The 72,089-nt window shown below is 38.3% G+C and overlaps 4 protein-coding genes across 5 annotated transcripts; 2 read left to right on the top strand and 2 right to left on the bottom strand.

The window, feature by feature from the left end:
• Positions 21,611-25,060, top strand: LOC109223396. Of its 2 annotated transcripts, XM_019387693.1 has the most exons (5): positions 21,611-21,688; positions 21,778-21,874; positions 24,306-24,367; positions 24,446-24,504; positions 24,747-25,060. In XM_019387693.1, exons 2-5 carry the CDS (start codon positions 21,795-21,797, stop codon positions 24,762-24,764), a joined length of 219 nt encoding a protein of 72 aa, XP_019243238.1. In that variant the 5' UTR covers positions 21,611-21,688; positions 21,778-21,794; the 3' UTR covers positions 24,765-25,060. The 2 variants fall into 2 exon arrangements, with proteins under 2 accessions (XP_019243238.1, XP_019243237.1); XM_019387692.1 differs by having other exon boundaries at positions 21,635-21,874.
• LOC109224220 lies at positions 29,569-30,456 on the bottom strand. The gene is made up of 2 exons (XM_019388806.1): positions 29,964-30,456; positions 29,569-29,628 (listed from the first exon to the last, which is right to left on the bottom strand). The coding sequence occupies exons 1-2, from the start codon at positions 30,454-30,456 to the stop codon at positions 29,594-29,596; spliced, it is 528 nt and encodes a 175-aa protein (XP_019244351.1). The 3' UTR covers positions 29,569-29,593.
• Positions 30,464-31,103, bottom strand: LOC109224219. Its single transcript, XM_019388805.1, has 2 exons — positions 30,901-31,103; positions 30,464-30,857 (listed from the first exon to the last, which is right to left on the bottom strand). The coding sequence occupies exons 1-2, from the start codon at positions 31,101-31,103 to the stop codon at positions 30,464-30,466; spliced, it is 597 nt and encodes a 198-aa protein (XP_019244350.1).
• Positions 46,459-51,453, top strand: LOC109223395 (mitochondrial succinate-fumarate transporter 1). The gene is made up of 2 exons (XM_019387690.1): positions 46,459-47,017; positions 50,655-51,453. Exons 1-2 carry the CDS (start codon positions 46,625-46,627, stop codon positions 51,189-51,191), a joined length of 930 nt encoding a protein of 309 aa, XP_019243235.1. The 5' UTR covers positions 46,459-46,624; the 3' UTR covers positions 51,192-51,453.

The following is a 72,089-nucleotide window of genomic DNA, read 5'->3' as shown; positions in this document are numbered from 1 at the left end:
ATTTCTCATACCAAAAATCAGATTGAACCCCTGCACCTCCTCCCTAAAAGTCTCACACAAACCCTAGGGTATTTCGGGTGTTACGACGTGATTCTAGTGCTGAAAAGTCCGGACAGCTTGCTAGTTTCTCTTTCTCCTTCTTGTAGCCGTGTTGAGGAATAGATTTTTGATGAAGAAGGACCAGGTTTCGTGGTTTATACTCAGTACAAGGTAAGGTTATGCTTCTCCTTCCATTATCTATGCGTTTGCGAGTTGTAACTCGATCGTAAAGAATAGACCTAGCGAGTTTCGAAAGAGTGGTATGTTGTTTGTTCTTGTGTCATGGTTGGCTTGTTGTGAACCTATTTTTAAGTTTAATTCATGGATGTTTTATTGGATAAGATTTATAATTATGTACTTTTGGTTGTGTTTCTCAATTTTAAAGAAAAGACAAGTCGAAACGTGTTTAAGTAAACTGAAAAATTAATGTTGAGTTGTTGAACTTGTGGGACTGTTTTGTGGGTTGTTTCGTGTTGCTATTGGGTTGTCTCTTTTGCTACTGTTTCTATGGAGTTGATAGGAGGAAGGGTGTGGAGAAACACCACATAATGGTAGGGTTGTTTACTGGTCGTTCGTCGTAACATTTTCGGATTGTTTGACACTATTATTGTTGTCGTGTTGTGTATGAAGTGATAGGGGTATGTTGGGTTGCTTGGTGATTGTTTTGACTTGTGTGAAGTCATATATATAGGGGAAGTGTTGTCCGTTTCATCGTAAAATAGGTTGTGGTCGATACATAATAGTTACGACGCTTAAACCATAACGACAGTGTCATTTCTCTTATTGTAGACTAAAGAGTCATGACATTTGCATAGCTTGAGGTTGGGCAGTACATATACAAGGTATGTGAGGCTATCCCTTTCCTTCTTATGCATGAGTTCGATTGTACATAATGCTATGAACGAGCTTCCAAAGGTACTCTACTCTTAGAAGCTAGCAGTACTTACATTGTTTCCCTTCTTATGGAACAATTGATGTTGAGGTTGCTTCTCTTATTCTTATGTTATCAATGTTGTTGGTACTTCCTGATTCTTATAAGATTCTTGATGAAGAGTTATTCCTAATAACGTGTACGGAGAATATCGACCTTACGTCACTCCGAAAGGTTCAGAATATGATTCCAATGAGTCCTACATGCATTATATATATATGTATCTATTATACTCTACCGAGCCGTGCTATAGTCGGCCGGGTACGACACCTATTGTGCAACCACTGATCAGTTGGGTTTACCGAGCTCCACGTGGCCGGGTACGATTCTACCGAGCCTTATGATGGCCGGGTACATTTTTACCGAGTCCTCTTTGAGGCCGGGTACGATATGATGATGATGATGCCCACAGAGGCAAATGTTTTTAAAAGTTTATGTATATATATGTATTATGCATTTCATATCAGTAGCCCCCAGAGGCACTCAGATGTTACAGGTTGTATCTCCTTTATCTCTCTTTACATTACTGTTCTTGTTTATGCTTTCCTGCCTTACATACTCAGTACTTTATTCGTACTGACGTCCCTTTTGCCTGGGGACGCTGCGTTTCATGCGCGCAGGTCCCGATTGATAGGTTGACAGTCCTCCAAGTAGGCTATCAGCTCAGCGGAAGTGTTGGTGCACTCCACTTGCTCCGGAGTTGCCTATTTGGTCAGTATGCTTTGGATAGGTATTGATTGGTATGGCGGGGCCCTGTCCCGACCTTTATGATTTTATGTACTCTTAGAGGCTTGTAGACAGATGTCAGGTGTATGGATACTTGTATGGCCTTTTCGGCTTATGTTTTGAGTTTACAAATGGCCATGTCGGCCTTATAGGCCCGTATGTCACATGTATAAGTTTGCATATCATGGTGGGTCGTCAGATGTTGAGTATTCCCCTATGTTTCATTCTTGTTATCTCATGACGAGTTTTCTAGCTCATTTACCATGATAGTATGATAAGAAAGATATGTTATGTTGGTACTCGGTTGAGTAAGGCACCGGGTGCTCGTCGCGGCCCATCCGGTTTGGGTCGTGACAAAAGTGGTATCAGAGCAGTTCTGTCCTAGGGAGTCTACAAGCCGTGTCTAGTAGAGTCTTGTTTATGGGTGTGTCGTGCACCACACTTATAAGCAGGAGGCTACAGGGCATTTAGGACTGTCACTCTTTCTTCTTACTCTAGATCGTGTGGTAGAGCTCAGTTGTAAGAATTCAAGTTCCCAACTCCTATTTTATTCATAATAAGATGATACCTACATCCAGAAAGACGGTTGGTAAAAGATATTGCTATGGACGAGTTGAGTCAAAGGAACTCGACTTTGCATCATGCTTATGATAAGTAAATGTGAGGTCTTCAGTGGATCATGTGCGCACCGAAAGGTGTAAGCCTATTGATAATGAGTCTTGAGGAAAGAGTAATACATGCATTCTGAGTTACTTTCAACAGTAACAGAGTTATATATAATTGACCACACCCATCTCAATTATGCCCTATGGGAGCTGACAAATATAGTTTAAGAGAATGATGTAATAACATGATCAAGTTGGGGTTAGAGTAACCAAAAATTGTGGATGAATTGTTATCATTAGCTAACATTTCTGAAGGGTAGTGCAAATGTGGTAATAGATCTCCTTGTGAGACACCCAGATGGTGAACTCTAGAATAGTGCAATCAGAATATGAATACTAAAATATTCAGAAATTTCGGAAGATAGGCAGTGGAACCCTAAAAGGAATAAATGTTTACCTTAGTATGACTCCCGTCCCTAGAGAGAGAGAGAGAGAGAGAGAGAGAGAGAGAGAGAGAGAGAGAGAGAGAGAATTTTAGGCATCCCGAATAGCTAGTGAGATGAAGCAAGGGGAGCTAAAAGTGAAAGAATGTTTTGTTGAAGTTTTCAGAATAAAGTGATAGATAGAAATATTAGTCGGAGAATAAGAAGAGAGTAAATGAAATATTATGAGTAAGATGTGATAAATGGGTGATAATAGTAAATCAAAACATGACAGGATGATGACAGAGTCTACAGTCAAGTGAAGGGAAAGACAAGAGGTGAGGCCTTGACGCAATACAAGAGTATAAGCCATAAAGTCATATCCCCATTTCGAGAAATGAGTTGGTGACTCCGACGTAATTACCAGAAGGAAAAGGTAGACCTTAGAGTAATAGAAATAAGTATGGGCTGGTGAACAAGATAAACTGAACATGAATTGGGGATCGAATGATTTGATGATAGTCGGCATCATGAGAATTTTAGAGATTGCATTCTGGCGTTAATAGAATGGACAACAGAAGAATAACCTTTAAAGGTCATTCAATAAGATGCTTCCCTAGAGCAAGAACTGTGAGCAGAGTTAAGATTAAGGGAATAAGTATGCCAGTTATTCTAGGTGTCACCCTTGTGCATAAGGAATTCAGTTATCCCCAGTACAGAAGGGTTACCATAAGGCGAGTAAGGGTTATTGATGATGTGAAAACACGCCAAAGACGAAAAGGTAACTATGGAATGGTAAAGGAAGAATGTGGTAAAAAAGGAGAAAGGGATAAGGTTGCCTTTATTCAGATCCTACAGATATGTCGCGACACCAGAAAATTATGCAAGCACGACACCGGAGAAAAGCAGTAAGAGCTCTCGGCCAGGATGTTATTGATAAATAAGTGCGAATGAACACTTGATACATAAGGAGACTGTGTGATAGGTAACTTAAGACAAAGTAAATAACCAAAGAGAGATTACACTGAATATAGATATGATAATGGACCAACGAGCAGTTTGTAGTTGATTCAGGAAGAGCCTAGTTATGGCTAAACAAGAGGTTATAAGCAAATCAACATATCATGCAAGATAAACGTAGTGAATCCTAATATAGTGAATTCAGTCTCGCGGATATGACGTCATACCCCTTGAGAAATGCTCAGATAGGAGTTGGGGTATTTAAAGGTTTTGTATAAGTGTTACGGAAATAATGGAGAGTGCCACTAAGAAGACAATCAAAACATGAGTTTAGAAGTAACCCTACGAGCACAAGGGCACGGAGGTATGTAACTAAGGATGTTTGTAGGCGAGTAAGAATATCGAAAATTCCATCATGTATACAGTATAACAAGATCACAACTTTACAAGATCCAGAAGGTTTCCTAAGTAATACCACGAAAGACTAGCTGAGGAAATAAGGAAGAAGGCTTCAACCTAAATATAGTAACTCGAAGAAGAAATTGTCATGTAAAAGCAATCTCACAACAAATCAAAGGTAATATTTGAGACCATATGAGTTGCACAAGAATTCCGGCATGTGTGGGAACTAAGATAAGCTAAGTATGCACGCAACAAGGGGGCAAAAAGACCAGGAAAAGTAATAGCTTACGTTTAAAAAAAATGAGAAGGAACGAAAGGAACCATTCAATCAATGATCTAGAGTTAGCTACGTTATGAGCGCACTTAAGATTTCGGAATATCATCCATGCAGCATATATATTGACAATCATACAGCCGTAGAGGGCTCCGGTATAAGTTAAAGAAAAGAGTAAGCCCATGAAAACAAGAAGAGCAGATGGTTTCTCTAAGTTATACAAAGCTCACTATAGCATGAATCAACTCAAATGAGTCTAAGACCAATAGCATTTAGAAGAGATGGAATGCTGCCCTGGTAATAGAATGAGGGTGTAATTGTGATAGATAAAGGATGACATTTGGGCCTTCGATTGAGTAATGATCTGATGAAGAAAAGAAAGGGATATCATGAATTGGACAGGATTAAAATACCCACGCACGGTGAATCAACAATGGATGGATAAAAGTTATAAAGTATGAGATGAGATTAGGCCGTCATTATTAAGATGAACAGTAATGTGAAAGCATCAAAGGACAGATTTATACATATTGGATAAGCAATGAAACTAACCTGGAATTTGGTAGCATACCTCAATAACGAGAAATCGAGGTAAGAATTATGGTATAGTATGACCTACTTAGATGCGGTAAAGCCATATGAATGGATAGCCGGTTCTATGATAAGATATAAAAATATTCGTAAGTTCAACAAAGTACTGAGCGAAGAACTTCAGTATTCCCATAGATGCCCAAAGGGACAACATATCAAGCTCTGTATATGTTTGCAACGTGAGACCTAGAGATTGGCTAAAAGCTGGAGAAAAAAAGGAGAGAAGATTCGCATAGGCGCATATACAAGGAAAAATTCGTACAGGCTGCATGACAAAAGGTAGCAACAGTTATGAGATTGGAAGGGGTCCGACCACAAGTCGTGGTATGAGAAAGAGGACTAAAGGGAGGAATACCCTAGACTTTGGATTTATTCAAAGAATAGTTGCCTACATGGCTAGAAGAGTATTAAACTGTTCGCAAGAGCTATGGGTTATGAGAATGATAAGTGCATCAGTCAACATTCGAGGACGAATGTTCCAAAGGGAGGAATGATGTTACTCCCCATGTTTTCGTACGTTAGAGCATCCGTAAGTCAATTGATGTAAGCTCAGAAATGAGATCAACTTTGAAAGTACATAAAGTAAGTTAATAATTTTACAATGGAGGTTACAAGTATTTAAGATCATGAATACCAAGTACTAAGAGGGTTTGAAGGCTTCGAAGCTAAATGAATTGAAGAAAATAAGTTTCGTCAAAAGTCGACAAGTTGGGAATGTTATAACATGTACTTTTGGGTGAGACTAGGGTGCTTAACCTTATAAGGAGATTATGTTATGAGTTATTTTAGTCGTATGATAGTCGTGTGTCATGTTTTGAAGTCAAGCGAGTTGTGAAACAAAAGTTGGAAAAGGTCATCACAAGTTACATTCATAAATATGGTGAAATTTAGGTCAAATGTAGCTGAGCATTTCTCCCAATGTACTTGGAATTATGGGATGATCCATCTACCAAATTGAAGATCTACGAGTCTAGTTTCCAACGGATTAAACCATTCATTGATACAACATTTTAGTAGAGAGATATTCACATTTTTGTCAGAATGCGCAAAATGGTAGGTGACAAGTAGGTGCATCACCTACTTGCCAAAAGAAGAGGCCACAATTAAAAGCCCTAAAGTCGGCCAAGAGGGGTGTTTTAAGGACATATTAACCATTTCATTCACTTATTTCTCAGACCAAAAATCATATTGAACCCCTGCACCTCCTCCCCAAAAATCTCACACAAACCCTAAGGTATTTCGGGTGTTACGACATGATTCTAGTGCTGAAAAGTCCGGACAGCTGGCTAGTTTCTCTTTCTCCTTCTTGTAGCCGCATTGAGGAACTGATTTTTGATGAAGAAGGCCAGGTTTCGTGGTTTATACTCAGTACAAGGTAAGGTTATGCTTCTCCTTCCATTATCTATGCGTTTGCGAGTTGTAACTCGATCGTAAAGAATAGACCTAGCGAGTTTCGAAAGAGTAGTATGTTGTTTGTTCTTGTGTCATGGTTGGCCGGTTGTGAACCTATTTTTAAGTTGAATTCATGGCTGGTTTATTGGATAAGAGGTATAATTATGTACTTTTGGTTGTGTTTCTCAATTTGAAAGAAAAGACAAGTCGAAACGTGTTTAAGTAAACTGAAAAATTAATGTTGAGTTGCTGAACCTGTGGGACTGTTTTGTGGGCTGTTTCGTGTTGCTATTGGGTTGTATCTTTTGCTACTGTTTCTATGGAGTTGAGAGGAGGAAGGGTGTGGAGAAACACCACATAATGGTAGGGTTGTTTGCTGGTCGTTCGTCGTAACATTTTCGGATTGTTTGACACTATTATTGTTGTCGTGTTGTGTATGAAGTGATAGGGGTATGTTGGGCTGTTTGGTGATTGTTTTGACTTGTGTGAAGTCATATATATATAGGGGAGGTGATGTCCGTTTTATCGTAAAATAGGTTGTGGTCGATACATAATAGTTACGACGCTTAAACGATAACGACAGTGTCATTTCTCTTATTGTAGACTAAAGAGTCGTGACATTTGCATAGCTTGAGGTTGGGCAGTACATATACAAGGTATGTGAGGCTATCCCTTTCCTTCTTATGCATGAATTCGATTGTACATAATGTTATGAACGAGCTTCCAAAGGTACTCTACTCTTAGAAGCTAGCAGTACTTACATTGTTTCCCTTCTTATGGAACAATTGATGTTGAGGTTGCTTCTCTTATTCTTATGTTATCAATGTTGTTGGTACTTCCTAATTCTTATAAGATTCTTTATGAAGAGTTAATCCTAATAACGTGTACGGAGAATATCGACCTTACGTCACTCCGAAAAGTTCAGAATATGATTCCAATGAGTCCTACATGCATTATCTATATATATATATATATATATATATATATATTTTACTCTACCGAGCCGCGCTATAGTCGGTCGGGGACGGCACCTATTGTGCAACCACTGATCAGTTAGGTTTACCGAGCTCCACATGGCCGGGTACGATTCTACCGAGCCTTATGATGGCCGGGTACGTTTTTATCGAGTCCTCTTTGAGGCCGGGCACGATATGATGATGATGATGCCCACAGAGGCAAATGTTTTTAAAATTTTATGTATATATATATATGTATTATGCATTTCATATCAGTAGCCCCCAGAGGCACTCAGATGTTACAGGTTGTATCTCCTCTATCTCTCTTTACATTATTGTTCTTGTTTATGCTTTCCTGCCTTACATACTCAGTACTTAATTCGTATTGACGTCCCTTTTGCCTGGGGACGCTGCTTTCATGCGCGCAGGTCCCGATTGATAGGTTGACAGTCCTCCAAGTAGGCTATCAGCTCAGCGGAAATGTTGGTGCACTCCACTTGCTCCGGAGTTGCCTATTTGGTCAGTATGCTTTGGATAGGTATTGATTGGTATGGCGGAGCCCTGTCCCGACCTTTATGATTTTATGTACTCTTAGAGGCTTGTAGACAGATGTCAGGTGTATGGATACTTATATGGCCTTGTCGGCCTATGTTTTGAGTTTACAAATGGTCATGTCGGCCTTATAGGCCCGTATGTCACATGTATAAGTTTGTATATCATGTTGGGTCATCATATGTTGAGTATTGATGGGTTTTCTGGCTCATTTACCCATGATAGTATGATAAGAAAGATACGCTACGTTGGTACTCGATTGAGTAAGGCACCGGGTGCCTGTCGCGGCCCTTCGGTTTGTGTCGTGACACCCAATTTCCAGCCCAATTGTATAATTAAAACCCGACCCACGCCTTTTAACCCATGCCCAAACCCGAAACCCTAACTGCCCTCTCTAATCTCGACCGTTGATCTCCCAGATCAACAATCCACCTTGTTCCTTACCTTTATTAACCCAACGAACCCCCAAAACCCTACCCCACTTTTCAGTTGAGCCGCATTTGAATCCCTTCCCTTCTAATTCTCTCTGAGACCTAAACCTATCCCTAGCCGCCGCCACCTAAATCCTACATAATCCCTTCGATCCTCACTCGATTCATGGGTTCCTAGGGTTGTTTGAGACATATACTTGTCTCCTACGTCTCCTGGTTGCTCGTTTTTGTGATTTCATGGAAGGATCTCGAAAAGATCTAGTCTAGACCTTGTTCAAAACTCTCCAAGAGTCTATCCATGGTCTTTCATGCCATTTTTTGGCCATCTATGGTTGTTCGAGTAGGATCCATGACTTTTCCGGCCAAAACCAGTAACGTTTTAAAGTTTTCTCATCTTCTCAAGGTTTTCTAAAATCCTAGCTCTTGATTTTTCACTTTTCTTTAGATCTATCTTAGATCTAGGTGTATCCATGAGTTTTTTAACCGATTTTTCTTCATATTTACTATTTTTTGAAACCCTAAAGTCACTGTTGATGATTCAAGTATTATCAAGCTTTTTCCTATAAAATCTCCTATTTTTTTAACTGACTATTTCGATATTAGTCATTCTTTTCTAAAACTAGGGTTTCTCGGAGTTCTTTTACGCATGCTCTAACTGATTTCGTTAAACCCTTTCCCTTGTTTGTTTTGATCGATTTTGTGCTCTTACTTCTTTAACTTGACTCTGTTAAAAGCCCTTTCTTTTAAGATTCTCTTTAGTTTATTTTTGTAATCTTTCTTACTTTGCCTCTCTGAGTGTTAGCATGCTTTCTTTACTCCGTGTCTGTATGTTAGCTTGCTTACTTGAGTCCTGAGATTACCCTGCTTCGAATATGTTTACCTGAATCCTTAGCCTGCTTATGTCGCTTTTGCATGACTGTGTTCACTTTATTTATTCATCTTTTGCTTCTTTCTGTGACTATGTTTCAAATATGTTTTCTTGCTACATCTGTGGACTTCCTCTATTTATATAGTGAAAGTATAGAGTCATGACTCCCTTTTGATCAAGTCCGGTTTCCTTAATCTATGGTGTTTGGAAATTTTCTTTCAAAAAACCCTTAAAAAAAACTTTGCCCGTTTGTTAAGCTGATTGATTTCCTTACCCTATTTTGCTATGATACTTATTTTTCTACTAAGTTGTGTCCTTAATCAGGGCTTTATGAATTTGGTCCTACTCTATGCTACTGAATCTCGACCCCTACCTTTCCACTTGATTTGATTAGTTTCTTACCTTAATTAATTCTCCTTGCCTTGTCTGCATTGCTACTGATTGTCTCCTTAGTTTGAAAACCTTCTGAACCTAGCCTTAATTACCTGTTCTATACTGGTACTATTTTTTGAAATCTTTCCTTACTTGTTATACTCCAGCCATGTATGATTTCTTTCCTTACTTGTCACCTGCCCTTTTACCATTCACACTGACTCCCTTAATCAAAGGGAGATTCGAACCAATTTTTTATGCTGAGTTCCATAATTACTGAAGAATTGATTCTTTCCTTATTTGAACTAGTTTTTAAACCACTATATAAATGACTCTCTTCTACAGTCTTAGACACGAACAATAAGTTCAAAACACACACATACACACTCAAAACTCTCTCTTCTTTTTTTACTACTTGTGCTATCGCTTGTCTAGCCGGAAGAAAGCCAAGGCTAGATTGTGGAACTCTACTTGCTTTACTTTTTCTGTACTTTGCTTCCTTAACTGGTATGTTCCTAGTTCAATTCTGAAACTCAACTCTATGTGCTCCATTGTTTGACAATCCCTATCTCTTTCTGCACTGACTTAATGACTCATGTTGTTTAATTGCACTTCTTGTCTACTGCTTTACTCAACATGCTTAAGTTATGCCCTCTCTTGTTCAAATGTAATCAGCTGGTCTACTTGAGTGCCTGTTTATGTCCCTCAACTAGTATGTCTCCTAATGTACTTGGTTAACACTAAGTCATGACTAATTATGTGTAATCGATCCCTGCATGACTACTCCCATACCTTGTCCCTATGTCTTGTTACTATTCTAATTTCAAGCATGATTCTCTTGTTAACTCTTTGAAGCAATTGTTTGTGTTCTGGAGACCAATCAGTCCCTACTTGTTCTTTGTACTTGCTGGTCTATATGCACCTCCTCTCAGCCGTGTTTAGGTGTTTCTGATTTGGGCCCTGTATGTCCCCAACCCCTAATTCCCTGCTTGTAACTTCTGAAACTGTACTATTCTGTTAACTTGTTCTGTGTGTGTGCTGTCTTGTTCCAAGTTGTTGTTGCTCCTATCCCCTTCCCCTTTCAAAACTTTTTCCAACTCAACTCTTTTAAATCTATGTCAAGCACTCTCACATATACTCTTAGACCACTAGGTTCTGCCCCTTTTGTGTGAGTCTTGCCTTGGGACCCTGGAGCTCCCTCTGAACTTGAACACATAAAAGTTGGCCTTTCCACACTGCACTTACTCTATCTTGGCTATGAAATCTGGGTGTGAGCACTGCCCGGGATCCCTTGAGATCCTTAGGGAACTCTGACACACCCGGATATGAGAAAGACTATGGAACAAATCTTGGCACTTGAAGCAATTTATTACATAACTCAGGGAGGAAGTCCTGGTCAGGCCTCCTATAGTGTAACTTCTTATTTTTCATTGATACTTATGTAATTCATTTCAATGTTGGTTTATAATAACTTGTTGTAAACAAGTACTGGGTTCTGCTAGTGAAAAGGGATGGGGTAAATATGCATGCTATAGTTATTAAGGGTAGAAAACATGTTATTAGGTTTATGTTCCTAATTGCGCAATAGAAACCATGCTTAGGGTTCATACATGTATTAGAAATCATGCTCTTAAGATCCCATGTTTATTGTTTCCGCATGTGCACCCTCACAACATCATGTGTTGAAATCTACTAATGATTAGCACTTTACTATTATGTTATGCGCTGCCATGTACATCTAGAAATCCTGCTTTAGGATAAAGGGTTATTAAAACAAAGATTGCTACTCTTGCACACTTGACAACATGCTCTATAATGTTATAACCATTTCTGCATTTAGAAATCCTGCTTTAGGAAATTCTGCAATCCTTTTCTGCATATAGAAATCCTGCTTTAGGAAATGCTGCATACAAACCATCATGAGATTTATACATGCATCTTAGAAACCATGTTTTAGGATCTCATTCGTACTTGCATTCACACTTAGTGTAAACTGTTGATTATAAAAGAGGTAAAAAAAATAGCTTCACATTAGATTATCCGGTTTAAGATAAACCGCTAGCAATCGTTGCATTTTATAACACCTAGAATAGCATGCTCTTAGGCAAAAACGACTTCGGAACTTCTAAATGGTTCTGGTAGATACTTAGGCAAGCCTTAGGTATCCAATCTCTTATAAAACTGGAAACTGCCTCTTTGTGTGTATTGCTTAACGATTAACAGGCCCAAAATCAGTAGGCAAACCAGATTCGGACTTCTTTTCTGAGTCATGTGATAAATTGATTCACTGTTATCACTTTTAAAACCTTGTTAGGATCTGAATGTGGACCTAATTGTGTATGAGTCATGCTGTCTATGTGCATTACCTGTGGAGGAGTATTTGAGCCTTTCGTTTGTCTTCCATGCTCCCCTTAATTGAAGTCCTACTTGTTATTGTATGTCGCCTTAGTATTTTGCCTTTAAACCTGAGGGTCTTCCTAGAACCTCCTTCTTGTAGGATAGGAGTCCTAAATTCCGCTTGGACTGATAGGAAGGGACGGGTAACAGCATGCAATAAGGGTCGAGACCAACCCTCGCTTTACTTACCTTCATGGGGCGGGAAAGGGTAGATATGGATATGATGACCGATGCATCAATACCACGCGTAGACCCTCTTTGAGGAGTGTCATACCGGGTATTGCATTGATGTGATCCATATTATAAACAAACCTAGGACACCCCTCTTTCATTCATGAGTATGCTTATATTGTGATTCTTTTCAAAATCTCGCTTTTCACTAATTATTTTTCAAACACTTGTGTATCTAAATCCCCTACTATTTGAGCCATACTTGTTTATTTACTAATTGTACAAATTCACAAAAACTGTCTGGCCGGAAACCACACTAGTGGATCCTGAGGGGTGCCTAACACCTTCCCCTTAGGATAATTTCAAGCCCTTACCCCATGTATGGTTACCAAACGTAGTTATAGATGAACCTTATAGGTGCCCTAACGCACCTTAAATCGTTAGGTGGCGACTCTTCAAAAATGCAAACCCCTTTCCCAAAAGGAAAGAGTTGTCCCATACCAAAATGTCATAAACCCGATTCCCTCCGCGAGGAAAGGAAAAAGGGGGCGCGACACATACGGCACTGCCCGGGATGTTGCTTACCACATTGAGCACATCGTGCCAAGGGCGGCCTCATCTGATTTGACTCACCCTTATACTGAGGACCTAAGGACCTGAAATTCTGACCAGACCCTGAATATGTGGAACGATCAAATCTCTTACCGCCAAACTGAGGGGGTGCGCTAGCTGATGGCTGGGCTGGATACCTCTGGTATTGTTGCCTCTGACCACCTCGAAACTCACCAGAAGGACCCGAAGACCTTGCTCTCTTATTTTGGGCCCTATCATGCTCACGATCGGCCCTCTGTTTCTGTTTACGCTCCTCTACACCCTGAGCGTATGCCTGAATACGAGAAATATCCATGTCTGGCTGAAGTGAGACCAACATACAATCGTTAAGCAAGTGAGGCTCTAATCCCATCACGAACAGGTGAACCCCGATCCTCCATCTTAGATACAATAATGGGAGCATGCCTAGCCAACGAATCAAACTGAAGGTTGTACTCTCGAACACTCATGTTACCCTGCCGAAGGGTCAAGAACCTATCAACTCTGGCCCGTCTAAGCTCTGGTGGCAGATAATGACGAAGAAAAGCTTGTGTAAACTCCTACCATACCGCTAGAGGGGCATCCTCACCTCTGGACAATTCCCAAGACTCATACCAATTAACTGCAACATCTCGGAGTCTATAGGAAACTAGCTCAACTGACTCAGTCGCAGTGGCCTTCATTACCTGTAACGTCCTCTGCACCCTATCAATAAATACCTAAGGGTCCTCGTTTGGATCTGCTCTAGTGAATACCAGAGGGTCTAAATTAACAAAGTCACGAACCCTCGCACTCACGGACCTATCTGCATGACCAATACCTACTTCCTGACGCCGAGCCTGTGCGGCTACTAATCGGGTCAATAACTGAATAGCATCTCTCATCTCCTGACCCGGTGCATCTAGCTGAGGAGCTGGACGTACAGGGGCGGGCACTGGAGCTGGTGCCCCTCGGAGCTCTTCCGGAAAGGGCGGGGTATGTGAAGTCTGAGATGGAACCTCACCATGAGACTCTCTCCTAGCCCTGGTAACTCGTGGTGCTCGACTAGTAGTCTCACCAGCCACGAACTTTCCCTTCTGGGCGGCCTTACTCTTTGGAGGCATCGCTGAAAATATAACAAATCGTTAGGAACATGAATTCTTGTATCGCACGATCTGTGATAGAAAGAGAGGATAACATCCTATATGTCCTGTAGCCTCTTGTCTATAAGTGTGGTGCACAACACACCCATAAACAAGACTCTACTAGACACGGTCTGTAGACAACCCTAGGACAGAACTGCTCTGATACCACTTTTGTCATGACCCAAACCGATGGGCCGCGACGGGTGCCTGAGTCCTACCTGTCAAACACCCCTAAGCATGCATCTAAGATATGAACCTGAATAACATTTGTTGCATTACGAAAATAACATATATGAAGGAAACCTGCCATCAAGGCATATGTACGTATACATGCAAAATACAGTGGGCAAGCCGGCAAGGCTGCTATAAACAACTATACATCCAAAACTTAAAGCCGACAAGGCCACATACAACCCAACTAGACATACTGTCTACAGACCTCTAATAGAAATATAATTGTACAAAGATGGGACTGAGCCACGTCATACCCATATATATATATATATATAGACATATCGTACCAAAATAAAAAGCAGCTCCGGATCAAGTGGAGCACGCCAACTCTCGCTGATCAAGGATCCTAAGAAGGGGGACCGTCAGCTTGCCTACATGCATCTGCGGGCACGAAAAATGTACTGAGTATGTAAGGCATGAAAATTAGTACGTAAAAGACATAGATGAAACATGGAATAAAGAAACACATCTTTAAATCTGAATAACTTTGTAAATTCTGAAACATTTATAATATCATGCACATGCGTATAAATGTCGTTCCATGCATAGGTATGGGTGTACATAATATCATCAAGCCACTGAGGGCATCCCATCATGTCGTCTCGGCCACTGTGGGCATCATCATCAACTTATACCAGCTGATCAGGTGGCGGTGCGTATATAACGCCGTAACCTTTTCCCATATCCCATATACATATATTTACATATATACGCGTATATAACTCCATTTGGTCATGGGTAAATGCACATGTATAAATGGGTGAAATGCATGAAAAATACATAATAAATCTCAATATTCCTTCCAGATAAACTTTTTCAACTGCGTATTATTCTGAGACCCATGAACAGAAGATAGTAATAATTCACACGGGGAATCAAGAATGTAGACACCCCTAATATTTTTATGAACAGAGTAATTCATGGAAACTGTGCGTTTGCTCGTTTCTTCGGTATAATTTGGACCATGCCAAAAGAAAGAGGGGATGACCTTAACATACCTGTCCCTTGAAGTGAAGCTTCTGCTTCTGTGAAATATGTTGAAACGAACGAATGAAGCTTCTGCTTCTTTGAATTTGAACGAAATTTCTTGGAAAGAAAGCTTCTGACTTCTAACGTTTTCCTTTATGGAAGTTAGCTTCTAACCTTTCAAACTAAGAAAGGAAAAGTTTCTTTGCTGTTTGGAATCTCTAACGTTACTGCTCCTTTTCCCAAAATGAATTAGGACAACAACTCTTTTAGTTGTTTAATTCAGATACATTATAGATAGCCACCTAGGATAGTTAATTACTTAGTCACTTCATGTGGTAAGCTAGTGCTGTCACATGTCTTTGGAGTATAATTAATTATGTTTTATCCATTAATTAGTTAACTGGGTAATGTCATGTTACCCGATAATTAATCGATTACCCGCATAATTTAAAAATTACCACAAATTACTTAAAATTCTACTTATTTTTAATATACTTCATATATACTTTATATATTATACTACCGTGGTCATATGGTACCTTGCATGGTACTAGTTCATAATTATCGGGTATTATCTCTTGACCCGTATTTTATTCCAAATTGGCCACTTTTAACGAAACTTGTTTTCTTTAATTCGTGTACCCATTTATCCTTCATAACACTTATTTATCGCTTGTTATAAATAGCGTAAATACGTTAACGTCAAGATGTCTCATCCCCGAGTCTACCTCAATTAACTGAAGACGAAGCTTTTAACGTACGAAAACGCGAGATGTAACAAGGATAATATCGGAAAGTCGGCTTAGAAATTGCGATAATTCTTATCGAAGGAAAGGGAGCTCCATGACTTCCTGATCCGGTGAGTGGTTATGAGTTCTGCGTGTTTCTTTCATCATCGACTGTGTACGAAGGTTTTTAAACGAGGTTTTGTTTGATATGAGGTTTATTACCGGAATTGGGTTATTTTGAGCAACTACTGTGATCGAAAACTTTGCTCTTGGTAATGGAGTTGTGTGGTATATCTTGTGATTGTGTCTTGGGTTATGGTTGTGGCTTGATATAGCTTGTTCAGATTTATACAGTGTGTAGATGCGAGATTCAGATCTTATAAGAAATTTCAGATGTTGGAAATTGGGTTATGTGGTTTACGGGCTAAGGTTGAAGTAATGATCTTCAATTATGTTGTGTTGTTTGGCTTATATGGAATAGGGTGACTTGGGATCACCCCCGGGTATGTGCATGGTAATGTTACACGGCGGTTTGGCAGCTTTCGAATAACTCTGGGCACGTTCGAGGACGAACGCATGTTTAAGTGGGGGGAGGGATGTAATGACCCGACCGGTCTTTTCGAGTATTTACACTCCGCTCGTTGGTTTGAGTGCATGAGTAGCTCCGTATGATGTATTATGACTTATGTTAATCGTCGGTTTTGGTTTTTAGGTTATTCAAAATTAATTTGGAAGAATAATTTTCAACTAGGAAACTTTAAATTGGAAGAGTTGACCAAGTTTGACTTTTTAGTATATGACCTCGGATTCGAGTTTTGATGGTTCTGTTAGCTCCGTTGGGTGATTTTGGACTTAGGAGCGTGTCAAGATTATGATTTGGAGGTCCGTAGTTGAATTTGGTTTGAAATGGCGAAAGTTGGATTTTTGAAAAGTTTCACCGGGAGTGAATTTTATGATATCGGATTCGGATTGTGGTTTCGGGAATTGAAATAACTTTGTTATGTCATTTGGGACTTGTGTGCAAAATTTGGGTTCATTCCGGATTGGTTTGCTATGTTTCGGCACGAGTTATGGAAGTTGAAAAGTTCAAAGTTCATCAAGTTTGAATTGAGGTGTGATTCGTCGTTTCGATGTTCTTATGTGTGATTTGAAGCCTCGAGTAGGTCCGCGCTATGTTACGGGACTTGTTGGTATATTCGGACGGGGTCCCGAGTGGCTCGGATGTGTTTCAGGATGAGTTTTGAACAAGTTTGGGCATTTTGGCACTCTATGTTGTTCTGGAGCTTTTGAGAGTGCGGGGGCACGTTTTGGAGTGCGGATGTGCGCCTGCAAACTCCCAAAGTGCAGAGGAAGTTGAAAATGTGCGGACCGCAGTTGAAATTGTGCGGTCCGGAGAATTCTTCTCGCGGCCGCAGAAAGGGGATTCTGCAGCTTCGATGGTCTAAGTTCAGAAGCTTTTATCTTTTGATCTAAAAGGAATTTGGAGATAATCCAAAAGCAAAAGTTGTAGCCCTTTGAGTCTAGTTTCCTGAAAGGTAAACTAATCTTAATTTGGACATTTGTACCAAAAGTTATGGGCATTTTACTGAAATATAGTAGTGCAGTCACTATGGAAGTACGACCGCACAATTTAGACTTGCGGCCGCGGGACCTGGGATGTGCGGTCTGCACAATGGGAGTTCAGATTCTGTACTATATAAACGACCGTTAGAGTATTATTTCACATTTGGACTTTGGGAGCTCGGATTGTGGCGATTTTTCGTGGGGTTTTCAAGAAATTCATCGGGGTAAGTGATTCTAACTCGGATTTGGTTAATATACACGATATATCATTGTTTTCATCATTTAATTAGTATTTTGAGATGGAAATTTGGGGGTTTTTATCTAAAGTTTCATAATATGAATTTTTGAGTTTTGAACATCGATTCGGAGTCAGATTTGAGCGGAACTAGTATGGTTGGACTCGTAATTGAATGAGTAGTCAGATTTTGTGAGTTTTGTCGGGTTCCGAGGCATGGGCCCGGGTTGTACTTTTTGGTCAATTTTTGGGCTTTTGATTAAGAATTCAACCTTTATCATTTAGAATTATTTCTCTGGGCTTATTTGATATATTCGAGTTGCTCTTAGCTAGTTTCAAGCCGTTCGGAGGTTGGTACACGTGAGATGGCATTTTTGAAGCATCGCTGGTCCTGCTAGGTATTGGATTTGGTTTGTTCAAGGTAAGTAACACTTCTAAACTTGGTGCTGAGGGTATGAAACCCCGAATTATGTGTTATGTGTTTGGTGTTGAGGTGACGCACATGCTAGGTGACAGGCGTGTTGGCGTGCACCGTGTAAGTTGTGATTCCATTATTCCTTTGGTACTTTGTAGCTACCTTTTCTTATCTGTAACCATGAAATTTCTACGTACTTGAGCTATTGAGCTATGATCCATATTGGAAACTATGTCTAGGCTACATGCTTAACCTGTTGGGACCCACTAAGGTCATTTCTGCTGTTGAGTTATTTGCTTTCATTGCTTTACATACTCAGTCATATGCATTCATATGAATAGCATATCTCAGTCTCTGTTACCATTTATTGACACATCATATCATCATTTTGGGCTAGTTTCATGGCATTGTGAGCCCGAGAGGCTGTAGAGATTGATGACTGAGTAAGGACGAGGGCCTGAGTGAGAGTGATATTATGGTATCGGGCTGCACGCCGCAGCATGTTATACTGATTACATTTTATGGGATCGGGTTGCACGCCGCAACGGGTTTTACTGATTTATGATAGCGCTTAGGCTGAAGGAGCCTCTCCGGAGTCTGCACACACCCCAGTGAGCGTAGTTGATTATATATATATATATATGGATCGAGTTGCATGCCGCAACGAGCCTTATGACTATATATATATGGATCGGGTTGCACGCCGCAAGCCTTATGGATATATATATATATGTGTGTGTGTGTGTGTGTGTGTGTGTGTGTGTGTGTGTGTGTGTGGGTGGGTGGGTGGGTGGGTGGATCGGGTTGCCCACCGCAACGGGCCTTATAGCTGTATGTAGATCGGGTTGCACGTTGCAGCAGGTAGTGTACAGTGCTAAGTGATTGAGTGTACTGAGTATTGAGCATGGTGAGAGAGAATGCGATACGGTGAGATTGAGTACTCTGGGAGTGTGAGTACATGAGTTTATCACTGAGATACATTGCATTTGACATGCGTACTTGAGGTACATGCTTAGAGATGCATTTCCTTCACCTACCCGGTTTTTGTGACATTCATAATTTTACCTGTATCTTGACAAGTAGGCATAGAGATGTACTTTCTTCACGCTATCTGAAAACAAAAAATCTTAATTATTGTTGAAAGGATTTTTGGAAAAAATACAGTTTTCAAGCTACTCATATTTTTGGCAATTTTGGTAAAAGATTTGGGTTTTCACTGAGATACTTGAAAAGCATGCCTATTTTCTGGAACTGTGAACGAGCTAAGCATCCTATTTCTGAGATACTTCTTTTATTACTTGCATTATATTATTATTAACTCTTGTTGGCTATTGGAGTCGGACCCGACCTTTGTTCCAGCTCGTCACTACTTTCAACCTAAGGTTAGGTTTATTACTTATTGAGTACATGGAGTCGGTTGTACTCATACTGCACTTTTGCACCTTGCGTGCAAATTTTGGATGTTGATGTTGCTGTGTTCGACGAGAACTGGATTTGAAGACGTACCTGCGTTCCGGTTGTAGCTGCATCTTGTTCATGGTAGCCTTAGAATCATAAAGATCTATTTATGTATATTTCTAGCAGATGATGTATTTATTTCATACCAGTTTTGTAGTTCTAATCTTCGCAACTCATGATTTGTACTACCAGTCCTTGAAAAACGTATAAGATTAAGATATTTTATTTAACTTAATTGTCTTATTGAATTTCATTGGAATTGGATAGAGGTTAATTGGCTTACCTAGCGGGTTGGGTTTGGTGACATCACGACTAGTTGAATTTTTGGTCGTGACACATTGAGTACACCAATGGTTGTTCGATCACTTGAAGTGAATAAGGATCTGTTCCGACCTCCAGAAGAGGATGAGGAACTCCTTGGTCCCGAAATACCCTATTTTAGTGCAATTGGTGCACTTATGTATCTTGCTAATGTTACAAGTCCTGACATAACATTTTCTATTAACTTACTAGCAAGATATAGCTCTTCTCCTACACGAAGACATTGGAACGGGATTAAGCATATATTGTGATATTTAAAGGGAACTCATGATATGGGTTTATATTATGCTAACAAAGATAGTGCAGATCTTGTTGGTTATGCAGATGCAGGTTATTTATCTGATTCCCTTAAAGCTCGAACTCAAACCGGGTACGTGTTTATATGTGGAGGTGCTGCCATATCATGGCGCTTCACAAAGCAATCTATTATTGCTACTTCTTCAAATCATGTTGAGATGATAGCTATTCATGAAGTAAGTAGAGAATGTGTATGGTTGAGATCAATAATTTATTTTATTCGAGAAAAATACGGTTTTGAATGTGAGAAAAGACCCACAATTTATACGAAGACAATGTTGCATGCATAGCCCAATTGAAGGGAGGATTTATAAAAGAAGATAGAACGAAGCACATTTTACCAAATTTATTCTACACATATGATCTTTAGAAAAATGGTGACATTGATGTGCAACAAATCCGTTCAAGTGATAATTCGGCAGATTTATTCACTAAATTTTTGCCAACTTCAACTTTTGAGAAGATACAAGATTGGAATACGGAGACTCAAATATTTGAAAAAAAATTTTCATCGGAAGGAGTAAAAAACGCGCTATACTCTTTTTCCCTTACTAAGGTTTTTTCCACAGGATTTTCCTTGTAAGGTTTTTAATGAGATAACTAGCTATGCGTATTACTAAATATGTGTACTCTTTTTCCTTTACTAGGATTTTTTCCCTCGGAGTTTTTTCTAGTACGGTTTTAATGAGGCACATTATCTTTTCATGAACATCCAAGGGGGAGTGTTATAAATATATTATATTATGGATGTTCATTTAGTACTTCATTGTAAATAAGCTTCATGAAGAAGCTTATCCATATGGGGCTCCGCCGTAAATATGTTTATCTATTTAGTACTCTATTGGAAATAAGCCTCCTGAAGAAGCGTATCAATTCGGTACTCCGTTATGGATAAATATTACCCCTGATAGAAGATTATCTATATCTGGTACAATAACAGCTTACAAGCAGCTTGCAGTAGCGACTTACAAGCAACTTACACAGCAGCTTGCCACAAAACCTTCCTTTCTTCTATATATAGAGGAATTTCAGTTCATTATGTACATTAGTTTGAAGTTAAATAATATATCAGTTCATTATAACATGAATATCATTCTACATCTGTTCAATTCAATGGAGTCAATATTGTACTACACCATATGAAATGCTTAAAGGAAAAGTAGGAGAAAATCATTCGAGAAACCGTTTCTTCTTGGACAAGCTATATATTTGGCCGGTCAGCTAAAAAAAATTACTCACTAGCCAATATTTTAAAAAAATACTGATTATATATAAAATATAGTTAATATTTTTTGTATAAAATACAAAAAAATACAAAAATATACATTTGCTGGTTGTACTATGTAGTTTGCTTAGCGGGCTATATCCATTGTTTACTTATATATAGATTATATATTGATTATCTATAATTATATACATATAATATATAAAAATTACGCACATATTATGTCTCCACCAAGTATTTTTAGTTTAAGCAAGCGACTATTTGGGTAATTCTTCTCCTCTTCGGGTCTCCTCATCTTCTTACTGCTGGCCCATATCCGTAATCCCATAATTAATCGGACCACATAGCCCACTAGTCCAATTACCGTATATATAAATACTATTTTCCCCCTACAGTTTAGCCAATGCCTCGTTACCCAAGTTAGGGTTCCATCAATCTCGTCCGTTCCATTTGCTCACCTTTTCGATTTTACTTATTTAAAAAACTACAGTTGTTTATTTATTGCTTTATTTTCTTAATTGTTGATAGTTGGTGCAATCTCATCCATGGCTGGTGGAGCAAATTTCCTTCATAGAGTTATTTCTTATGTCGCCAATGAATTAATCGTCAATGGCCTCGCCAACAGGTAATTAGTTTTATAAACTGTTTGATTGAGCTTTGAGTTATTTCTTTCCGTTTAATTTCAAAATTTTAGTTTTCTTATTCTTTTCAAGTCAAAATTGTTGAGCTTTATTGAAGAAGTGAGATTTAGTTATTGTTATTGCCGGGACCGGGGGGTGACAACATTGAGCGCTTTTGTAACTTAATTAAAATCTATCTCCTGCATATATTCTCTAGTAAAAGAATCATCTTTACTTTTTGTTGCACCTCAAATTTTGCTTGATCATTTGATTGAGCTTTGATATATTTCTTTCTGTTAAAATTCAAAATTGTAGTTTGAATTTTGCTAATAGTTGATTGGGATGGGAGCAACGGATACTTTTCAAGTCAAAAATGTTTTTTTTTCTTTTGATTGATTAATGCGCATATACTACAATGATTGATAAAGTCAAAACTGTTGTGTTGTACTGCTGTTGTCCGATTTTGTTAATCTTTTTTCTTTTTTGAAGTCTTATATCTCTCCAAGTTTGAATTTTTCTAGTCGATAAAGACAAATTTGTCATCCAAGTTAAGGAGGTAGTTTAGTAGTGAAGAAACCTCGTCGCTATGAATAAGATGCAACTAATCCACCTTGGTGAGACGTGTGTCGAATGCCAATATTAGGAACCTTAAGATGGCTCTGTCATTTATTTGTTGGTGATGCATAGTGCTGTCAAATGGGCGGGTTGGGGTGGATTGGGTCTGGGCGTGTTGTAAACAAGGTTGGACAACAATGGATTAAAACCCAAGCCGCCCATATTTAATACTGGTTGAGTGATGGATTATATAGGTCAACCCATGTTCTGTAAATGTCAGGTATGAAATGGGTTATCTTTCTGCTGCCCGCTATAGGATTTCGCTGATAGTATCTCCCAAAAATAAAAGAAATCCAAGTTTGTGTTTGTTAATTTCATTTGTGAGCTATGCTATTATAACTAGACATTAGTTTACATTTTATAGTGAATTCAAAGGTTCAAAACTATTTTTGAATGTGATTTAAGCATAAAAATAGTACTCAGTTCTCATCTATTTTGATATGGGATTTCAATTTTATGATCCAATCTGGACACCCTCTTCACAACTTTAGAATCGGTAAAAAGTTTAGTTGAATATTGAGAAGGAAGCATCTCCCAAAATGAAATAAAGTAGTACTTTGGAAAAAGAGAAGAAAGAAATCACCACAATTGACTAATCTGATTGCAAATTTGAAACCTCACTTTAGGTTAAAGGAACAAAACTAATCCTCTGGCTCTTAATCCTTCAATAGCTGAAGTTCAGAAATGCAAAGCACTGTTCCTATGAAAAGCACTATTTTATTTATTGTATTTTGTTGTTCTCTTCATTTTTATTCTCTGGTTTTGTCTATTTTTTGGTTTCTCAATCTTTTTCTTTTTCCATTGCATAAATGCTACAAAGGGAATGTGCTTTCCTTCTTTGAATATATAAAATGTGGAAACTCCTAATTTCTGAAACTAATCACATTCACCCATGTTTGGCTGTTCCTGAATCTATACTTCTTCAAAAGATAACTCATTCAGCATTGAATGTGAAACAAAGTCGGACACTTTCTCATGCTTATTATTGGACAGTCACAAAATATGATAGCTGATTGAACAAAAAAAAAGCTAGTCAAGCTCAATTTTAAGAAAAAACCATAACCAATAAAAGAAACAACAACCTTTCTTATGGAAAAGTCACCAATCATTGGTCATCTTCTCAAAAATCTGATGAATTGAGGCTTCTTGATCATCTTCTTATTTTAATTTTGTACGTTTGTAAGACTGTGAGATGATGTAAATCTTCTTATCATTATTCTATCTTAGTGCATGTTGAGAAAGAAATTTTTTACAAGTATTAGTTTCCATGATGTCATTTGCTTTGACCGGAACAAAGATGTCCTTTCATCAATTCCAGGGTGCTTTGTTGTGTGTTGTCGTATATGTGAATCTTGTGTCGCAGTGCATCCCAGTCCTTGTCTCTTGCTATGCAACTACAAGCAAAGTAAAAGGTGATTTTCATTTTGTGCAGTCTTAACTAAACAAAGAACAAGAAATCTATCAAATTATAGTTGCCTTACAATAAGTGATAGCTTATTGGACTAAGTCATCCTCGTCTGTTCTATCGCCTACTATTTCTTGCAGTCATCGTAGTTGTTTCGGAAATATTACGCAGTCTAGTTGTTAGTAATATATTCTGATGTCTAATCTTTTAGGAGATTAAGGAACTTTGCATCATGTGACTAGGTTGCTGGGTAAAAGGAGAACTATACGGTGTCTAATTTTTTTTTCTTCCAAAATTTATAGATGTATTTTCTTCTCAGAGAAAAGAATTGAAAGTCCTTTTAGTAATTTTGGTATTGCTTGAGATGTTATATTCCGAAGATGCCTATTAAAACGCGTTCTTCCTCTTTATCGCAGCCCTGCTTTTCAAAGATTTGCAGTGAGGTCATCAAGGAGAATGGAGGATCTATCTAAAATGGGTAACTATTATGTCCAGCATTTCCCTTGTCCTCGTGAAGCTTTCAGGCTGTTGTGACCATTTGTTTTGGTACTTGCAGCTCAGCAAAAGAGGCAAGAACTTGCTAGTAAGGTGGAGGATGTGTCCAAAAATTTTGAGGTATCAAATCTGAAGCTTTTGCAATCAAGTATAAATAACCTTGTACTAGTGATTAATTTATTTGTCGTAACTGCTCTGATTCGTTGTATTGAGCCGAGGGTCTTTCGGAAACAGCATCTCTACCTTCACTAGGTAGGGGTAAGGACTGCGTACATGCTATCCTCTCTAGACCCCACTCGTGGGAGTATACGGGTATGTTGTTGTTGTAGTTATTAATTTATTTCTTGATTTGAGTTTTGCAGTCTTTCAAGAACCAGTGATTTGGAAGCTCGGTGTACAGGGTACCTCCTATTTACTGTTTCTGACTTCCGTTTCTTCTAAAGCTTCAAGCATGTAGGAATTCAAAAGCTTATTTCTGTCTTTTCAACTATTTTTTGTTTGGCAAATTTGCTACTAATATAATACGTGGGAGTTAGGACTTGGAGAGGACATGAAGGACATTTTCAGAAATATGATGTTTATTCATTGTACAATGTACTTCGTTTTGTAGACTTTGGACTTGACAAAGACTCGGGCTACCTTTTGGACAAATTCCATTCGCTTTCTAGATTAAGGACTCAGTTGCCTCAGTTCTGTTCATTTTCCGTTCGTCTTTTATATTCCAGTTACATAAAGATTAGGGAAACTTACACAAATGTCCCAAATAAGTCTCAACTTACTAACCTCTAGCCATTAGTTATAGACTTACCAAAACTAGTCAAACACATAAAAATTAAAAAATCAAATAAATAACGTTCTTTCTCTCAAAGAATCACATGCAAAAATCACCTTTCATATCTTTAAGCGTGATTAGCAACATTAGATGCAAGAATCTAAGCAAAAATCTAAGCAAAAAAGGAACTTTTTCAATGGGTATAGTTGAAATTCATTGAAAACATATAGATAAGTCAATACACAAAATTTGAGGAAGATCGGATGTGATTTGGACTGGTTTTGTATCAAAATTCGTAACTAAATCGAGTTTAAAAGATTCTTCTGCGACACATGTATCAAACATGTGTGTCTCACACAGGTATACATGGATATACATGTGATACACAATTGATACAAATATGATACATAAATGATACACAGTGTGACACATATATAATTTTTCTTTCACGTTCAGTTTTTACTTCGAATTTTTAATTCAAATCACCTCAAAACTTCACCAAATCATCCAAAAAATGAGATTCAAGCTCCTCAAGATGTACCTAATCTATTCTAATAACATCCACTAAAAAAAAAAAACCAAAAATTTGACATTTTTTGCTACAAATAGCTAATTGAATTATAGTAATATTTGGCTAATATTAGTAATATTTTATGAATTGATCAATTGTTGTAATAAACTACTTATAAATGGATATAGGTGGTAATTTCCCTAAAGATTATTCTAATGAGAGATAATGAACAAAATTAATTACACAGCTAACGCCTATACAATCTTTTCAGTACTTCTCTGGGCGAGAATACCTTTGCCCGTAGCTGACACTATTTACATTCGGTAGTCGTAGAAGTGTATAAAATTTGTATATTTCTTGTATATAACATAACAAGTAGAAGCGTATATTTATATATAAAAAATAAATATTTTTTAGTTATTATTTTGAGATCGGCTATACAATACTAGTTTCCCTTCTTTTCTTGATCAATCTAATTTAGTTTTTGTTTATCTAATATTTTGTATTTGATCTAACACTTAAAATGAATTTATTATAACCAAACATTTTACATGAATTATCCATTCATTTTGATTTTAATCAAGTACATACTCGATCGCTAATATTTCAATGTTCTTGAAATATCCTAACTAAAAATGAATTGAGCTAGTTTTTAATGCCTAATTGAGATGTTACTTTTGTTTACTTAATTTATATCCCATGACTCAAACATACGTTGTTAAAGACTCTGTTGCGGTTAAAAAATTTCTCAGTCAATAAACCTTGAAACTAATTGTTGACAGCGAAAATGAGATGAAATCGATGGAAATTAAACTAGGTTTACTGTGGTCGAGAGAGAGGAGAAGCTTTCTTTCATCTGTAAAAATGGAAAAATGTACAAGTTGTTTGTATCAGACCTCTTGGGTCTACCTATATGGGACCCGGCCCAACTATGCGAGACTGAAGAAAAAGAAGTAAAAGATAATTACAACTTATGTGGGCCTGGCCCAATATAAATAAAACTAGCATAACAAATCTAGCTAATCTGTACTAGGATCAATATTTCCAACACCCCCCTTCAAGTTGGAGGGTGGCAAAACCCCCAACTTGGAGAGAAAACCATGATGAGCAACACCAGCCAAAAATTTGGTGAAGATATCAGCCAGCTGAGTAGAGGAGGATGTGTGAAGCAGTTGAATAAGACCTTCAGCAAGCTTGGTTCTGACCAAATGACAATCCAAGTCAATATGCTTAGTCCTTTCGTGAAAAACAGGGTTCTTGGCAATGTGAATAGTAGCTTGGCTGTCACAGAACAAGGGAATAGCAGAAGGATAGGAAACACCCAAATCCAAGAGCAACCTGTGCAGCCAAGTAACCTCACTGACAGCCTTGCTCATGGCTCTATATTCTGCCTCAGCAGAAGACATGGACACCACAGGCTGTTTCTTAGACTTCTTGCCCACAAGACTACCCCCCAAGAGCACACAAAAACCTGATACAGATCTCCTAGTGTCTGGGCAAGCAGCCCAGTCACTATCACAGAAAGCAGCAACAGAAAAATCAGGGGTATTGTTGAGAAAGGTACCAAACTCAGTAGTACCCTTCAAGTACTTCAGCAAGTGCAAACCAGCCTCCAAATGAGGCACACAAGGGGACTACACGAACTGAGAAAGATGCTGCACGGCAAAAGAGATATCAGACCTGGTATGGGTGAGAAAATTCAGCTTCCCAACCAAGGACCTGTACACCTCAGGTTTAGGAAGAGGAACCCCCTCCTTGGCCTTGAGCTTGACTGACTGAGGGAGGGGACAAACCACAGGTGTGACATCAGAACAATGGAACTCAATAAGAAGGTCATGAAGAAACTTCTTCTGATGTAAGAGAACCCTAGATGCTGAATAGAAAACCTCTACCCAAAAAATAACTAAGGGAACCCAAATCCTTGATTCTGAACTGCTGGTGAAGGAAAGACTTAAGGGCAAGGATCTCAGCACTATCAGTCCCAGTTAAAATAATATCATCCACATAAACAACTAAGACCACAATAGAATCCCCAGAAACCTTGGTGAACAGGGAGTAGTCATTGAGAGAATTCTGATAACCCCTAGAAGACAGGGCTTGAGAGAGTTTGACATACTGTCTTGAGGCTTGCCTAAGACCATAAAGGGACTTCTGCAACTTGCAAACCAACTGCCCAGAAGAGGAGGGACAAGAAACAATGTAACCAGGAGGCAACTTCATAAAAACTTCCTCATCAAGGTCACCATGTAAGAAGGCATTGTTGAAATCCAATTGAAACATAGGCCAATGCTTCTTAACAGCAACAACAATCAGGGTTCTAATTGTGGACATTTTCACAACAGGTGAAAAAGTTTCATGAAAATCAATACCCTCAACATAAGTGTCCCCCCTAACAACTAATCTAGCCTTGTATCTCTCAATACTCCTATCAGCCTTTTGTTTGACCTTATACACCCACTTGCAACCAATGGGTTTCTTGCCTGGAGGAAGCTCAACAATGGACCAAGTGCCATTAGCCTCCAAAGCTTTAAATTCCTTGGTCATGACTTCCTGCCACTCAGGTATACCAGCAGCCTGAGAATAAGTGGCAGGTTCAGCCAAAGGTTGAGAAGAAGAGAAAGCTGAGAGGGAGGAAGAAGGAGAAGAGGAGGGAAGGGAACAAACATAGTCTTTCAGATAAGTTAGAGGATTATGAGGCCTGGAGGACCTCCTGACAGGAGCAACAACAGGAGGAGATGAGGCTTGAGAGTCAGAATGAGGCAAGGGGGGGAGGGGAGAGAGGCAGAAGGAACAGGGGAAGAGGAAGGAGATCGAGAAGAAGGAGGAGGACCAGGACATGGGATAGGATGGAAATCAGTAGGAAAAGAGGGAGAAGAAGTAAACACAGAAGGAAAAGAGGAAGTGCTAGAGGAGAAAGGAAAGATATGTTTATGAAACTGAACATTCCTTGAAACAAAATAAGACTTGGCGACAAGATTATACAATTTGTAACCCTTTTTAGCAAAATGATACCCCAGGAAAATGCAAGGAACAGACCTGGGATCAAACTTATTTCTAAGGACTCTAGGAACAATAGCATAGCACAAACAACCAAAAGCCCTAAGATGGCCATAGATGGAGGTGAACCATAAAGCAATTCAAAAGGAGTTTTGTGGTGTAACAGGGGAGAGGGGAATCTGTTAATGAGATAGGTGGTAGTTCAGATGCAATTACCCCAGAAAGAAATGGGAAGTTTGGATTGGAATAACAATGCCCTAGCAGTTTCAAGTAAATGTCTATGCTTTCTCTCCACAACACCATTTTGTTGTGGAGTATGGGGACAAGTGGTTTGATGAATAATACCCTTGTCAGAAAAGAACTTAGAGCCAATAGTACTAGATCCCAGTTCAAAAGCATTGTCACTTCTAACTGTTTGAACCTGAGTATAGAAATGAGTTTCAACCATAGCAATAAAAGCTTTGAGGAGATCAAAAGCATTGCTCTTAGCACCCATCAAATGGGTCCAAGTAGCTCTAGAATAATCATCCACAATAGTAAGGAAATACTTGGCACCATGGGAAGTAGGAGAGTGGTAAGGGCCCCAAGTGTCAATGTGAATCAATTGAAAAGGAGTAGTAGAGTGAATGGTGCTATCAGGGAAAGGGAGTCTGGTTTGCCTAGCCAAAGGACATACAGGACAAGGAAATGATTGTTTAGAGGAGAGACAAGGACTAAGAACAGGAATGCCCTTCATTCTAGAAAATGTTATGTGACCAAGTCTAAAATGCCAAACAATATCCATTTTATTAGAAACAGCAGGTGCATAATTACAAGAGGAAACAACAGAACTACCAGAAACAGTACATGCAGAAGAAAAAACAGAATTTGAAACACAATTATCAGGCCTAAACATGGGTACTTGCAGCTTGTAGAGCCCATTGTCCAGTTTACCAAGAGCCAGAGGCTTCTTCAGAGAAGAGCCCTGTAATACACATAAAACCTTAGTAAACTGTGCAATGCCATCAAACTGATCAACCAACTTATGAACTGAAATTAGATTGTAGTGAAAGCTAGGAACATAAAGGACATTGTGAAGAGTGAAACTAGGAAACAAAGTTAAGGATTCAGAGTTGGTAGCTTTAACTTTGTAACCATTTGGGAGAGAAACAAGACAAGGAATAGTAACAGGTTGAATATTGAAGAGGAGTTTGAGAGAGGTCATATGGTCAGATGCTCCAGAATCAATGATCCAATCAGAAATACTAACTTGTGAAAACAACGCAGGCTTAAGAAGAACACTATAGGTAGCTATCCTACCAGCAAAATGTGCAGAAGCCATGAGTGACTGAGAAGAATCAGGAGTGACATGAGTTTGTTGCAAGAGCTGGATCAGTTGAGAACATTGGTCCTTTGTCAAGCCAGGAAAAGCAGAAGAAGAATCAGAGAAACCAGCTGGGACAGCACCACCATTGGAATGAGACACACATGCCTGAGATGCAAATGAATCAGCTGCACTATGTGCTGAAGCTTTCCTGGGACCAGCAGTCTTAGAGAATTTGAAATTTGGCGGATAGCCATGGAGCTTATAGCACTTATCAATGTTATGCCCAGGCTTCTTACAGTATTTGCAAGTGATTGCAGCCCTTTGATTGTCAAAACTCACCCTGGGAGTGTAAGGCTGCTTAGAAGACCCAGCATTGAAGGAAGCTGATTCTGAGGAAAAATGAGAGCCAGTAGACACCTGCCTCTGTTTCTCGTCACTTAGAAGAATACTGTAGACCGTGTCAATGGAAGGCAGGGGCTTGATCATCAATATGTTACTTCTGACTTGAAAATATATCATTGAGCCCCATGAGGAACTGATAGACCTTTTGTTTTTCCTCAGACCTAAGACTGCCTCTACATGTGCACTTATCATCAGAACTGGCAGAGTGAGAGGCAAATTCATCCCAAAGCTGTTTGAGTTTGTTGAAGTAGGAAGAGATATCAAGGGCACCCTGAGAAATATGAGCCACCTCCTTTTTTAACTCAAAGACCATGGCCTCATCAGCTTTCACATATCTGGTCTCAAGTTCCTTCCAAATGTCCTTTGCAAACTCAGAATAGACAACAATACGATGGATTTCCTTGGTCACAGAGTTAGCCAGCCAGGCAACAACTAAATCATTGCATCTTTGCCATTGGCGAAGAAGAGGAGACCCTTTTGGAGGTCTCTCAGAGGTTCCATGAATGAAATAAAGCCACTAAAATAGACCTTTGCCAACTCCCATAACAAGAGCCATCAAAAGGCTCAGTGACCAAGGAAGAACCTAGGAGGTCAGAAGGATGCACATATAGAGGGTGGCATGGGTGCGTATAATCATCAGGATGAAAAGGAAGACGACTAGTAGCAATATGTTCAACAGGAGTAGAATTATCCACAGGAGAGGAAGAAGAGGTACCCGACGAGATAGCCATCATCCAAAAACTCTCAAAAATAGGCAGACGCAACCACACAAAATGTCGATTTGTAAAAATTTCGATAAACCCTAAGGCATGCAATCGAAGATGAAAAACAGTAAACAAAAGGAAGGAATATACCACAATTCTTCGCAACCGGAAGAATTCGGCCTTGAAATGAAAAGAATTTATCCAGCTATGCTCCGAAAATCCAGAAGAACCACGACTTCAAATTAGGCAAGGTTGAATGCTGAGATACATCGTTGCAACCGAAAATTTGGACCTCAGATACCGGCCGGAGATAGACAACCCAAAAACGAACAACAAAACTCGAGCAATCTCACAAAAAACGAAAACTGACGAGACGAAGAAAAATTCTCCGATCAAATGAAAATGCCGGTGATACTCTTCTAGGGTAACATCGGACGATAGAGGACAACCAGATCTACGAGATTCCGGGCTCTGATACCATGTTGACAGCGGAAATGAGATGAAATCGATGAAAATTATGCTAGGGTTTACTATGGTCGAGAGAGAGAAGAGAAGCTTTCTTTCATCTGTAAAAATGGAAAAATGTACAAGTTGTTTGTATCAGACCTCTTGGGTCTACCTATATGGGACCCGACCTAACTATGCAAAACTGAAGAAAAAGAAGTAAAAGATAATTACAACTTATGTGGGCCTGGCCCAATACAAATAAAACTAGTATAACAAATCTAGCTAATCTGGACTAGGATCAATATTTCCAACACTAATACTTGATTATACAAAAATTGGATGGGCAAGTTGATGGAATTAAGAACCAACTAAAAACACCTCTTAAAGGATAAGATTATCCTGCTTCAGAAAAATCTCCCTCGATCACGAAGAGGTTCGGTATTTTGAGCAAGAAACTCTCGATTCGCTTGATAAAATAGAATCTTGGAATAGTGATCGATGATGAAGAAAGAGAATTTTTGGTTTAGCTCTCTACCTTAACGACAAAATAGAATTGATCAAATTCTATTGTGTCTGATCCATAGTGATCATTTACTAAAGAATGACTATGGTTATTAAAAAAGCATTCATAAAAAGCATCTAATGAATTGTGAGTTCAATCCATCATGTTTAGCAGAAGGACGGATATACTTTATTCATTATCAGACAATTACTTATTCAAAAATTTCGTATGGGAAGAATAATTTTATTTAGCATGGTTTGAATTTAGCATTAAGTGAAAGACTGAATTTCTAGATAAAATTTAAGCGCATAAACACACTATCATTTATCATCTGATATGCAGTACCTCACTTAAGTAAGCATCACTCACTTAACCCTCTGATTTATAGCCTGTTTGGCCTAATTTTTTTTTTTTTTTTTTTGGCCAAAAGTGACTTTTTGTGGTCAAAAGTATTTTTTCTTCAAAAAATTGAGGTGTTTGGCCAAGCTTTTAGAAGGCCAAAAAAGTGCTTTTAAGGAGAAGCATCATCAGCTTTTGAGAAGCAAAAAAAAATAGTTTATCTCCAAAAATACTTTTCAGAGAAACACTTTTGAGAAAAATACACTTAGAAACAGTTTTTAAAAGCTTGGCCAAATACTAATTACTGTTCAAAAGTGCTTTTCAATTTAATTAGCCGAACACAAATTGCTATCCCCAAAAACACTTTTTTGAAAAGTACTTTTAAGAAAAACCACTTCTCAAAATAAGTTGATTTTAAAAGTTGGGCAAACATGCTATTAGATTTAACGAATTACATTTATATTGATTATGATTGACACTCATAGTATTATATAAACTAATGCCGTAGTACCTTACGAGTTACGAAAGGCAGCAAACCAATGTGGGGCTTAGCTTGTCGACGGTCTATGGAAGCAACCAGGATTAAATTAATTTCCTTATTGTTAGAGAATTAGAACTCAACTTGTTATTAGAAAAGCTTTAATGAACACATCCACGAAAGTTGTCTGCATTCTTTTTTTTTTTTTTGTTTTTTGGAATTGAGTATTAGTTGTGTTATTAAAAGATTAGTAGGACTCCGTCCGTTATTGCAAAATTTCACCACAGCTTTGAAATAACTTGCACTGCAGGCTGGATCCTTCATTGACCTCTTGGCAATGACCCCAAAAATACAATAAATTAGTGTACGAGGACCACTACCATATCTAACCCTATATTTGACTAAATATTTGGTACAGTATTATTATTCTTATCCCATATAGGGACCATCGTTAAATATTTTAACTGTGTGATTTGATTGGAGTCTTAAGCATAATCTCGGGTTTTGAGTTGTGGAGTCGAAATAAACTAATGCTTATTCTTGTAAACATTAATCTTTTGCTTTAAAATCATTTTTATATCGACAACGTAGATTTGATGAAGTCATTTTCTTTCTCTTTTCCATTGTGAACATACATTTGTACCTTTTATATCACAAAACATAATTTATTTTTCGTTCTTTATAACTTCTCTCTTTAAATTCACCGTCTATTAAGCCTATTTTTCTATGTTTTAAGCTTTATATTATTTAATCATTCAATATTCAAATTTATTGGTGTATGGGTCCAAATTTGGAAACCACGACCATTACCGAGTAGGACAAGGAACGAGGTTATCGTGATGCAACGTCTGATGGTCGTCGTGGTGAAAGGCAACGATCAAAGGCGGTCAGTCGATGCACGACGTCCACGATAGCGTAAGCTTAATAGGAGACAGTAAGAATATGCTTTTTGAATATTCTCTATGTTGTACTTTTTAGGGGTTTTTGGGGGATTGTCCCTTATAAATAGGAAGAGTGAGCAAAGGAATAGGGGGACGAGACAAAAAAGACAAAAGAACACTTTGTAAAAGAATCATCTGAGAGGGAATACAAAAGCAGCCTTGTTCATTGATTGCACAACCGAAAATTTATATCATTATACGATATCGAGAAGATCTCAAGATTCCACAATCATCTCATTCATATTCCTTTTCTAAGCCAATCGCATTTACTAAGATTGATTGTGCATTTAAGTTATCGCATTTATGAGCATTTATTTGACTCCAACATATTAGTGAACATCATTCATCTTGCTTACTTCTTCCATCACTTGATCTAGATTTTATTACGCTTGGCTAACATTTACCTCATCATCATCATTAATTGATTTAATCAAAAAGGTTTGATATCTTTTGGTCAAACAATTTGGCGCCGTCTGTGGGGATTTCTTTAGTTAAGATTTTAGTTTCATCTAGATCATAAAAAGGGATAATCACCTCTTCCTAGCTTTGCATAAACTAACAATGGCAGGAAAAGGAGATGCAAGGTTAAAAGCAATAGCAGGTGTCACAACCAACATCCTGAACACCATCAACGAAGACGGCAGGGAAGACAACGAAAATGTGATACCGAACACTACACCTAGGAGTGACGCTTCACCTCCCCCGCATGAAAGCATAACTGCTTCGCGCGAGAAGGAAGCCTCCACGTCTACAACAGGAGAGGCACCACCGGCGGTAAAAAGACTACTGGAAGAGAGGCTGACTAACACTCTGAACAACATACTTGATAAACCCGCTCAAAGGGAGAATAGAGACATTGCACACATAGATGTCACAACAATCGCCGGCGAACAAGATGCCCCCCGTACAGGTAACACTCACACTACTATTAACACAGGTAATGACGCACTCGCAGCCATCCTAAAGAAAATGGAGAAAATGGAAAACGAGAATAAGGCACTCCGTGACCAGATGAAGGAGCATCAAGAAAGGGTCGACAAAATACCAGGCGCCCCAAAGTTGTTACCAAAATGAGACGTTGGCCGATAACCTAGTATTCACAACTACCAGCGCGGTCGATAGCAACGTTCGAAGAAATGGCAGACAAGTTTGTCAACGCTCATGCGGGAGCTAAAAAGGCGGAAGCCAGGGTAAATGACATATTCGCCGTTAGGCAGACGCACGGCGAGGGACTCAAGGACTTCCTAGCCCGATTTAACAGGGTGAGAATGAGCCTGCCAAACGTGTCAGAGGGGATGGCGGTAGCAGCCTTCCAGAACGGGTTAAGCAGGAATGGGTCTAGAGCAACCAGAAAGCTGTTAAGTAGGCTCATGAAATACCCTCCCACCACTTGGGAAGAAATCCACAACGCCTATTGCGCCGATGTAAGGGCCGACGAGGACGACCTCAATGGTCCGATACAACGGCTGACGTCAGTTCAAACTGAAGCAAGGAAAGATCGTCGTAATGACGGTCGAAGGGATCAGTTACCCCGTCTCAGCCGAGAAAGACATCAGCCCTACGTCAAGACATCCATCCCACCTCCTCCGCGGCACACAGATGTTCCCCCTCGACACACCGTGCCACACCGAAATGAAAGAGGTATGCCTCCGCTCTTATCTGATCATAATTTTTGTGTTTCTCCTTCAACAATAGTGTACGCCCTAGAGAAGCTCGGCCCAAAGGTACAATGGCCGCAAAAGATGAAATCTGACCCGAGCACCCAAAAGTCGAATGTTCTTATCGAATTCCACCAGGAAAGAGGTCATAAAATCGAGGATTGCATAGGCCTGCGGCAGGAGGTAGTAAGAATGCTAAATCGGGGACACCTGAAAGAACTACTGAGCGACCGAGGACGAGTTAACTTTGCCCGCGGACGCGAACAACCCCAGGGACCTCCAAAACCGCCTTCTCCCGCTCGTACCGTACAGATGATCATCGGCGGAGGCGATGACACAGCAATCAACCATGAAAAATTCATCACTACGCACAAAAACGGTCGATCACTCATGAACGGTATGATGACCTCGAGATAGTATCATCTTCGATAAATCAGATACCGACGGTTTGTCTTTCCCGCACTACGATGCTCTTGTTATCACTTTACGTATTGCAGATACTGATGTTAAAAGAATAATGGTGGATGACGGAAGCAGCGCGTGTATTATCCATCCTCGAGTCCTCGTACAGATGAGACTCGAAGATAAAATAATACCGCGTTGAATAACACTAACGGGTTTCAATAATGCAGTCGAACGAACTTCTGGAGAAATAGTACTGCACGTTCTAGCCGGAGGATTCACGTTGGAAACAACGTTTCACGTCATGGATCAAGATACAACTTACAACGCTATTATAGGGCGCCCATGGATACACGCCATGCGAGCAGTCCCGTCAAGTCTCTATCAAGTAACCAAGTTTCCCACTCCATAGGGGATATTCAGCATCCGGGGCGAACAACGCACCGCACAAGAGTGTTATCGCATCGCTCAGGATTACGCACATACCCAATAACTAAAAGGAGCGAGCGCGGAAGCATAGCAATCAGTGATGTCGGGAACCAAACTCGACGTACAGATAGACACTATCAAGGAACCCGACATCGTGGAATCCTACGAGTCGACCATAGAAGATCTCGATCCCGTCCAACTAGACAACAATGACAGCACAAAAAGGCTTATATCGGGCACAATCTCTCAAAACCAGGTAGTTCCATAAATTCTTAACTGATAGTGCCGATTTGTTTGCCTTCTCCCATTCAGATATGCCAGGCATCCCGAAGGACATCACCACGCACAAACTGAATGTTGACCCCATCTATCCACCTGTACGGAAAATGAAGAGAAAGTTCAATGCCGCAATCAACGACGCAGTCAGCGAAGAAGTCGATAAGCTGCTCGCCAACGGCTCCGTCCGAGAGTCAAAGTATCCCTAGTGGGTCGCCAATGTGGTCATGGTGAAGAAGAAAAACAGAAAGTGGCGGATGTGCGTTGATTTCACAGACCTAAACAAGGCATGCCCAAAAGACTCCTTTCCATTGCCACACATCGACCAGCTCATCGACGCAACCGCGGGACACGAGTTGCTAAGCTTCTTAGATGCCTACTCGGGTTACAACCAGATCCTAATGGAGGAAGAGGGCCAAGAGAATACCACTTTCATCACTCACCAGGTAATATACTGCTACAGAGTCATGCCGTTCGGACTTAAGAATGCGGGGGCGACATACCAAAGGTTAGCCACCAAGATGTTCAAAAATCAACTCGGCAAAACAATGGAGGTCTACATCGATGATATGCTGGTTAAGTCAAAAAGGAAAGAAGATCACATCGATCATCTGAAGGAATCCTTCGACATACTGAGGCAGTACGGTATGAAACTAAACCACGAAAAATGCGCCTTCGGCGTAACCTCGGGCAAATTCCTCGGTTTCCTGGTATCACAAAGAGGCATCGAGGTCAATCCAGATCAAATTAAGGCCATCGAAGGAACATCAGAAATGTTAGCCAGCAAAAAGCAGGTACAAAAATTGACGGGTCGAATAGCCGCCCTATCAAGGTTCATCTCACGGTCATCAGATAGATGCCATAAATTCTTCAATGTGTTAAAGAAAGACAACGGGCTCCAGTGGAATTCGGAATGTGTCGACGCACTAAGAAAACTAAAAGCATACTTGTCCTCACCGCCATTACTCGCCAAGGCAGATCCAGGCGAGTGCCTCCTTGTCTACCTAGCTGTCTCCGAAGTCGCGGTAAACGCAGTTTTGGCCCATAAAAACAAAGGTACGCAATCTCCAATTTACTATATCAGCAAAACCTTAATTGATGCCGAAACGAGGTATCCCCACCTCGAAAAATTGGCTATAGCATTGGTCATAGCTTCACGGAAGCTCGGACCATATTTTCAATGTCACCCTATAAAGGTGGTGACGACTTTTCCTCTCAGGAGCATCCTGCACAAACCCGAACTATCGGGTAGATTGGCCAAATGGGCCATAGAATTGAGCGAGCACGATGTAACATATCAACCGCGAACTGCAATAAAGTCGCAAGTACTCGCCGATTTCGTCGCCGACTTCAGTGCAGAAATATTGCCCGAGGTCGAGCAAGAAGCGCTTCGCACTTCCCCTGGACGACCCGACCTCTGGGTCCTCTACACCAACGGCGCATCTAATGCGTCAGGATCTGGACTGGGACTCGTACTTGAAGTCCCAACAGGCGAAGTGATTCACCAATCCATACGGTGTCCCGAAATGACTAACAATGAGGCCGAGTATGAGGCCGTAATTGCAAGACTGAAATTAGCCCTCAAGTATGGTGCACGACGAGTCATCCTTCTCTGCGACTCTCAACTCGTTGTAAATCAAATTACTGGGACTTTCCAAATCAAGAAGCAGAGGCTACAGAAATACCAGACAGAAATCCATAAACTACTACCAGAATTCGACGAATGCCGACTCGACCAAATACCCCGGGCGCAAAACATCGAAGCAGATGGCCTCGCCAAAATGGCAGCAGCAACCAAAAATATCACCAAGGAAAACGTGGTCACTCTCCTCCACTCATCAATAGACCAGGTCGAGGTACATTCTATAAATTTAACTTGGGACTGGCGCAACCGCATTGTAACATACTTGCAGGAAGGAACACTCCCGCAAGACAAAAAGGAAGCCAAAAAGCTTCGAATACAGGCAGCCAGGTACAACCTCATAAATCATGACCTTTACAAAAGGACGTTCGGCAGCCCTTTGGCCAAATGCCTTGGACCAAATCAAATAAGGCGTGTACTAGAAGAAGTACATGAGGGCTACTGCGGTGCCCATACAGGCAACCGAGCCCTCGTTAGATGCCTTATTCACGCTGGATACTACTGGCCCACTATGAAAAAGGAAGCCACGGATTACGTCAAGAAAATGTGAGCAATGCTAAAAGTACGCCCCTATGATACACCAAGCGGGCGAACTCCTACATTCCGTCACTTCACCATGGCCGTTTATAAAATTGGGAATGGATATCGTCGGACCCCTCCCAGCAGGCCGAAGTAAGATATGCTTCCTTTTGGTTTTAACTGATTACTTCTCCAAGTGGGTGGAAGCAGGTGCGTTTACCCAAATACTCGAGCAGGAAGTCATCGCATTCATATGGAAAAACATAATATGCCGCTTCGGCATCCCCAAAGAAATCAGTTGTGACAATGGATCTCAGTTCATCGGGAAAAAGACGACCGAGTTCTTCGAAAAATGGCGCATCAAGCGGATACTCTCCACGCCATATCATCCCGCGGGGAACGGTCAAGCTGAATCCTCCAACAAAACAAAATTGAATATGCTAAAGAAAAAGCTCGAAGACGCCAAAGGGCTATGGCCGGAACTGCTACCAGAGGTGTTGTGGGCCTACCGCGCCACGCCAAAAACCAGCACAGGTGAAACGCCATATTCATTAGTCTACGGGACTGACGCCATTATACCCATTGAGGTCGGAGAACCTAGCCTGAGATAATCCAATGAGAGTGGACCAAACAACGACGAAAACAGAATACAAGACCTGGACGAAGTGGAAGAACCAAGGGATATGGCTCACATAAGGATGGTAGCCCAAAAACAACAAGCAGAAGGTACTACAACAAGAAGGCCAAAGTACGACCACTCAGAGTCGGGGACTACGTCCTCAAGGCCAAAACACAAGCAACAAAGGACTCGAATGAAGGAAAATTGGGAACAAACTGGGAAGGGCCGTATAAAATCACAGTAGCTGCAAGCAAAGGAGCATTCCAATTAGAAACAATGGAAGGAAAACTACTACAAAATAACTAGAATGTCGCCCACCTCAAATACTTCCACTTCTGAAAAATGACGCCGCCCAAGTCGTACTCTTTTTCCCTCAACCGGGTTTTGTCCCAATTGAGTTTTCTCGGGGAGGTTTTTAACGAGGCGACGAGGGGGACGTCTCGAGTTCAAAGTATAATTCATCGCTCAGCTTGCCGATAGCATCTCCAAGCCGAGCGGTGAAGGGACTAAGTACAAGGAAACTCCATTGTATGTACCAAATTGACATGTATCTCCAACGTATGAATGAAAATACTCCATTGTATGTACGAAATCGACATGTATCTCCGATGTATGAATGAAATCACTCCAATTAATGTACGAAATCGACATGTATCTCTAACGCATGAATGAAACCGGCATATACGACACGCCAGCAAATAAAACAAAACATGTTACTCTCCATCGTTATTTCGCAAATGCGACGGGTTGACACTTCAACATTAGCTCGAAAGTAACACCCCTATGGCTAAGGCCATTACCAAAGAAAAGAGTTCGACATTGCTCAAACCACGACGGGTTAACATTTCGACCTTAACTTGAAATAACACCCCAATGGCTAAGGCCGTTACCAAAGAAAAGAGTACGACATTGCTCGAACCACGACGGGTTAACATTTCAACCTTAACTCGAAATAACACCCCGATGGCTAAGGCCGTTACCAAAGAAAAGAGTTCGACATTGCTCGAACCACGACGGGTTAAAATTTTGACCTTAACTCGAAATAACACCCTTACGGATAAAACTGTCGCCAAGAACAACAGTTCGACCTCAATTCGGAACTCACCGGGTTAACATTTCGACACAAACTCGAAATAACACCCTTACGGCAAAAGTCGCCGCCAAAGACAAGGGCTTGACCTCGCTCGAAACACAACGGGTTAACATTTCGACAATAACTCAAAATAGTACGAATACGGCAAAGGTCATCGCCAAATAAACAAACAACAAAAAAAATAACAATTCAGAGGTACAACAAAAGATAATTGTTCCATTACAGCTGACACATTACAAGTCTCTTTTTTTACAAAGGGCTCAAGGACGCCCTCACAAAAATAACAAAACAAAAATAAACACAACCAAATCCTACGCCACATCATCCCCCGTGGCATACACCTCATTGTACCAAGAATCGGAGGCGAGCTTATACGTTTCGTCAGAATAAACATCGTCTCCACCAGGCGTGTCGGGGTCATATCCGCACGCCTCACGAGCTGCACGTGTCTTGACACGCACATCCCAAAGTTCTGCCTCAGATATGGCTGTCCAACGGGCCATCCCGTCCCGTCCCGCATCTCGTCCCGGTCCCGTCCCATCCCACTTCAAGTTAAACGGGATGGGCCAATGTTAAATGGGACACGGGATGGAACGAGATGGCCATTTCATCCCGTTTGTCCCGTCTCGTTTCGTCCCGTCCCGTCCCATCCCGCGTCCCGTCGCGCATCCCGCCTGGATTTTTTTTTGTAAATCTAGCCGTTGGGCAACGGCTTAAATTGCAAAAATAGTCGTTGCCAACAGCCAAAAACGGGCAAAACAGCCCCTACCCCCCCTCCCCCCCCCTTCCAAACACCCCCAACCCTCCCCTCCCCCCCCCCCCAAAACTTTTAATATAATCCCTAAGTTTATTAAATTACACTTTGGCCCTATTTTCTACTATAAATACCCCCATTCCTCTTTATTTTTTCCCACAAAAAATCAATCTTCTCTCTCAAATCTCTTACATTCTAATATTCTATCTATATTATTCTCTCAATTTTGTTACTATCGAGTATCAACTATCAAGTGATAACTTTCAAGTTTCAAGTATTTGGAGCAACTTTCAAGCTTCAAATTAATTAGTCAAGTATTTGGAGCAATATTTTGGGCAATTTCTTCAAGTTTCAACATTTAATCACGGTGCACTCGTTCCATCACCTAATTTTAATATATAATTTTTGCGTATCATTTTAGTGCTTAATTTTTGTGTTTACTTTACGTGTTCTATTTTCGTATTTCATTTGTGTGTTTAATTTTTGTGTTAGATTTTTTAATTTAATTTCGTATTTAAATTATGGCATCTAAAAATGTATTTGGTATGTTTAAAAAAAGTAGTAAAAAAATAGTAAAGGTGAAAGTAGTAGTAATCCTAATCCTAACCCTTCTCCTAGAATTAGAAAACATATAGATGAAATGACTCATGTTGATGAAACTTCATTTTTCCAACCCCCCGCATGTTATAATATTAATGTCGGAGAACAACTAGATCATGAAACTTTACAAAGACAATTTGGCAATAATAATTACAAAGAAGCTATATAGGAGCTTACAAATATTAGTATGATAATTTGTAATTGGCTACTAACAGGCCTAGTTCAAACAGAACCCTTCCTAGAAGGTGGCTGCGTAGATTAGGTGCTCTTCAAAAGAATTATATTTGTATTTGAGATTTGAAAGTTCTATTAATAAAATAAAAGGCTCTAAGCGTTAATTTTTTTTATGAATTGTCTTAGTTACTTAATACTTTGAAATTATATTAAATAAATTATAACTCTATTATAAATTTATAATTACTAGAATATTTCATCACAAGTCTTTTCTTTTAATATTTTATAATTCTTTACTTAGTTTTCTAATTTCCGTTTAACATTTAAGTTTGTTAAATAAATCAAAAAACTAGCCGTTGCAAACTTTAAAAACTTAGTCATTTTCAAAAAACTAGACATTTTTTTTAAAAAAAAAAAACTACACTTAAGGCCCACAACCCGTCCCATCTCGTCCCGTTTCGTCCCGTCCCGTCCCGTTTGTTAGCGGGACAGGATGGGACGACCGTTTCGTCCCGTTTGTCACGTCCCGTCCCGCTTAAATGTCGTCCCGTCCCGTCCCGTCCTGTTGGACAACCATAGCCTTAGACGCCCTCCCATCAACATGAAGAGACTTATATACGTCAAGTTGAGCTTCGACATGAACCCACAACTCATATAAATCTCGAGGCACGACAGGGTCAGCCAAAGCATGGGATGTAGAGGGTTGCGACAGTCGTCGCACGTCCTCCGCCTTCAAAGTGGCAACTTGTTCATTTAATGCGGACAACTCCGCCTCCAGATCTCGGATACGTCCCTCAAATCTCGCTACGTTAAGCGTAGATGTCTCCACCTCCTTGTCCCGTTCTGATCTACAAACACGAAGGGCGTCTTCTAGAGTTGCTGCCTCAGAAACGACAGTTGCCCTATCCCTTTCAGCATGAGCCAATCCATCAGCATTAGCACTCAGCTCTCCTCTAAGGTCGACGACCTCCGCCGCCTTCTTGTCAAGCTCGGCAGTTAAGTTGGCCACCTTCACTTGGAGGTCGGCATTATCGGCCATCACCCCCTTACTCAGCTCGAGCTCATCTTCCTTGGACTTAAGGGCCGCCTCAAGTTCATCACAACGGGCAATGGCCTTCATCAGGTCCTCATCTCGCTCTCTCAGCTCCTCGACCTTCCGCGCCAATTGATCCTCCTTTTACTTAAGCCCGTCACGGAACAGCTGAAAGTCGCTGTCCTGAGTAAAGAGATCGGCCAACACACGATGTTTGGTACGCTATTCCTTATATTTGGTGGTCACCTTCCCAAAAACAGTCGTCCTCCGCCTATCCCTACGTTCACGCTCGATCTCCATGATGAGGGTCTAGTATGAAAAGCAAAGTCAAAACAAAGAATGGGCTAAGGATACAAAACAGATCCAAAAACGAAAAGAAAAGAGAGAAGCATTTACCCGCAGAGCCATGCCGGAAATGCTCCATGACAACTCTGCATCGTTCATCGCCTTAAGTGCCGCACTCTCAGAAGCAGCGCACAAAGGGGCAAACACCGACGCTGCATGCTCGCAGTTCGACAATAAGTCGTAATCTCCAGGGACGACGATGTGTCGGTCAAAACCCTCCGTCCTTACTTCTACACGAGTATGACGTTCCAAGAACTCTCGTACATCTTCTGGGTCGACGTCCGAACCCAAACCGTCGCCCTCGGCGTGTACGCCTCCTCCAACGACAGACGATGCGCCACCCTCGGCGGAGCGTACAGATCCCCCTCCTTGGTATATTCCTTCGGTCCGGGGAGACCTTCCTGCCAAAATGGCATCCGCCATAAAAACAGGCACAGGTGCCGCCTCCGACGCACCAGTTCTGTTCTTTCCAGTATCAGTGGCAACGGCCTTCCTGAGTTCTACCCTCCTCCTTTTCCTCGACGGAGATTCGTCCCCATTGGAGGGCTCATCCATGAGGTGATAGACTGGTCGGGAGGATATCTCATCCCGTACAATCACGTCACGAGAAGAGTCTCTAGCTTGTACGGATTGAGCACGCCCCCCTCGGACGGACTTAGCCAAGGCAAATTGCATCCCTGCTGATGCGATGGCCTGGCGAAATGCAGAGACTGGGGCCTTCTTCCTCGAAGCCCTACGACCTATCATCACAAGGAGTCGTATCAATAAACGACAACAAACATCCAAAGGTCAAAACAGAGGAAAACACTTAAAGCGGTCCAATCTCGAGTCCCCACCACGTAAGGTAGTACACGGGCTACCCAGTCCTTTATACCGACGACGGGACGAGGTGTACGCCTCACAGCTCCACAGGAAAGTTACAAATAAGTACAAAGTTGGAAAGAACGAAAGTAAACAACAAGTACCAACACCTACGGTTATGATTCCACCGATACGGGAATCCAGCGGGGTCCGACACCAAGTGCTCGGTTCTAACGAAAAAGTATTTATGCCAAAATTTGCGGCTTTCCCGATCGTCTGTTCCGACCACCAGCCCGTTGGTCCCACGATGCCTCAAGTGTATCATAGTGCCCCTGTGAAAACTAGGGAAAACCAAATGTAAAAAGTGATGAAGGCCAACTTCACACCCCGCCAACTCCGCATACTTTGTCAATACTAGAAATATCTTATACGTATACGGAGATAGTTGCGCCGGGCAGACCTCATAGAACCGACAGAATTCCTCTGCTAATGGAAGAAGAGGGAGGGAGTGGCCGATCACAAAAGGATATACATAAAAAGCACAATATCCCGGTCTATTGACCTCTACGAGGTCCCTCTCAGCCGGAATCATCTCGACATGGGGGGGGAATGTTGTACGTAGATCGAAGGTCATCTATATGAGCCTGCTTAGTCTCAGAAACCACCGGAGCGGGAGAAGGGACATGTTCTTTAAGAAAATCATTCCGAGACTTAGGGTTTCTCGGTAGTATCTCCTCCACGGTGGGAAAGCTGTACCCTTCCTCTACTGCCATATCCTCACCACCAGAAGGAGGTGCCATGGATAACAGGGTGGCGTCAGAAATCTCTTCGTGTGACCGATGTGTTCTGGGCATCTCGATGGCAGAAGGTATGTTGATAAAACGCAAAACAAAGAACGATGGACGGAAGAAATGAGCAGAAAAATCACGAAAACAGAGCTGAAGACACAAGAAGAGATGACCAAAGAAGATAATACATACACTAGAGAGGAAATGAATAAAAGTTCTTGAAAAAACAACCTTCACCTATTTATAGGGTTGGGTGGCACCAGAATCGAAGCGGAAGGCTGCCAATGGCACCAAAACCAAAGCTACAAGCAATCAGTCTCTGTCTCGAAAAGACGCGTAATGATGACGCACGTGGGAGTGACGTCATTTCCCGATAAGCTACCCCATACAGGATACCGTGGAGCGCACCGCTCTTTCGTTATTAGTCAAACTGTTATAATTCAATAGCCATATTTCTTCGCGGGTACAGGCGATGTCCGTTTATTAAGGACGCACAGGACCGCGACCTCAACAAGCGGAGGGACTAACTGTATGGGTCCAAATTTAGCAACCACGACCATTACCTAGTAGGACGAGGAACGAGGTTATCGTGATGCAACTTCTGATGGTCGTCGTGGTGAAAGGCAACGATCAAGGGCGGTCAGTCGATGCACAACGTCCACGATAGCGTAAGCTTAGTAGGAGACAGTAAGAATATGCTTTTCGAATATTCTCTATGTTGTATTTTTTAGGGTTTTTGGGGGGATTGTCCCTTATAAATAGGAAGAGTGAGCAAAGGAATGTGGGGACGGGACAAAAAAGACAAAAGAACACTTTGTTAAAGAATCATCTGAGAGGGAATACAAAAGCAGCCTTGTTCATTGATTGCACAACCGAAAATTTATATCATTATACGATATCGAGAAGATCTTAAGATTCCACAATCATCTCATTCTTATTCCTTTTCTAAGCCAATCGCATTTATTAAGATTGATTGTGCATTTAAGTTATCGCATTTATGAGCATTTATTTGACTCCAACATATTAGTGAACATCATTCATCTTGCTTACCTCTTTCATCACTTGATCTAGATTTTATTATGCTTGGCTAAGATTTACCTCATCATCATCATTAATTGATTTAATCAAAAAGGTTTTGATATCAGTTGGTCAAACAATTGGCCTGATAATTCCCGTGACAGCTCAATTAAAAAGGTTAATCCCCTTATAAATGATACCTTATTATTTTAGTGTTTTATCTCGAAATTATTAATAATTAGATTGTATTCCCCAAAGGAGCAAAGAATAGCTCAATTCTTTAAAGGAGTAAAGAATAATTCAATTCTTTAGTGACTTCTCAATCTATTGAGTAGTCAAACTCCAAATCTTCAACTTTACTTAACATCCTTTAAAATATTGAAAAACAATAAACAAAAACAAGAAAAGAATGAGAAAAATAATTAAGTATAGGAAGTGCACGTACAGTTCCACAAAAATTAATGGTCGTCATGATATTTCTTTCAAATCAAGAATTTAATTTTTAAAAAAAAGTCAAAAAGAAGCATAATTTCTGCAAAATTCACCACGTTTCTCTTACTTCTGATAAATATGCCATTTTTCCTCCTTTGAAACTCCAAACAAGAAGAAACACTAAAGCAGGGGAAAAGGAGACAGACCTTTAAAACGTCACCGTTTTAGTTCTCCACTTCCTCCTGCTTTGTTCATTTCAATGGCTGAACAAAATTCAACGAATAAGAAAACAATTCCACCATATATGAAAGCACTTTCCGGTTCATTGGGTGGGATTGTGGAAGCCAGTTGTTTACAGCCCATTGACGTTATCAAAACTCGGCTTCAATTAGACCGGTCCGGTTCTTATAAAGGAATTGTTCATTGCGGTTCGACAACTATTCAGAATGAAGGCGTACGGGCTCTGTGGAAAGGTTTGACGCCGTTTGCTACTCATTTGACTCTCAAATATGCGCTGCGTATGGGTTCCAATGCGGTTTTGCAGGGAGCGTTTAAGGATTCGGAAACGGGTAAGCTTAGTCCACAGGGTCGGGTCATGGCTGGTTTCGGTGCGGGTGTTCTTGAAGCTCTTGTTATTGTCACGCCATTTGAGGTTGGTTAATTTCCACATTTATCTTGTGATTTTAGTTCTTCTGAATTCATTTATTAGTTTTGCTCGTATGGCCAATGATTACTTACCATTGGTAAGTTTAAAGTTTGAATTATTTCTAGAAATAGAAAGTTGTCATTTTTCTTGGACAAACTAAAAAGGAAATACGATCACATAAATTAGGACGGATGGAATACGTCAGCTGAGACTATCCAGTCACCTGAAGCTTCGTCTCGTTTTGCCTAAGTGTGTTAGATTTTTCTCTTGGTGATATTGCAGCTTGAAGTACTGATAATAACAAGGAGATGGTTCGAGACAAAGAGCTAAGTAAACTAAAACTAACCATAAAAAGTGTAGGTAGAAGATAAAGTAATTGAACTTTACATGCAGAAATGATTCTGCACTGTTAAAACAGAGTGATTTGGATAGAGGATCAATAACTTAGATTGGTTTTGGATTGTTTTCATACTTGCAAATGCCAATTAGAAGCTTATCAAGTTGGTACACCAATATGTTAATAGGGTGTTTATTTTAAAGGTGAGTTTTCATTCAATCACTTGATCGCACTACCAAATACTGCTTCAAAGTCTGTAGCTATATTGTTCCTGTCGTTCCTGAGATAAGTTCCTCTAGAATATGACATCTAAATTGCTATAACAACAAAAATATATAAAAGCTGTTACAATGTGGTAGACCTGAAACAAAGAATTGAACATGTGTCTATATTCTACACTATTAGAGTTTGGGCACCCATAGTTTGGACTCATTTCAGATTTTTGTTTTTATTTCTTCGAACAAGGCAAAAACATAGGACAAAAATTATCCCTTAAAATCCCAAATACATTTTCTCTAGAAGAATGGATTAGCAGGGTCTTTGTCCTTGCCTTCTCCTAGAACTGAGGTCATTTCTGTGCTCATGTACACTCACCAAAGACTAGGCTTAGAATGACTTATGATCTCTTGATCATCGTTCATTATCACTCATAAGGGATGAGAATTTTGCTGGTAATTAGGCCACCCTTCCTCTTTTTTGTACAGGAAGAAATTAAATTTTCATTTTTATACTCTCTTTTCTCATATTTGCTGCAGTCATGTGATAGATAAGTAAATATGCTAATTCCTAGCAAATGAAGGAAGTAGTTTATACATAGTAGTGTTTCAAAAGTTGCAAAAACTGAATTATCAATCTTCTGGTTAGATTTTACTGTCATTTCTCTGCAATTACCTGCACTTCTCTAGAAAAATTATGTCTCAACTCTCAACTCCCAAATTAAGTGTCAGTTTTATTTTAGGTTGTCTCAGCACACCACCCACTATTTGATACTTTTCTACTCATTTTTATTAGTATATGAATGGTTGGATTTCACATTAGACTACAAATCCTTCAATCTATTGACTTCATCTCCAATTGTGGAACCACTTTTGTTTGCATAAAATTTCAACTGACATTAATACATAGAGTGGGACAATTAATTGAATGATATGCTGGTTTATCCACATAGTGGAAGAACATTCTAATTATCCATGTTTTCTAAATTTCAAACAAAGCCATGAATAATTTATCACAGAATGACTGGTAGGTATTTGATCAGATGGGGTTAAACTGAGGTTCTGTGGAAACCATATATGCTCAGTGCAGACCGTAGCTGATTTATGTGGTTTTCCAGTTGATTAAGCATATTTTGCCAATAAATGGCCGGTAATTTATAGTTAGGTTTAAGGGAAGGGGTTTATTTCTTGAAGAATTAAGGAAGGAGAAAAGCCTTGCTAGTGAAAAGAACATATATTAGGATCGATGATTGTAACATTTGTTAGTTTGATTATTCTTATTCCAAAATAGGAATTTTGTAGCCCAACTGTGAACAAAGCAATTGTAATAAAAATATATGTATTAGGAATTTTCTAGTTCATTCAAATTAATAGATATGCACAGAAGTATTAGTAGTTCTACTATTATTATTTGTGATTAGTGTTGATCAACTGCCCAATGAGTTGAAGGCAGGCAATAAAGTGCCCAAGAAGGACGTAAGATAAAGCCGATTCACCAAGATAGAAGAGGTCCTTAGCTAAGTGGAGTTCACAGTTTGATAAAGGGTGCTTACCCTGTGCAGGAAGTGCAAGTGCTCCCCGGTTAGCGTGGGGTTAAGGGGAGAATCGGTGTATACCATACTCACGATTCTCCTTGGATAAGATAGATTGGATCAAGAAAACAAGGCTTAGGGAAAAAGAAGCTCTGGAGTGTCGCTTCACAATTAACTAGACTGAGAAATCAAAGTTTAGATATGGATATGCAGCTTTAGTGCCTTGTAAGAAAAAAATAATAATTGGATATGCAGCTCTAGTGGGGGTGTTGGAATAAGAACACCAGGTTGGATTAGAAAAAATTAGAGGAAATAGAGCAAGATTGCTGAGCTGAAAGCTTATGCCATGGTTACAACACAGCAAAGAGCATTAGAAATTTAAGTGCTACAGAATACAGTTGAAAATAAATATAATATCAAAATGTCAAGAGCGATTCAAAATGGTGCTAAGATGAAGAAGAATTAGGGAGAGTGGGACAAAGGACCAATTTGTTGCTTTTCCATATAATGTTCCTTTTAGGTGGTGGAAAATATCATTCACTTTGGATTTTTATTTGTTTGTTGGCGAAGACTCCTGTAAATAGCTTGGATTTGTGACATCCGGTGATTCATTAATGTGAAAAAGAATAAGATGACAGAGCAATAAAGGGAGCAGAGAGGACTAACGCTATTTATCGTACAAGGGTATATTAGCCACCTGTTCCAAAAGAAAGTAGTGGAACTTGGATCAACAGGCAATAGTCTTCTCTTTTTAAGATACGTAGTGGCTCATTCTTTGAATTGTGAGGTGTATGCAAATTTACCAATAGAGAAGAATTTGGTGTAGTTGAGTCCAAGCACTCAAAAGTTCTGTGACATATTCAGCCAACACTTTAAACAGATTTTGTAAAAGCAGATAGGAAGAAATTTGCCTCACTGTGATACATCGGAGTTGACCCAGCTTTATCATAGGTTTTATCAATTTACATTGACAACCATCCATTTAATAGAAATTAATGTTACAGAGCAACTCATATTGTCCTTCAAGTTTGATATCCTCTTTTGAACGGAAAAGAGAGCTGAGTTGATGGTGATGGATACCTAGTGATTCCTGAGGAGTATGGAAGGGTCCTCAAAGGATGTGGAAACATTTGGATGGAATACTTATTTTTAGCTTAACTGTGATGCTTCAACCTTCAGGGCACGTACAAATTGCTTGTATTCTGCACTGTACATGTGTTTCACATTTTTTGACAGAAGTCTTTAAAAGCTAATGAAAGCATCTGTAAAATGATTAAACTCTGGTCCATTTGTATATGCTCATTTGTTGAGCTTTACTTTCATTTTCTACTGATGCTAGGCTTGAAGTGGAATAACGTATTCGTGGTTCCAAACCGAAGGTTGTCCTGTATCACTTGTCTGGAATAGCATCTACGTGATATTAATTTCTGGTCATTTGCGACTTTGCATAATATTGGCATTACTGCTAGCATTTCTAAAATGGAATAGCATAGAAATAGACTTTTGAAAGGGAAGTCAGCTTAAATCACTAAAAGATTGTCAAACTTTGGTAAGTGCAGGTGGTGAAGATTAGACTACAGCAGCAGAGAGGATTAAGCACTGAACTTTTGAAATACAAGGGACCTATACACTGTGCTCGTATGATAGTTCGTGAAGAAGGCATTCTTGGTCTCTGGGCAGGTGCTGCCCCAACTGTTATGCGCAATGGGACGAATCAGGCCGCCATGTTTACAGCCAAGAATGCATTCGACACTATGTTATGGAAGAAAAATGAAGGTGACGGAAAAGTTCTTCACCCCTGGCAATCTATGATATCAGGATTTCTGGCAGGTACAGCTGGTCCCATATGTACCGGTCCATTTGATGTTGTGAAAACAAGGCTGATGGCTCAGAGTAAATCTGGGGGTGAGTTGAAGTACAGAGGTATGTTTCATGCCATCTCAACAATACATGCAGAAGAAGGATTACGTGCCTTGTGGAAGGGGTTAATTCCCCGGCTCATGAGGATCCCACCTGGTCAGGCGATTATGTGGGCTGTGGCTGACCAAATAACTGGCTTTTACGAGAGAACATATTTGAAAAATGCACCTTTATAGGTAATACTGCAGTTTTGTCCTCGCCTTTTCTTCGTTCTGGTTCTTAGTTCATTTTTTGGCAGAAGCTCGGCAAATTTTCCTTTATAGTTCCTTTGTCTATTGATTTAACGCGTAAAAATGATGGTTCTACACCTTATCCACATTTTACTGAGATGCCTCAACCTTAACAATGTTTGTTTGGATTATCTCGAGCTTTACAGGCTGGGGAACGAGTTTTGCAGTGAAATTAACAGTTTATGAAATCCCAACTGGTCAGATTGAAGTGCTTCAGAACATTGTTAATTTTTTATCCTTGTCAAAAAGGAAAAATAAAAGACATTTCTTTTTTTTTTCTTTCTTTTTTTAAATAATAGTCGCTCTAGTATTCTCCAACTTTGACCGGAGAAAGTTACTGGTAACAGTTCCATTCCTTTTTCAAATAGAGCAGCTGAAGAAGTATAGCTGTACAAAAAATTCATATTTCAAACCAGTTATGTCTATTTATAGGTCGCTCATTACAAAAATTGGCCAATTGATAAAATATTACTAATATTAGCCAAATTAGCCAATTAGCTATTTGTAGCAAAAATATATCAAATTTTTGCTTTGTTTTGAGTGAGTGTTATTAGAATAGATTGGGCACAAGTTAAGGAGCTTGAATCTCAGTTTTGGGATGATTTGGTGAAGTTTTGAGGTGGTTTGAATTGAAAATTCGGTAAAAACTGAACATGAAAAAAAATGATGTGTATCACACTGCGTATTATTTGTGTATTACATATGTATCATATTTGTATCTATTGTGTATCACATATGTATCATATTTGTATCTATTGTGTATCACATGTATATCCATGTATACCTATGTGTGAGATACATGCGTGATACATGTATGATACATGTGTCGCAGAAGACTTTTTTGAACACGATTTAATTACGAATTTTGATACAAACCAGTCCAAATCACCTCCAATCTTCCTCAAATTTTGTATATTGACTTATCTATATATTTTCAATGAATTCAACTATACCCATTGAAAAAGTTCCGTTTTTGTTTAGATTTTTGGAATATTGTATAGATTTTTGTATTTCATCACCTTATTTGCTACCCGTCCATGAAACTTTCCTTTCCGTCTTGTATCTAGTGTTGCTTAAAAAATATGGAAGGTGATTTTTGCATGTGATTCTTTGAGAGAAAGAACCCTATTATTTGATTTTTTTAATTTTTGTTGGCTAGTTTTGGTAAGTCTATGACTAATGGCTAGAGGTAAGTTATAAATCTCAACTTACCAACCTCTAGCCATTAGTCATAGACTTACCAAAACTAGCCAACAAAAATTAAAAAAATCAAATAATAGGGTTCTTTCTCTCAAAGAATCACATGCAAAAATCACCTTCCATATTTTTAAGCATGATTAGCAACACTAGATACAAGACGGAAAGGAAATTTCATGGACGGGGTAGCAAATAAGGTGATGAAATACAAAAATCTATACAATATTCCAAAAATCTAAACAAAAACGGAACTTTTTCAATGGGTATAGTTGAATTCATTGAAAATATATAGATAAGTCAATATACAAAATTTGAGGAAGATTGGAGGTGATTTGAACTGGTTTGTATCAAAATTCGTAATTAAATCGTGTTCAAAAAAGTCTTCTGCGACACATGTATCACGCATTTATCACACACAGGTATACATGGATATACACAATTGATACAAATATGATACATATGTGATACACATATCATTTTTTTTCATGTTCAGCTTTTACTTCGAATTTTCAATTCAAACCACCTCAACACTTCACCAAATCATCCCAAAACTGAGATTCAAGCTCCTTAAGTTGTGCCCAATCTATTCTAATAACACCCACTCAAAACAAAGCAAAAATTTGATATTTTTTTACTAAAAATAGCTAATTGGCTAATATTAGTAATATTTTATCAATTGGCCAATTTTTATAATGAGCTACTTATAAATGGACATAGCTGGTAATTTCCCAATATCTTATTCAACATTAGTTCTAGGGGTGTTCATGGTTCGGCTTGAATCGGTTTTTCCCTAAAAAGAAACCAAACCAAGTAAGTCGATTTTTCAAATATTTGAACCAAACCAAACCAATTAAGTCGGTTTTTTCTCGATTCGATTTATGTCGGGTTTTGTCGGTTTTTCGGCTTTTTCGGTTATTTGTCGTTTTTTTTTCTTAAATATAAGACATACACTACCAAACACATATTCCGGCGACCACATTTTCAACGTAACACTATCAAATTAGTTGCCCTTTGAGAAATCTATTATTTACCAAGATATATTGATGATAATTGAATCAAATAGTGATGAATAATTTAAGGACTCAATTAAAAATATATTATTTTTAACACGAAATGGATTCTTACACTTAACAAAAAAAAAAAAACTACCAATCAAACTAGAATGTAAAGGTAAAGAACTATACTAAAAGTGCAAACTATTAACATTTACCATTAAATTTTTGAAACTTTGTATAAAAATATACATATATATAGGTGTAACAATAAATTTGAAATAGCTACTCCTATAGTCGGTTTGGTTCGGGTTTTTCGGTATTTTTTCTGATTAAAACCAAAACCAAACCAAATTTGGTCGGTTTTTAAAATTCAAAACCAAAATCAAACCAAACCAAAAAGTATCGGTTTTTTTGCTCGGTTTAGTTTGGTTTTCGATTTGGTTCGATTTTTCGGGTTTTTTCTGAACACCCCTACTTGGTTCAATTGGTTCAAGAACCTTAGTATGCGTGACCTTAAAATAATACGAACATTTGACTAAATGATGAAAATACATATTATTATATTAATGCAGTAGCTAAATTCAATATCTTTTGAAAATTCTAATGAATTTAGTTAAATTAGGCGTATAGAGATAATGGCATATAATTAATAGATAACTTTCAGCTTTATTCTAATTTATGAAGAAATTGTTTCCATGTTTCCGAGAGAATAAAAATTAAATCCATATCTTTAATTTGTAAAAATTTAAAAATAAATATGTAAACCTATTCGGTATATTCCAACAATGAAAATGTTATATTAATTGTTGAATCCCAAATCTATTCCACTTTTTCCTTTTTTATCCAACAATAATAATGTTACATCAATTGTCGAATTTGATTCTTATACGTTAAGATAAGGGACGAAGGATATTCATGGTAGTGCAGTTAGTATGATCGCTATTTCCTGCGCAACCCTTTTTATTCACGGCAATATAACATTACTACTGAAAGCTAACCGTAACACCTAGAAGATTTATGAATAATTAATTGGTTAAAATTTAATAACAAACAAAAAATACTCCTAAACGTCTAAACCTTAAGGAAGTTCAAAGTGCTCGAAAGCTTCCTAACGTGATTTTCTATGTTTCTACTTTCCATTTATAAATTCGGTATGTTACATACTTCTAACAAGGAAAAATATAATAATTCACATTTTAGTTAATTACTTAAAAATAATGAAACGACTATTGTGTTCACCGTGAACTCTTTTTTTTAAGGATAAAAAAAGCGAATGATATTTCGCCAAAATTCTTTCCAGAATGAAATAGAATCTTTCTTTTTCAGTGTATAAGGTTAACAATTGTAGGAAACTCAAAGTGACAAATAGATAGTAGACATAAAAAATCCTATATATTAGTTCATAAAAAATATTAAATATCAATTTTATAATTTATATAGTGATTATTATTACTATTTTATGTTGAACACGTTTGAAGCTTTTGGTTAAGCAGTCTTCGAAGTTTATGTGCCTTTAGTCCTTTATTAAACACCGTATACAAAAATATTCCTTTTTGCAATTCAAACTGCAAGGTGATAAATATTAGGTAACGTAACTTAGAATTATAGTGGTAGCTATATTACCTCGTGAAATAAGATAATACTTATGTGTAAGTTAAAAGTTCTAATTCATTTTAAAGTTTTAAATATTAGAAGAAAACAACTATTCCTAAATAGTAGGAAATTATTAGTAAATAAAATTTTAGTTGACTGAAAAGTCCTAAATATTAGGAAAATAATTAAATGACTATTCCTAAATATTAGGAGATATAATCAAATGACTATTTTATCTAGTGTGAGCTCTATTTTAAAGGGATAAAAAAGACGAACGACATTTCGCTAAGGGGCTTCGTGCTTTTAATATAGTACTAGTTTCTATAAACGTGCGTTGCACGTTAATAATGGTACGCAAGGGTTAAGTCAATTCTTTATACAAAGAAACATCAAACTTAATTCATGAGAAAATCATATATATAGAGGAAGTGAAAGAGTTTTCATAAATTATCTTTTCTCGTAATCGACGTTTTTGTTCTACAACTGCTGCAAACATGTTATAAATTTAACTGTACCATTTAACATGCAAACAAAAATATGACAAAAAAAGATTTTCCGCTGAATTCAGGATGCTTATAACTTCTGATTAGCTTCAAGATCATGAAGACTGAAAGATTTGGTAATTTTTGTCTTAGAATTTTAGTTAGCTCCTTTTATTTATTTGATAGAACAAGGAAATAAGGGTTGAAATTGTAGAAGATCATTAAAATATTCAACTGAATAGAAGAAGAAAGAAAGAACAGGAAAGATCATTAGTGGGGTTTTAACTTTTTAAGGCTTCTAGAGAACAAGATATGTATCGCTGCAACAATTTGGTTTGTAAACCTTTTAAAATTATTTCTCTACTCTCATTATAAATTTTTTCACGTTTAATACCCAATATAATATTTTCTACTGCTTGAAGAATGAAGGATAGGAGGTGTATCTTGTATATCCAAAAAGGAATAGAATTACAGCTTCCATATCATGCATATTATTAGCGTGAGTTAAGCTCTTATCCTACTACAAATCTTTATCCTAAGATGCGCTATTTCCCGTTGTTTCCTTTCTTTGTGAGGTTTGAAGCTAAATATTTTTAGGGTATTATGTGTAGTTTATATTAAAAAAGAACTCCAGTCTTAGGTGATTTACAATTATATCCTTAAATTATAAAAATATTTAAGATTATAAAAGTCAATCAATACTTTGGGGATATTTTAGTCGTTCAATCTTTAACCTAAATTATTCGTGCTTTTATAATAAATATAAATATAGATATAAATACAGATAAATAAGTAAGTCCACTTTTGTTTTCAAGGTTCAAGCAAACGTGGCGAGTTAATGCCAACTAAAGCTCAATGCGATAAATGTTAGAACACTCACAGTTTAACTATTAACCGAATGATAAAACTTTATAAAAAATTCATCTAATTTCATCTAGTGTGCACTAATAGCCTGCTTTTTGGCCAAAAGTACTTTTGGAAGGAAAAAAAAATGCTTTTGGAAGAAAAAAAAGTGCTTTTGAAGAGAAGCAGAAGCAGTTTTGGAGAAGCAGAAAAAAGTAGCTTCTCTCCAAAAGCACTTTTCTGAGAAGCACTTTTGAGAAAAATACACTCAGAATCAGTTTTCAAAAGCTTGGCCAAACACTAATTATTGCTCAAAAGTGCTTTTCTGATTAATTAGCCAAACACAAACTACTTCTCACCAAAAGCACTTTTTTTAAAAGTACTTTTGAGAAAAGCACTTCTCAAAATAATCTGATTTTAGATGCTTGGCCAAACAGGCTATAAGTCATTGAAATAGAATGTTTGCAGCAATCCATGCATCTTCATGTACTCCCTCCGGTTCACAATAAGTGTCCAATTTACTTTTAGCACACCCATTAAGGAAATACTAAATTCTATACAAAAATACCTACTATGACAAAACTACCCCTAATTAAATATTTAATGTGAGGAGTAAGAAGACTTTTTAGGGATATGTACATAGGGGTTATTTTGTAAAAACAAATTGAATTCTTTCTTGATTACATAACTGGACACTTATTTTGAACCAAAATAAAAAAGCAAATTGAACAGTTATTGTGAACCGGAGGGAGTACTTTTTATCTAATTGATACTCAAGGCAGAAAATAATATATATATATATATATATATATATATATATATATATATATATAAAGTTGGGACTTGGCAAGGTGATGTGGCATGCTTCTTTGACTTGGAATCTTATTTATCTTTTTTCTCCATTTTTTGGACTTTCTTCTATTGTTAAAAGACTTTATCTATGAAACCAACTGTTTAATTTAAAATTTATGGAACCCAAACGTTTTCTAACGTATAGAGACACATCAGTTCGAAAACGTACATACACGTTAAAACCATCTCTAACGGACAGATATTCATGATTGGACCTATTATTAAGTGTTAATATATAGGAGTAGTCAATTTTCCTCCATCAAGTTTCTCATTAGTAATACATGAATAGTTGGCTCTTCGTTAGTAAAACTTCTCATTCTTTATAGCATGAATGGTGCTACAGCGGCTTATTCACTCATTGGAATTTATCACATGCAGGTACCTATTCTTTCTTATATAATACAGGAATTTAGTCGATTTGAGTTTATTTCATATTATTTGTTTATATGCAATTCATATTATTTGTTTATTCACATCTTTAGAGATCCTGATCCATCTGAAAGAAACATCAGATTTGAAAAAAGCTTATGCAGATTGCAGAAAATAAGGGAACAAAAATGTCGATGATTCAAATGAATTAACTTTTAACAAGAGTTCCTCATAGCTTTGCAATATGGAACGCCTCCAATTCCGGAACGGTATGTGCTCGATTTCTAACTTAATGAATACGTTGTAGGGTTTTGGCATTTGAGTTAAAATATTGATAACGTTTTTGTTTGAATCTGTTTAAGTTTTTGGTTTCATTTTCTTCAATTCTTCAGTGGGGATTTTATATGAAATTTTAAAGAGATTGTATTTTGTAAGGATAAATTTCTGCGATGATGCAGATTAGAGTGATTTTTGGACGCAAAGGGATTCTGCAGATTTACAAGGTGATTCTGGATTTTATTAGAAAATTGACACGTAAGAATGGAAAATAAAAAATAAAAAATAAAGTAAAAAGGGACGGAAGAAAAGAAAGAAGTGAAAAGAAAAAACGAAAAAAAGAAAGAGAAAGAACGAAGATAGTGGGAGGGCCTCCCTCATGTTGTTCTATTAACGTCTTGAGAGTTTGGGGTGAGATTTGTCATATTTTGCGCCTGGAGTAGTAAGAATCATTGATATAAATCAAATGTTAATATGACTTATGGAATAAGATTAATAATTTTGTGAATTGTTATTTCTGCCATTTCTTAGAAACTAAGCAGGCATAAACTTGGCAAGCGAAGGTGTTGTTAACATATCTGTATAACTTATAATTTGTTTTAAGTGGACAAGCAACGTAATAAAAACTTATCCGGAAGCTATTCTTTTGCGAACAAATCCTTGATTGCTATTAATTGATTTGCTAACTGCTAATAAGGCATTAATCTAATCCCAAAAGCTAAGACCTTAAAATTAAGAGACCTTAATATAGATAAATAAATTGAGGCCCCCTTTTTTTAGGAAAAAAAATTAGGATGAAACCGGCGAAAAAGGGTCATTTTCCTTTGGGAAGCTAGACACGAGAAAAGCAAAAGAGGAACTCCATATATTGACTTTAATTTTTTAAATTACTTCTAAATTAGACTAAGACGAGAAAATATGTCTCTTTTATTGCCTTTGCACTGTACCAAACAATCTAATAAAGTAATTTACGCATACTTCATGCAAAAGAAATAAAGTAATGAATTTCTCCTTCCTTTTGTGAAACCAGACAAGATATCTGGGAAGTAGAACTCATTGATAGTGTCATTGCTGCAAAACACCTGCTTCCCCCGAACCAAGACAATATCGCAAAATATTTTGTTGCGCTTGTGGTGAGCAGTCTTGGAGGCTCCATAAGAGGCATAAACTCACGGACCAGTGTTTCGTTGTAATCCTCAGGCAGATCAGTGAAGCACTCCTATTGTCTAACAAGATATAAAAAAATTGAACGTTAAAAATTAGATCTTAACAACTTTTTTTTGAATTTTTAAAGCTATTAACTAATAAAAAAAATTAATATAATGATGTTTTTATAATCGCGCTAAGTTTACTAGTTAATAGTACTAAAGTTGTTAAATCAAATTGACTCTCTGCGATGAAAAATATTACAGCAAAAATTTGATATAGAGTCAATTTGATTTGACAGCTTAGCATTAATTGTTTAACAATTCTCACTCACAGTATCACACCTAGGAGAGATGATCGAATTAGAAGCAGCGGCACAATTCTTTTGGTCTGAACATACACGGATGTATTCTTCATATGATCAGTTACAACTTACACACAACAGACATAGATAAAGATAGATGAAAAATTCTTACCATTGACGAAGAAAAGTAGTACAACTTTTATTNGGCCAGAAGTAGAGCTGTCAATATGGGAGGGGCCGGGATAGCCCAGCCCAGCCCACGTGGGCTTAAGCAATTGACGGGCTGGGCTAGCCCATTATTTTGATGGGCCTTATAATGGTCAGCCCACCCCAGCCCTACGTGGGTTGCGGGCCCCCATGGGCCGGCCCGTCATTTTTTTATAATATAATTTTATATTTTTTCTTTGAGTTCTAACAAAGAAAAAGATAATTATTTAAAACATAAAAAAATATTATTGGAAAAATTTCACAAAACTTAATAACTACTTAAATTGTTCCAATATATTACAATAAACACTAAAAAAGTAAAAGACAAGACCATTTCATTCACTAAAAGTCAAAACTTAAAGCAAACTATTCAAGAGAACGTCCATGACGCTTATGGGATATCCAACACATGATCTTTATCAAACATATTTTAATCCGCTTGTTAGAAGGTTGTTTTAACATCTTCACTTTCATCTACATTTACAATTCTTTGCAATATTAATTAGTTAAATATTAAGTATAATTAAAATTTTAAAATTAATTAACGTTTCAAGACTTTGATCTTTTAATATGATGAGCTTAAAACTTTAAGCTTGGGATACTCTTCTTATTATTTTTTGTCATATAAATTTTTATTTTATATACATATTTTTATTAGGCCCAACCTCAGTCAAGCCTCACGGGCCACGGGCTTACTCGGGCCGGGCTTAAAAGCCTCATTTTTAAATGGACTCCAAAAATTCTAACCCAGCCCTGCTAAATCACGGGTTGCGCTAGGCCGGCCCAACGGGCCAAGCCGATATTGACGGCTCTACACTAATCCTTAATCTTTTTGGTTTCAAATTCTCGAGTATGAACCCCAATCAAACTCACGCTTTGCACAGTCAGACTCACATGGTATAGAATACGTTTTGTCAAAATTATGTTGCATTGTATAACATTGAAATAAGTAAAAGATTTATATAAGTTTATAAAATCTTACTTGATTTCAACTTCCTACATGGTAGTTTTAATAAGGAAATATTCAATAACCTAAATTAACTTGACTTCAAATCCTAAATATTAGAAAAATAATCAAATTACAATTTTATCCAATATAAAATCTATTTTTAAACGGTAAAAAAGGCGAACGACATTTCGCTAAGGGCCTTCGTGCTTTTAATATAGTATAGATAGATACTAGCTTTAGTGTAGTGCGTTGCACATGTGTAACGCGTCAATCAACAAAAAATATATATATAAAAAAAAGTTGTTGGTTGTATCTTATAGATTGAATACACAACTATAAAATTACATAAATATTACTCCATTAAAGAATATATTAGAGTTATTTAATAAATATAAAAAATAACTTTTTTCAAATGCCTTATTGGGATTTCAGGCTTTGCTTCCAATTACTGAAGTTAATTGTTTGTCTTCATTATTGAGAGATTAATTAGTAAGATATACTTGACATAAGGAAATTCATGATAATATTATAATACAACCTATTCAGATTCTCTAAAATTATATATTGAACTTGACATGCAACTGTGAAATGTCCTTTCACAAATGCTTCGATAATTTGATGTTTAATGATGATGGTCATAAGAAAATTTATATCTGATAATATTTATTAGAATATGTATTGATTTTGTGATGACCCAAAAGGTCATCTTATGTTTTGGAACTCGATTATGCGATCTTAAGCCTTAAAAATCTCATTTTTACCCTCCTTGATTTGCGTGCACAGTCCGGACGTCTTTCCAAAAAGCTTTTATGTTGAAAATAAGAATTTTTGCCTTAAAAGTTGATTTTAGTTGACTTCGGTCAACGTTTTGGGTAAACGGACCCGGACCGTATTTTGACGGTCCCGATGGGTCCGTTATGAAATATGGGACCTGGGAGTATACCTGGAATCGAATTCCGAGGTCCCTAGCTTGAGTTATGAATTTTTGTTGAAAATTAAAAGCCTAAAAATCTAATAGTTTTAAAGAATTGATTGATATTTGGCCTTGTTGATATCGAGTCCGTATTTTGGTTTCGGAGCCCGGTACAGGTCCAATATAATTTTTATAACTTATTTATGAAATTTGGTGAGTAACAGAATTAGTTTGACGTGATTCGGACGTCCGGTTGTGAAGTTAGAAAGCTTTACGTTCGGTTGTGAAGTTAGAAGTTTTAAAGCTTTCTTGAAAACTTCATTCGATTTGGTGTTCAATTCGTAATTCTAAGTATTATTTTTGCGATTTGATCGCGCGAGCAAGTTTGTATGATGTTTTAGGACTTGTGTGCATGTTTGTTTTGAAGCCCCAAGGGCTCGGGTGAGTTTCAGATAGGCTACGGGATGTTTTGGACTTCAGGATGCTTTGGTCCGTCTAGATCTCTATAATCAGACCTTTAATTGGGACTCCCTCGAACATACTTCTCCCACAATTACATTTTCGATTAGGATAAATTTCATGCAGTTCTCCCGCAACTCGAATTTTCAATTTGTAGTTGTATTCTATTTAATTTGTGATTAGTTACCTTAATTCTTCAACTATATCTTAGACGTGGTCAAGCACAAATTTTGTCCAACATGGAAGTATATAGGTCAAGTTGTAGTTGATTTCAAACACCTGTTAGAAAAGTATTGCAATTTTATCCAATCGGAAACCATATAATTATTCGAATTAATTAGTTTTCAAAGGGCATAAAAGACAGTTAAATTTTCAGGATATTTTTGTCGTTTAACATTTTGCGTTTTAATATTCGTGCTTTTATAATAACATAAATAGATATAAAAATAGATAGACAGGGGCGGATTCACCTGCGACCTATGGATTCACGTGAACCCGGTAGTTTTTGTCCAAATAGTATAAATACGTTCGAAAAATTTACTAAATATCTATAAATGTTGAATGTGAACCCAATTACTATTGAAAATTTACTCGAAGTCATTGCAGAAACACATAAATATTAAATCCTGGATCCGCCTCCGTAGATAGATTATATCAAACCGTTATTAGCGGTATAGTTTTTGATGTAATATGTTTATTAAAAATGTCCCCCAATATTTCCTTTCGGAGCTTCATACTTTTATAATAAAAAAAATTTAAAAAAAATTTAAGGTGTAAAAAAGCAAGAATATGTATATTTTGGAATATTTCTTGTTTTTATTGTGAACATGAAAATTTAGAGTAAAACTTAAAAACTCTAAAAAAAGATTTACTACCTTTCTAATGTCATACACGAAAATAATGAAATTCTTTGTTAACTAAAATCTAATTCAAGGAAAACAATAAAGTTCTTTAATTAATAAGGTCAAATGATGAGTAAGGAATTAATGAGTTCATAAAAAAAAAATTCTACTATAAATGTTTGCTCCTTTGTTTCCTGACATTCTTTTCGAGACCAAAATGTGATTAATAAAAATGTGTCATGTATACCAGTTGTCTCTATATTGCATGGATGAACAAACCAACATGTGGCTCTCCCTCTCAGTGAGAGTACTGCTGATGAAAATCAATGTAGTCTTAAGAAACTGGTAATATCTATGATAAACTGTTAATATCAAGAGAAGATCATATGCTAAGTAGGAAACTTGAAAAATAAACACAAATAAATCAACAACAACGAAAGAGATATGAATGCCATATACCTCATAGTCCATTTAATCAAGGTTAATGTCATCCAAATCCCGAAAATTACAACATGAAAGGATAAATTAACATAATTCAAAGTTATACTCTCACTGTCTCAATTTATGTGATGGTGTTCAACTGAGCAGGGGTTTAAAAAACAATTAAAGTTTGTGTTCCTAAATAATATTGTTGGAGGACTATATCTTTGTAGAAGCAACCGAAAAAGAAATTTACAAAACCTAAGTAGATGCATATTCTTAGTATTAAAGCAACATCAATTAAAGTTATTTTTCTTGATTAACAGTAAACTATCCACAAGTAGGATAAGAATTTTTCGAAGGCTGACCTTGGCCCTATACGTCTGCCACTAATCGTAATTGACGTTTGACAGTATGGCTACTATCTCGATGCACCGCCGGCTGTGGGCTTGCATAACCTGAGAAAATAGTGGAACACATAAAGTTAATTCCCCAAAGCTATGAAACGAAAACTACACATGAAATACCATTAGATGCATCAAGAAAATAAAAACAAAATCTAAGAATGATATATCACTACAAGAATTCCGGAAAAAAACGACCAAACTTTAGCGAGCAAAGTTGGTCTGTCAAGAAAAGCGACCAACGTTGGTCTCTAAATTGGAGAAAATAATAAAATAATTATTTTAAATACATTAGCGACCAAAGTTGGTCGCTATTTGGTTAATAATTTCGTCAAAATGTTGACCGGACTGGTCAGACTTGCTTGGTCAAAGAAATACTGAGATTAGCGACCAGCGTTGGTCGCTATAGTGGGACCCACTTTTTAAATTTTAATAATTATATTATTATTTAAAAAAATTATAAAATATAAATAAATATAATTCAAAGTTAGCGACCAAAGTTGGTCGCTTATAAAATAGAGACCAGCTTTGGTCACTAATATGGGACCCGTTTAACAATTATATTATTATTTTAAATATTATATAAAATACAAATAAATCTGATTTAAATTTAGTGACCAGCTTTGGTCGCTAATTTAAATTTAAGTATAATTAGCGACCAAAGTTGGTCTCTTTTCAGGTCAACAATGGTCAAAATTAAAAATTACTTTTGTATTTACTATCTAAATAATATAAATGTAAGCCGTTAACACTTTTGTAACACAAGAGATGAATAGACTAAAATATACTATGCACTAAGTATAAGCGTATTAGGTATATTATATCGAATATGGCTTATATATATGTAATATATATATATATATATATAGTTACGCTGTACTATGCACTAAGTATAAGCGTATTAGGTAATATTATATCAATATAGCTTATATATATGTATAATATATATAGTTACGCTGTACTATGCCACTAAGTATAAGCGTATTAGGTAATATTATGTCGAATATGGCTTATATATATGTAATATATATATTTACGATGTACTATGCACTAAGTATAAGCGTATTAGGCAATATTATATCGAATATGGCTTATATATATGTAATATATATAGTTACGATGTACTATGCACTAAGTATAAGCGTATTAGGTAATATTATATCAATATAGCTTATATATATATATGTATAATATATATAGTTACGTTGTACTATGCACTAAGTATAAGCGTATTAGGTAATATTATGTCGAATATGGCTTATATATATGTAATATATATACTTACGCTGTACTATGCACTAAGTATAAGCGTATTAGGTAATATTATATCGAATATGGCATATATATATGTATAATATATATACTTACACTGTACTATGCACTAAGTATAAGCGTATTAGGTAATATTATATCGAATATGGCTTATATATATGGCTTATATATTATATATATATATATTATATATATATATATATATATATTGGTCGCTATTATGGTCAAACGGTCAGAACTTGGCGACCAATGTTGGTTGTTATTTTGGTCAAAATAGTCATACATTTTGGCTACCAAAAATAGCGACCAAAAGTTGGTCGCTTTCTGTAAATACAGTAGCTAAAAAACGGGTTTTCCCTCATATTCTCTTATTTTTTTCTCTCTCTTCTCTCTCTCACACCCAATCCCCCATCCCCTTCGCTCCCTCCATCGACGCCGCCGTCCCCCGACCACCCTCCCACCCGCCGGCAGCAGCAGCTCCACCGCCACTGTCCAGGTAGGTTTCTTTCCTTCCTTTTTTTTATTCGAATACCGCCAGATTATTTTAATTCTTTGTAGTTTGATTTGTAAAAATTAATTGTTCTTAGCTAAATTAAATCATAGGATAATTATTAGTAGCTAAAATAATTAGTTTTACCTACTATTTGGGGAAAAATGGGTTGAAAGAGAAGAAACCTAAATTTTTAGGGTTTATGTTAAGTCTTGTTATGGTTTGAAATTTTAGGATATGACTTGAACTTTTGTGGATATGAGTGACTCTAGATATGGAATATGAACCTTTAGGGATATGAATTGAATTTTGATTTATGTATTGGAATTTTTAGTATATAAATTGATTTTTTAGGATATGACTTGAACTTTTGTGGATATGAGTTGAACCTTTAGGATATGATGAAACTTTAGGATATGAATTGAAAATTTGTTATATGTATTGAAATTTTAGTATATAAATTGAAATTTTAGATTATGACTTGAACTTTGTGGATATGAGTTGAACCTTTAGGATATGAATTGAACCTTTAGGATATGAATTGAACCTTTAGATATGAATTGAAATTTTGGTTTATGTATTGGAAATTTTAGTATATAAATTGAAATTTTAGGATATGACTTGAACTTTTGTGGATATGAGTTTGAACTTTTAGGATATGAATTGAACCTTTAGGATAAGAATTGAAATTTTGGTTATGTATTGGAATTAGTTATATAAATAAATTTTAGGATATGACTTGAACTTTTGTGGATATGAGTTGAACCTTTAGGATTGAATTAGACCTTTAGGATATGAATGAAATTTTGGTTTATGTATTGGAATTTTAGTATATAAATTGAAATTTTAGGATATGACTGAACTTTTGTGATATGAGTTTAATGTCACGACCCTAGTTCACCAACCGTGAACATGTCATGACGGCACCTGGTCCCATGACCAGTAAGCCTAACATTTGGCGGAAAATAATAATTGTGGAAGAATAGAGAAATCAAATCAAATATCTAAAGGAAACGTACTGAATGCCGCATGGCAAGTACAACTCAATATCACATGTCAAACAATTCCCAAAACCCGGAAACTCACAAATCACAAGCTAAGGGATATATAAGAGGCTCTGACTCAAGAATATCTATACAAAGGAGAAATGCTGAAAGAGCTATACTTATTACAGAAAACTGGAAAGGGACTCCTCGGTCTGCGGACGTAGCAGATATACCTCGAAGTCTCTACCGATACGCCTCCTTCCAAGGCTGACAGAATTGAGTGGGAGTACCTGTATTTGCACAACAAAAAATGTGGCAGAAGAGTAGCATGAGCACACCACGGCGGTGCCCAGTAAGTATCAAGACTACCTCGGTGGAGTAGTGACGAGGAACAGTCAAGGCAGCCTACCGGTCAATAAACAGTATAATCATAGGAATACATGGAAATGACATATAAATATGTAAAAGACTGCATGAATGACCAAGAATGCTACAATTCACAATAAGGGGGGAAAAACTCAACAGTAACAACGAGGATATAATAAATGAGGATAGGAAATGACGCAGAATCACAATCCAAATCCTAAGGTCACAACACAGCAATGGGAAAACAAGTCAATAACTCATATCCTACAATGGATGTTCACAAAGGTCTTATCCAACTCTTTTCCCAAATTTCACCAAGTCCTCGGACAAACCACAACTCGCGAAGACCCAGCATCTGAAATCTAACAATTGGCATCCTGTGCCCCATCAATCTCAATGGTCATACCGACAACTAACTGGCTAACTAGGGCCACTCTCACAACATAAATGGATAAGAGGGCGTACCCTCCACTCTGTAGCAAATCAGCGGAGGAATTTCACCTCTAAAGGGTGTCAGCTACGTGTATGCTTGTTGCCAAAATATTTCTAACAAAAATCACCAGACTGGTAAACAAGAAAAACGGAGACGGGACCGCAGTACGATGCTTTCTCTCACAACTTCCAAGCGATAAAGCTTCATACCGGGTGAACAACCCACAATTCACATTATAAACAAATAGGAATGCCTCCAACAGGCCGTCACACAATTCTCTAAACAATCATCCCCTGACATAGCCCATCCTATTCGCCACGTGTGCAATTAGTAACATAATTAAGCACGCCCTATTTCGCCACACGTGCATCACAAATGTCCCACCGATTATTTCCTGCCACTATGCGTCAACCACAATATAAGCATATAACATATCCCGCCTTATTACGCCGGATGTGCAAAACATCAATGACAACAATAGCCACGGCAAAGCCTCGTGCATCACAAGTATCAACAACTGCACACAAGAAACCTCGTGTTCACTAATATCAACAACCGTACGGCAAAACCGTGCATCACAATATCACAACTGCACGGCAGAAACCTCGTGCATCACAAATATCACAACCGCCACGGCAAAACCTCAGTGGCCTCCAAATATCAACCAAAGTGACCAATATATATACAAGACACAAAGCAAGAGAATTCAACCTCAAGGAGGTTTCCGTTCACCAAAAGACGGTACAACTAACGTACAAGGGATAACTGTAACAGGACAATATAAGCGCGATAAGAACAACTCAACAACAGGGAGAGATAAACGAAACAACGGCTTCCATAATACTCAGTTCTACAACAAGGAAGTTAAACATGGAATCAAATAATTACAATTAAGGCAAGTATCCACTAAACATAGGATATCTAACTTCTTTCCAATTAAGGCCAATTAATAACACGAGAGATAGGAAATAATGCTTTTCAGATAAAGACAAGAGTGAGAATGATTAATGTGACTATAGAAGGGTAAATGCCTAACAGTCTAAACAAGTAAAATTCAATTAGGCGAGCAAGAATAACAAAAGGGCAATATCTTCCAAGTAAGTCATGTAGAAGGTGAAAATCTATGAACAGGGAGCTCAATGTACCAAGAATAACTTCATATTTGGTGATTATTAAGGACTAAGGAGCCATAAAAGGGGCAATTTTCACAAATTAAATTCCGAGCAGCACTCGCACCTTCGCGTACAAGGAATATACAATCAACAAAGCAAGACTCATAATCCTAAGGGAAGTCCCCCACCACAAGGTTACGGCAAGATACTTACCTCAACCGTGCTTCAATATCGATAGAAACACGCCTTTTGCCAACGAGTATGCCGACTCCAAATGGCCCAAAATCTATTCAATTCAATTACATAACATAAATAATATGCCCAAACTGAATTCCACCTATAAAAATTTTAAACTAGGACGCGAAAATCAGTTAAAATGACCAAACGCCCCTCCAGCAAACGTTCTCGCGAATCGAATTAATTTACATTTTCAGAACACTCGTACTCTTCACGAGTCTAACCATCATAAAAATCTCCCAAATCGGCGGTCAAATGCCCCCTCAACAACCCAATAGTTTGGTGTTGAAGTTTTACACCCAAATTAACCAACTTTTGATCCTAAGTTCGAATTCCAATGATCTAAGCTACTATATATGATGAAATATAAAGAAAAGGGATCAAGGAAACGTTACCCAGTGATTTTCTCTTCCAAAACCCACTCAAAACATCGCCTTCTCCCGAGCTCTCAATCGATTTTCAAACTTATGAAATTTAACCCTCGAATTTTGATATTTCTGAACAGTCATTTCCGCTTCTGGCGGACAAGGGACGCTTCTGCGGTCCCCGCTTCTGCGGACCACGAGCCGCTTCCTGCGATTTTTCATTAAAAATCCTAGGTTCCCATTCTGCGGTCTTTAACGCGCATCTGCGGTCTGCGCTTCTGCCGAAAATACTCACCGCTTCTGCGTTTTCTCACAAAAGATCCCAAGGCCCGCATCTGCGATAGAAGCTCGCAGGTGCTAAATGCATCTGCGTAGAATGCCTCACCCACCTGCGGAAAAGCTGAGGGAGCCAAAATTCGCTCCTGCCGATGCTAAGGCCGCTTCTGCGGCTCCGCTTCTGCGGTCCCAAGCACGCAGAAGCCGCAAGTACCAGAAGGAAAAAACTTCAGCTGCTAGCAACACTTCTCAAAATTTTGCCGTTAACCACCCGAAGTCATCCCGGGCCCCCGGGGCCTCAACCAAAAGCCACCAATAACACCTTAATACCTCATTCAAACTTGTACCAATCCTTAAAACACTAAAACATACACCGGGAAGTCCGAATTAAATCAAAGATTCATGCTAAAGAACCTTTAAATTCCAACAAAACACTTTCGATCAAACCTAACCAATACCTCGCTCGAATGACCTGAAAGATTTTGCACAACATCCCAAGTGACATGACGGAGCTACAGCAACTTCCGAAAATTCCAATCCCGACCTCGGATCAAAAACTCACTATAGGACCGGAAACTTCAAAAATTCAAAACTTCGGCATTCCAAGCCTAAATGAGCTCGAGACCTCCCAAATACATTCCGTAAACACGCTCCCAACCGCGAAATTCACCTAACGGAGCTAAACGGAACCAATCGAATTTCCATTTCCGAGGTTGTCTTCACACTGTCTGATTACGGACCATTTTTCAACTCTAAGCTCTCATTTAGTTGGACTAAAGGTACCAAAACACTCCGAATCCAACACCGAATATGTCCTCAGCAAACCAATAATAGGCAGAATAAACTAGGGGGAAGCAGTTAAATAGGGGATCAGGCGTGAATTCTAAAAAACGACCGATCGGGTCGTTACATTCCCACACACTTAAACATTCGTTTCGTCCATCGACGAGCTAGAGAACATACCTGAAGGTCCTTCACGTCACTGAGTGCGCACTTCCAACTACACCCGCGGGTGATCCCACGTCACACACCAATCCCTTAAGCCTGAACGACACCACTTCACTTGAAATTTAACCTTTTCTAAAAATACCAATAGGCCTTCAAGCCAGAATTCTCAACCTATCATCCGTTCCAACAAAAGACCCGATCCTAAATCCACTATCCCGGTTCAGTCTCAAACCAGCTATTTCAAATACAGCCAACACACACAGGGTACAACCACGCAACATGACACATCACCCATAGGCCCACAATGCCATTTCTGATAGTATAACTTGCCTGAGATCAAATCCGTACCGGCCATAAGCTCATATTCAACAGGAACTCTTTTCACAACCTCCACAACACTTGGCGATGATACCAATAACCACAAAAACCCGCATAATACAAAACACCCGAAATAACCAAATCTCCAGCCAACACCAATGGGTACATACCCCACAAGCTAAAAAACTCAAAAGCTAGAACGGGAAAATGACTGAAATGAGAAAGGAAACACATAAGGAACTAACAAACAACTCAAACTAGCACAGATTCTTCTAAAAACCAAATCGATCAAAACATCTAACAAGATAAGAATGGATAAGCATATAAAGACTCACAAATGATCTTATATCTGATATAACTTCTCACCGCAGCTACACTACCCGGTCTCAAACATATCAAATCACCTGAATTCACGAGGGTCCCGCCCTCATACTGAATCACAAGTAGGCGCACACATCAACCTATCTTAGAGACTCTCACTAGATCAATTCCGTCTACAATTTACAACACAGCTGGCTCCCACACCGGTGGAGCAATAGAAATCATAGCTCGTAAACCAAGAATACTCCAGAGATTTCACAATGCAAAAACCTACCGCGAAACAAGACAACATGAATACTACTAGACTCATGACTCTCGGACAACAGTAGGAACAGACGATAGACACGGCTATCACTCAATAGAACCTCCAACAGAATAATCCACGTTTAGACCAGAGTACAATCAATGAAACGCACTCATAAATGGAACAACAGAATAAGGGAACTCACCCCGCGAAAAGCAAACTTGTGCGTTGAACTACAGATTAGTGCCCTCTATAACAAAACCGAATCTGTACCTGGAATGACATTACAACTGGCGCACACGGCCTCAAGCCTACTATATTGAAACATATAAACGAGCACGGGCCTCTCCCTTCTTGGGCGCCCTCTACCTACCTGGAATACCTCGTTGACACACCGGCCGAAGTCCTGGAAACAATCTCTCATATCATGTGGCTAGTAATTCCACACCAAGCACCCCCCTCTGCTGATGGAGGCGGTCGGAAACTGTGCGATGCGGTTACTCCGGAAGACCTTCTGAGCTCCTGAGTCACATGGCAAAGCCTGGGAAGGCGCGAATTGAACTGGCTGACCCGCAAAACCTCTACCATGACGCGCCAATGCCCCAAAATAAGGACCGTTATACCTCCCCGTCTACGAGGCCTCCTCCCCTCGCTTCAAGCTCTTTCTCCTGGACATCGGCCTGCTCTCTCTCTCATGACCCTGCCTGCCCTCTCTCTCTCTAGCATGCCATACCCTCTATCCTCCTAGCAATATTCACCACCTGCTGATACGGAAATCCATCTCCAACTCACTGGCCATGCTGGACCTTGATGCTAGGAATGAGCCCCTCAATGAACCTGCGAACCTTCTCGCCGAACAGTAGAAACAAAGCTGAGCATGTCTTAGCCAAAACTGTGTAACGGACAGCATACTCCGAGATGGTCATAACACCTTGGCGCAAATGCTCAAACTTCTAACGCGCCATGCATCCCTTGAGGCTCTGAGAGGACAAACTCCTCTCAGAAACACATCTGAAAACTGAAGTCCAAGTAGGAAGCTGCTCGCACGGACTGTCTAAACTCATAGGTTACGCCACCAATCATAGGCGGCTTCTCGAAGCTGAAAAGTAGTAGAAAGAAACCCGCTCGATCCCCGAGACACCCATAGGTGGAGAATACGAGGTAACACTCATCAAAGAAACCCCAAGGCATCGTCTGATTGCTAATCTCACTGAAACCGGAGGAT

The sequence above is a fragment of the Nicotiana attenuata genome, chromosome 3, assembly GCF_001879085.1.
Source record: "Nicotiana attenuata strain UT chromosome 3, NIATTr2, whole genome shotgun sequence".
NCBI classification, from domain to species: Eukaryota; Viridiplantae; Streptophyta; class Magnoliopsida; order Solanales; family Solanaceae; genus Nicotiana; species Nicotiana attenuata.
Note: the sequence above shows the minus strand (reverse complement) of the source record. Positions and strands in the feature narration are given on the sequence as shown.

What these genes read in the sequence shown, in the direction of transcription:
- LOC109223396 (XM_019387693.1), top strand. Translation starts at nt 21,795, where the DNA reads ATGGCTGGTGGAGCAAATTTCCTTCATAGAGTTATTTCTTATGTCGCC. An exon ending in GTCAATGGCCTCGCCAACAG is followed by an intron (nt 21,875 to 24,305) that starts GTAATTAGTTTT and finishes TCTTTATCGCAG; the next exon opens with CCCTGCTTTTCAAAGATTTG. An exon ending in GGAGGATCTATCTAAAATGG is followed by an intron (nt 24,368 to 24,445) that starts GTAACTATTATG and finishes TGGTACTTGCAG; the next exon opens with CTCAGCAAAAGAGGCAAGAA.
- LOC109224220 (XM_019388806.1), bottom strand. Translation starts at nt 30,456, where the DNA reads ATGATCAAGCCCCTGCCTTCCATTGACACGGTCTACAGTATTCTTCTA. An exon ending in GGCTTCTGCACATTTTGCTG is followed by an intron (nt 29,629 to 29,963) that starts GTAGGATAGCTA and finishes TGTGTATTACAG; the next exon opens with GGCTCTTCTCTGAAGAAGCC.
- LOC109224219 (XM_019388805.1), bottom strand. Translation starts at nt 31,103, where the DNA reads ATGGCTATCTCGTCGGGTACCTCTTCTTCCTCTCCTGTGGATAATTCT. An exon ending in TGTTATGGGAGTTGGCAAAG is followed by an intron (nt 30,858 to 30,900) that starts GTCTATTTTAGT and finishes AACCTCTGAGAG; the next exon opens with ACCTCCAAAAGGGTCTCCTC.
- LOC109223395 (XM_019387690.1), top strand. Translation starts at nt 46,625, where the DNA reads ATGGCTGAACAAAATTCAACGAATAAGAAAACAATTCCACCATATATG. An exon ending in TTATTGTCACGCCATTTGAG is followed by an intron (nt 47,018 to 50,654) that starts GTTGGTTAATTT and finishes TGGTAAGTGCAG; the next exon opens with GTGGTGAAGATTAGACTACA.